The sequence below is a fragment of the Salvelinus namaycush genome, chromosome 8 (assembly GCF_016432855.1).
Source record: "Salvelinus namaycush isolate Seneca chromosome 8, SaNama_1.0, whole genome shotgun sequence".
Classification (NCBI taxonomy): Eukaryota; Metazoa; Chordata; class Actinopteri; order Salmoniformes; family Salmonidae; genus Salvelinus; species Salvelinus namaycush.
Window position 1 is genome coordinate 54185345 of NC_052314.1, and position 72089 is coordinate 54257433.

The 72089-nt window shown below is 44.3% G+C and overlaps 1 protein-coding gene across 1 annotated transcript; it reads right to left on the bottom strand.

Annotated features, from left to right (window-relative positions):
• Positions 1-2962: 2962 nt before the first annotated feature.
• Positions 2963-29242, bottom strand: LOC120052191 (histidine-rich glycoprotein-like). Its single transcript, XM_038999024.1, has 5 exons — positions 29238-29242; positions 5292-5474; positions 4740-4955; positions 3930-4235; positions 2963-3086 (listed from the first exon to the last, which is right to left on the bottom strand). Exons 1-5 carry the CDS (start codon positions 29240-29242, stop codon positions 2963-2965), a joined length of 834 nt encoding a protein of 277 aa, XP_038854952.1.
• Positions 29243-72089: the final 42847 nt, after the last annotated feature.

A 72089-nucleotide genomic window follows, 5' to 3' on the forward strand; every position in this document is an offset into this window, starting at 1 on the left:
TCCTCAACCCTGTGAGATTCGTTCGCTCGGCTCTCAGCTGGGCGACATATGTCATCGGTCATCGTTTTGCAGGCCAGGAGTGTCCGTATACCCTCTCCCCGCTAACCATTTTGTTTAATTTAAACAACATTGTTTCATACAATATAACAGTATTAGTTAACCTGTTCACTTTACAAGTGGTATGCAAACTTTTGTTGGCACAGAAAAAAATATACATTTTGTGAGTCGGGTCAAATAATCTGCGGTTATTGTGTAGGAATGTTTTGTTAGTTAGCAAGTGCATGACAAGGTGGCCCAAAGGAAGCCAGCTTTTCTCAACCTCTCCATTTGCCCCATTCTTCCAAGAGCTCACAGAGTTTGAATTAGGACCTCTAGTGAGGTAAGTACACACACATATACACACATACGACACCAGCTTGACATCTCCCTTGTCACCTGTCTTTTGACCCTCAGAGTAACAGCACTTGTACTCTCTGTATCTCATTCTATTCTTTTTTTTCTATGCTTGTCCTAATTAAAGGTGAGAAGAGCTAGCAAATCAGAACTGAGGAAGATTATTACAGAGCCCTATGAGAAACATCTGATGCTGCGCTGAATTTCCCACACCACCCACACAGAGGCACACAATATAGTTTTTAGATTAGATTAGTGTTGTAATGATGCTCTTATTTGGTTAATGTTGTTACCAATTTCAATAAATGGATTTTATGTACAAATCTATTGAGAAAAAATAAGAAACCTTCACACTGCTCCTGATAGTATCACTGCTCATTAATAAGCTTTACGTATCGGCCTCACAACCTTCGTCAAAGCTTTTTAAAGAGCAGTGATACTATCAAGAGCAGTGTGTGGGGTTTCTTCTTTTTTCTCATTTTATTCAACTGTTGCCATGCACCTGCAGAAAAGATAGCTCAGATGTGCGAGTGCCTTTTGAATTTTGATATACAAAGGTATTGTTTTTCTTTCATTAGATTTCAGTGTCAATTTACAGCTCATAAAAAGAGGATAGGCCTAAACTACATTTTTATCTATATTAACATATTCTTAATTGTGGTGGCTTAGTTGCTTAGTATCTTTTTCTAGCTCCTAAAGTTGCTTAGTAACTTTAGGCACAAATTTCAACTCTATCGGTCAGCATACATAAATATATTTCTTAACCCAATATACGCTGAGGATACAAAACATTAAGAACTCTCTTTCCATGACACAGACTGACCAGGTGAAAGCTATGATCCCTTATTGATGTTACTTGATAAATCCACTTCAATCAGTGTAGATGAAGGGGAGGAGACAAGTTAAATAAGGATTTTTAAGCCTTGAGACAATTGAGACATGGATTGTTTGTGTGCCATGGGCAAAACAACTCAATATTAGGAAGTTGTTCCTAATGTTTGGTATACTCAGTGTATATATATATATATATTCACACTCCATCTTTTTAAGGATATGCGAGACAATCTGTTGTCACCACAATGAGAAACTAGGAACCAGCAAGAAAACATTTGGATGTAAGATTCATTTTGTAATGTAGAAATAAATAAAACCATCTATTAAACATTGCCTTGTGCGCTGTAGTTCCCTCTTACTAATGAATGAAGAATATTTACCAAGTCCTGTATCAAATCAATCAAGTCTGCTAAATAATTATATTTAGGCATTGTATTTTTACTGGATGAGTTGAGGTTGAAAGTCCCTTCATTGTTATTTTTTCTGAGGTTGATACCTTCTACAAAGAGCCGGAATTTAAATTACATAATAATTAACAACATACTCTCAGAACACCCTTCAGTTAGCATAGCATGAACGTTTTGTGCTTAGGCCTTTATTTGCCACCAAAATATTATTGATTCACAAATGTTTATCTTTCTGCCTTGATGTGATACGTGACACAGTTTTGTGTACATGAGAGACAGACACTGGTTTTGTAATGTCTGTAAGGCCTCTCTCTAATACATCCACTCTAGCAGAGAAAAACATAGATACACAATTGGTGAAATCAGGGTGACAAAAAATCGATCGAGGTGTGTTCAAAGCCCTCCCTCAAGACTATAGGAGATGAACAATGAAATACGTAAGCAGAACAAAAAATGATATCTGAAAGGACTAATCTCGTGTATCCCATTTTTAAAGTGTGTTGACAACAGATTTCACATCAAACACCCATTAACATATTACAGCCAGTCTAATATTTTTATGAATTTAAACCTATGAAATATACCTTCAGATATTTATGAATTTAGAAAAACCTTTCTGCGATTACTGTCCAACTTTACCATATTCATTGTCTATGTTTTTGTTGCCGTTGTAAACAGATGTCCTGTTCGGCTTGAAATTGATCTTCTGATATTCATATCATCTCATTCCTATCATATAAATAAAGTGGTATTTTATGTTGTATGTGAACAAGGCATAACAGATGCAGTTGGCACACAATAATAATTATTGAAATGTAACTTAATGGAAGTGAATGTCTTTTCAGGTAATGGATTGCATTTCATTTAATTTCTTCATTAATCCGGTACAGAAAACGAAACCAACATTTTCTTCATTCAAAGTATGAGTAATAGTGAATTACAAAACAGTATAAATACACCATTCAGTTACAATAAATATTAGTGCAGTAAGTAGAAGGAATAACTATCAAGATTCTTAGAATCTTGTTGATAATTGGTAGAACAGTTGTCATTTTTTTTTTTTTTACATTATCCTCTTGCTGTTCAATATTCTCATGTTCTCCATAGCAATTCATCTTTACCCTGTACATTAATGGGTAATACATAATAATACATACTATACAGTTCAAATAATAAATATGATTAGATTGTCTGGTAAGTTTCCCTGGCACAGTGGTGATCAGTTATATCAGTATAAGTCAAGCAGTTGTGACAAAACAACAAGACAGATGAGTAGACTTGTCTTGTAGCTTATTCCACTGGAGGCGACAGCATTGTTTATTGTTGATTCAACAACAGATGTTGTTGAAGCAGCTGTGTTTGTTGTAGGACCAGCAGTTGTTGTTGTTGTGGCGGTGGCTGTGGTTGTTGTGGTAGTTGCGGCAACTGTGGTGGCTGCGGAAGTTGTAGTTCCTGTAACACCACAGAAGTTATCTCATTAAAATGTACCCAATATAGAGTGCCATGAGTCAATGTTGAGAGTGACGACAATGACAAGGTCAGCAGTGATGGCTTAACTTACTTGCAGTAATGGAGGTTGTATCAACGTTGAGGAAGGTGTTCCCGTGAGACAGAGAGTCAGTCAATCCCTGCTCCACACTCGTTACATTGGGAACCACTGTCTGGTTCTTGAAAATAAGGGTCATGTTGACAATAATTGACCCACTCCTGTAAACAATGAAATATATAAAGATTTAGTTTTCATTTCGAGGTCAGATCTTAAACCGTTGTTTCCAAGAAAACAAGACAATGTATAGTAATTATTTGTATTTGTTCTCTTAATATATTATTCAAACGTATATCACTATCACTGTTATTTTGAGATAATTATATTTGAATGGAGACATTCATAGACTTACAGAAAACAATTATTGTTACTTACGTGAACTGAATAATCCTACACCTTACGTATGTTAAAGGGTAAATTATTTTGTAACCATGATTCACCTGTAAAAAAATACACAAATTAGTATCAACAGTTTCAACAGTGAAGTCAGTGACACAATGTTAGTGGCACAATGTTGTTAAAAGATGAGCTGAATACCTCTCTGGTAACATTTTCTGCCAGTTCCTGATATGCTGTTGTGGAAGAATCAGTATAGTCACTTTGGAAATTACGGAACATTCTGAATCCTAATCCCATTGACGCCTCATTCGCTGTCGGTGCCGCTGTTGACTTAGTTGTGGTAGCGGTGGCTGTGGTGGTTGTGGGAACAATTTTGGTTGTCGTTGGTACAGTGGTGTTTGTGGCAGCACCTGTGGTTGTCGTCACAGAAGCTGTGGTTGTAGTCGAAGCAGTTGTGGTTTTCGTGCCAGCAACAGTGGTGGTGGTGGCAGCTGTTGCTGTAGTAGCTCTGGCTGTTGTAGAAGCAGCTGTGTCTGTTGTGGGAGCAACTGGGGTAGTCGTGTTGCCAGCTGTGGATGTGGTGGGGGCATTTGTGTTTGTTGTGGCAGCAGCTGTGGTTCTTGTGGGAGAAACTGTGGATGTTGTGACTCCATTTGTGGTTGTTGTTGGAGCAGCTGTGGTTGTAGTTTGAGCAGCTGTCGTTGTTGTGGCAGCAGCTGTGGTTGTGTTTGCATCTGTTGTGGTTGTAGTTGGAGCAACTGGGGTTGTTGTGGGGGCATTTTCGGTTGTAGATGGAGCAGCTGTGGTTGTGGTGGCAGCTGCTGTGGTTGTCGTGGGAGCAGGTATAGTTATTGTGGCAGCAACTGTGTTTGTAGATGAAGAAACTCTGGTTGTAGAGGAAGCAGCTGTGGTTGTTGTGACAAAAGCTGTGGATGTTATAGGAGCAGCTGTGATTGTTGCAATCAAAACTGTGGTTGTAGTTGGAGCATCTGTAGTTTTTGTGGCAGAAGCTGTGGTTGTTGTTTTGTCAGCTGTGATTGTAGTTGGAGATGCTGTGGTTGTCGTGGCAGCAACTATGGTTGTTGTGGCAGCTGCTGTGGTTGTGTTGGCTGCTGCGTTAGTTGCAGTTGGAACAGCTGTGGTTGTAGTTTGGGAAGCTGTCGTTGTCGTAGCAGCGGCTGTGGATGTCGTAGGAGCAGCTGTGGTTTTTATAACTTCACCTGTGGTTGTAGTTGGAGCACCTGTGGTTGTTGTTGCAGCAACTGTGGTTGTGGTGGCAGTTGCAGGTGTCGTTGTCATGGCAGGAGCTGTGGTGGTCATCATGGACGTAGTTGAGGTTGTAGTTGGAGCAGCTGTGGTTGTTGAATGTGCAACTGTGGTAGTTGTGATGCCAGCTGTAGTGGTCGTGGGGGCAGCAGTGGTTGTGATGGCAGCACCTGTGGTTGTTGTGGGAGAAACTGTGGTTGTAGTTGGAGCAGCTGTGGTTGTAGTTGGAGCAGTAGTGGTTGTTATGGCAGCAGCTGTGGTTCTTGTGGGAGAAACTGTGGATGTTGTGACTCCATTTGTGGTTGTAGTTGGAGCATCTGTTGTTGTCATGGCAGCAGCTGTGGTTGTACTATGAGCAGTAGTGGTTGTGGGGGCAGCTCCTGTGATTGTGGTGGTTGCTGCTGTTGTTGTAGTCGAATCAGCTGTGGTTGTTGCGACCGGAATTGTGATAGTCGTCATGCCAGCTGTGGTGGTCGTGGGTGCAGCTGTTGTTGTGGTTGCAGCACCTGTGGTTGTTGTTGCAGCATCTGTGGTTGTGGTGGCTGCTGCAGCAGTTGCAGGTGTCGTTGTCATGGCAGGAGCTGTGATGGTCATCATGGATGTCGTTGAGGTTGTAGTTGGAGTAGCTGTGGTTGTTGAATGAGCAACTGTGGTAGTTGTGAGATCTGCTGTGGTGACCGTGGCGGCACCTGTGGTTGTGAATGCAGCACCTGTGGTTGTTTTGGGAGAAACTATGGTTGTAGTTGGAGCAGTAGTGGTCGTGGTGGCAGCTCCTGTGATTGTGGTGGTTGCTGCTGTTGTTGTAGTCGAAGCAGCTGTGGTTGTTGTGACCGGAAATGCGGTAGTCGTCAAGCCAGCTGTGGTGGTCGTGGGGGCAGCTGTGGTTGTGGTTGCAGCAGCAGCTGTGGTTGTAGTTGGAGCAGTAGTGGTTGTGGTGGCAGCTCCGGTGATTGTGGTGGTTGCTGCTGTTGTTGTAGTCGAAGCAGCTGTGGTTGTTGCGACCGGAATTGTGGCAGTCGTCATGCCAGCTGTAGTGGTCGTGGGGGCAGCTGTGGTTGTGATGGCAGCACCTGTGGTTGTTGTGGGAGAAACTGTGGCTGTAGTTGGAGCAGCTGTGGTTGTAGTTGGAGCAGTAGTGGTTGTGGTGGCAGGTCCTGTGATTGTGGTGGTTGCTGCTGTTGTTGTAGTCGAAGCAGCTGTGGTTGTTGCGACCGGAATTGTGGTAGTCGTCATGCCAACTGTAGTGGTCGTGGGGGTGGCTGTGGTTGTGGTGGCAGCACCTGTGGTTGTTGTGGGAGAAACTGTGGTTGTTGTGACTCCATTAGTGGTTGTAGTTGGAGCATCTGTGGTTGTTGTGGGAGAAACTGTGGATGTTGTGACTCCATTTGTGGTTGGAGCATCTGTGGTTATCATGGCAGCAGCTGTGGTTGTAGTTGGAGCAGTAATGGTTGTGGTGGCAGCTCCTGTGATTGTGGTGGTTGCTGCTGATGTTGTAGTCGAAGCAGCTGTGGTTGTTGCGACCGGAGTTGTGGTAGTCGTCATGCCAGCTGTGGTGGTCGTGGGGGAAGCTGTGGTTGTGGTTGCAGCAGCAGCTGTGGTTGTAGTTGGAGCAGTAGTGGTTGTGGTGGCAGCTACTGTGATTGTGGTGGTTGCTGCTGTTGTTGTAGTCGAAGCAGCTGTGGTTGTTGCGACTGGAATTGAGGTAGCCGTCGTGCCAGCTGTGGTGGTCGTGGGGGCAGCTGTGGTTGTGGTTGCAGCAGCAGCTGTGGATGTTGTGGGAGAAACTGTGGTTGTAGTTGGAGCATCTGTGGTTGTCATGGCAGCAGCTGTGGTTGTAGTTGGAGCAGTAGTGGTTGTGGTGGCACCTCCTGTGATTGTGGTGGTGGCTGCTGATGTTGTAGTCGAAGCAGCTGTGGTTGTTGCGACCGGAATTGCGATAGTCGTCATGCCAGCTGTGGTGGTCGTGGGGGCAGCTGTGGTTGTGGTTGTAGCAGCAGCTGTGGTTGTAGTTGGAGCAGTAGTGGTTGTGGTGGCAGCTCCTGTGGTTGTTGTGGGAGAAACTGTGGTTGTAGTTGGAGCAGCTGTGGTTGTAGTTGGAGCAGTAGTGGTTGTGGTGGCAGCTCCTGTGATTGTGGTGGTTGCTGCTGTTGTTGTAGTCGAAGCAGCTGTGGTTGTTGCGACCGGAATTGTGGTAGTCGTCAAGCCAACTGTAGTGGTCGTGGAGGCAGCTGTAGTTGTGATGGCAGCACCTGTGGTTGTGGTGGTTGCTGCTGATGTTGTAGTCGAAGCAGCTGTGGTTGTTTTGACTCCATTAGTGGTTGTAGTTGGAGCATCTGTGGTTGTTGTTGGAGAAACTGTGGATGGTGTGACTCCATTTGCTGTTGGAGCATCGGTGGTTGTCATGGCAGCAGTTGTGGTTGTAGTTGGAGCAGTAGGGGTTGTGGTGGCAGCTCCTGTGATTGTGGTGGTTGCTGCTGTTGTTGTAGTCGAAGCAGCTGTGGTTGTTGCGACCGGAATTGTGGTAGTCGTCATGCCAGCTGTGGTGGTCGTGGGGGCAGCTGTGGTTGTGATGGCAGCACCTGTGGTTGTTGTGGGCAAAACTGTGGTTGTAGTTGGAGCAGCTGTGGTTGTAGTTGGAGCAGTAGTGGTTGTGGTGGCAGCTCCTGTGATTGTGGTGGTTGCTGCTGTTGTTGTAGTCGAAGCAGCTGTGGTTGTTGCGACCGGAATTGTGGTAGTCGTCTTGCCAACTGTAGTGGTCGTGGGGGCAGCTGTGGTTGTGATGGCAGCACCTGTGGTTGTTGTGGGAGAAACTGTGGTTGTTGTGACTCCATTAGTGGTTGTAGTTGGAGCATCTGTGGTTGTTGTGGGAGAAACTGTGGATGTTGTGACTCCATTTGTGGTTGGAGCATCTGTGGTTGTCATGGCAGCAGCTGTGGTTGTAGTTGGAGCAGTAGTGGTTGTGGTGGCAGCTCCTGTGATTGTGGTGGTTGCTGCTGATGTTGTAGTCGAAGCAGCTGTGGTTGTTGCGACCGGAATTGCGGTAGTCGTCATGCCAGCTGTGGTGGTCGTGGGGGCAGCTGTGGTTGTGGTTGCAGCAGCAGCTGTGGTTGTAGTTGGAACAGTAGTGGTTGTGGTGGCAGCTACTGTGATTGTGGTGGTTGCTGCTGTTGTTGTAGTCGAAGCAGCTGTGGTTGTTGCGACTGGAATTGCGGTAGTCGTCATGCCAGCTGTGGTGGTCGTGGGGGCAGCTGTGGTTGTGGTTGAAGCAGCAGCTGTGGATGTTGTGGGAGAAACTGTGGTTGTAGGTGGAGCATCTGTGGTTGTCATGGCAGCAGCTGTGGTTGTAGTTGGAGCAGTAGTGGTTGTGGTGGCAGCTCCTGTGATTGTGGTGGTGGCTGCTGATGTTGTAGTCGAAGCAGCTGTGGTTGTTGCGACCGGAATTGCGGTAGTCGTCATGCCAGCTGTGGTGGTCGTGGGGGCAGCTGTGGTTGTGGTTGTAGCAGCAGCTGTGGTTGTAGTTGGAGCAGTAGTGGTTGTGGTGGCAGCTCCTGTGGTTGTTGTGGGAGAAACTGTGGTTGTAGTTGGAGCAGCTGTTGTTGTAGTTGGAGCAGTAGTGGTTGTGGTGGCAGCTCCTGTGATTGTGGTGGTTGCTGCTGTTGTTGTAGTCGAAGCAGCTGTGGTTGTTGCGACCGGAATTGCGGTAGTCGTCATGCCAACTGTAGTGGTCGTGGGGGCAGCTGTGGTTGTGATGGCAGCACCTGTGGTTGTTGTGGGAGAAACTGTGGTTGTTGTGACTCCATTAGTGGTTGTAGTTGGAGCATCTGTGGTTGTTGTAGGAGAAACTGTGGATGTTGTGACTCCATGTGTGGTTGTAGTTGGAGCATCTGTGGTTGTTGTGGGAGAAACTGTGGTTGTAGTTGGAGCAGCTGTGGTTGTAGTTGGAGCAGTAGTGGTTGTGGTGGCAGCTCCTGTGATTGTGGTGGTGGCTGCTGATGTTGTAGTCGAAGCAGCTGTGGTTGTTGCGACCGGAATTGCGGTAGTCGTCATGCCAGCTGTGGTGGTCGTGGGGGCAGCTGTGGTTGTGGTTGTAGCAGCAGCTGTGGTTGTAGTTGGAGCAGTAGTGGTTGTGGTGGCAGCTACTGTGGTTGTTGTGGGAGAAACTGTGGTTGTAGTTGGAGCAGCTGTGGTTGTAGTTGGAGCAGTAGTGGTTGTGGTGGCAGGTCCTGTGATTGCGGTGGTTGCTGCTGTTGTTGTAGTCGAAGCAGCTGTGGTTGTTGCGACCGGAATTGTGGTAGTCGTCATGCCAACTGTAGTGGTCGTGGGGGCAGCTGTGGTTGTGATGGCAGCACCTGTGGTTGTTGTGGGAGAAACTGTGGTTGTTGTGACTCCATTAGTGGTTGTAGTTGGAGAATCTGTGGTTGTTGTGGGAGAAACTGTGGATGTTGTGACTCCATTTGTGGTTGGAGCATCTGTGGTTGTCATGGCAGCAGCTGTGGTTGTAGTTGGAGCAGTAGTGGTTGTGGTGGCAGCTCCTGTGATTGTGGTGGTTGCTGCTGATGTTGTAGTCGAAGCAGCTGTGGTTGTTGCGACCGGAATTGCGGTAGTCGTCATGCCAGCTGTGGTGGTCGTGGGGGCAGCTGTGGTTGTGGTTGCAGCAGCAGCTGTGGTTGTAGTTGGAGCAGTAGTGGTTGTGGTGGAAGCTACTGTGATTGTGGTGGTTGCTGCTGTTGTTGTAGTCGAAGCAGCTGTGGTTGTTGCGACTGGAATTGCGGTAGTCGTCATGCCAGCTGTGGTGGTCGTGGGGGCAGCTGTGGTTGTGGTTGCAGCAGCAGCTGTGGATGTTGTGGGAGAAACTGTGGTTGTAGTTGGAGCATCTGTGGTTGTCATGGCAGCAGCTGTGGTTGTAGTTGGAGCAGTAGTGGTTGTGGTGGCAGCTCCTGTGATTGTGGTGGTGGCTGCTGATGTTGTAGTCGAAGCAGCTGTGGTTGTTGCGACCGGAATTGCGGTAGTCGTCATGCCAGCTGTGGTGGTCGTGGGGGCAGCTGTGGTTGTGGTTGTAGCAGCAGCTGTGGTTGTAGTTGGAGCAGTAGTGGTTGTGGTGGCAGCTCCTGTGGTTGTTGTGGGAGAAACTGTGGTTGTAGTTGGAGCAGCTGTGGTTGTAGTTGGAGCAGTAGTGGTTGTGGTGGCAGCTCCTGTGATTGTGGTGGTTGCTGCTGTTGTTGTAGTCGAAGCAGCTGTGGTTGTTGCGACCGGAATTGTGGTAGTCGTCATGCCAACTGTAGTGGTCGTGGGGGCAGCTGTGGTTGTGATTGCAGCACCTGTGGTTGTTGTGGGAGAAACTGTGGTTGTTGTGACTCCATTAGTGGTTGTAGTTGGAGCATCTGTGGTTGTTGTAGGAGAAACTGTGGATGGTGTGACTCCATTTGCTGTTGGAGCATCGGTGGTTGTCATGGCAGCAGCTGTGGTTGTAGTTGGAGCAGTAGTGGTTGTGGTGGCAGCTCCTGTGATTGTGGTGGTTGCTGCTGATGTTGTAGTCGAAGCAGCTGTGGTTGTTGCGACCGGAATTGCGGTAGTCGTCATGCCAGCTGTGGTGGTCGTGGGGGCAGCTGTGGTTGTGGTTGCAGCAGCAGTTGTGGTTGTAGTTGGAGCAGTAGTGGTTGTGGTGGCAGCTCCTGTGATTGTGGTGGTTGCTGCTGTTGTTGTAGTCGAAGCAGCTGTGGTTGTTGCGACCGGAATTGTGGTAGTCGTCATGCCAGCTGTGGTGGTCGTGGGGGCAGCTGTGGTTGTGATGGCAGCACCTGTGGTTGTTGTGGGCGAAACTGTGGTTGTAGTTGGAGCAGCTGTGGTTGTAGTTGGAGCAGTAGTGGTTGTGGTGGCAGCTCCTGTGATTGTGGTGGTTGCTGCTGTTGTTGTAGTCGAAGCAGCTGTGGTTGTTGCGACCGGAATTGTGGTAGTCGTCATGCCAACTGTAGTGGTCGTGGGGGCAGCTGTGGTTGTGATGGCAGCACCTGTGGTTGTTGTGGGAGAAACTGTGGTTGTTGTGACTCCATTAGTGGTTGTAGTTGGAGCATCTGTGGTTGTTGTAGGAGAAACTGTGGATGTTGTGACTCCATGTGTGGTTGTAGTTGGAGCATCTGTGGTTGTTGTGGGAGAAACTGTGGTTGTAGTTGGAGCAGCTGTGGTTGTAGTTGGAGCAGTAGTGGTTGTGGTGGCAGCTCCTGTGATTGTGGTGGTGGCTGCTGATGTTGTAGTCGAAGCAGCTGTGGTTGTTGCGACCGGAATTGCGGTAGTCGTCATGTCAGCTGTGGTGGTCGTGGGGGCAGCTGTGGTTGTGGTTGTAGCAGCAGCTGTGGTTGTAGTTGGAGCAGTAGTGGTTGTGGTGGCAGCTCCTGTGGTTGTTGTGGGAGAAACTGTGGTTGTAGTTGGAGCAGCTGTGGTTGTAGTTGGAGCAGTAGTGTTTGTGGTGGCAGCTCCTGTGATTGTGGTGGTTGCTGCTGTTGTTGTAGTCGAAGCAGCTGTGGTTGTTGCGACCGGAATTGCGGTAGTCGTCATGCCAGCTGTGGTGGTCGTGAGGCCAGCTGTGGTTATGGTTGCAGCAGCAGCTGTGGTTGTACTTGGAGCAGTAGTGGTTGTGGTGGCAGCTCCTGTGATTGTGGTGGTTGCTGCTGTTGTTGTAGTCGAAGCAGCTGTGGTTGTTGCGACCGGAATTGTGGTAGTCGTCATGCCAGCTGTGGTGGTCGAGGGGGCAGCTGTGGTTGTGATTGCAGCACCTGTGGTTGTTGTGGGAGAAACTGTGGTTGTAGTAGGAGCAGCTGTGGTTGTAGTTGGAGCAGTAGTGGTTGTGGTGGCAGGTCCTGTGATTGCGGTGGTTGCTGCTGTTGTTGTAGTCGAAGCAGCTGTGGTTGTTGCGACCGGAATTGTGGTAGTCGTCATGCCAACTGTAGTGGTCGTGGGGGCAGCTGTGGTTGTGATGGCAGCACCTGTGGTTGTTGTGGGAGCATCTGTGGTTGTTGTGACTCCATTAGTGGTTGTAGTTGGAGAATCTGTGGTTGTTGTGGGAGAAACTGTGGATGTTGTGACTCCATTTGTGGTTGGAGCATCTGTGGTTGTCATGGCAGCAGCTGTGGTTGTAGTTGGAGCAGTAGTGGTTGTGGTGGCAGCTCCTGTGATTGTGGTGGTTGCTGCTGATGTTGTAGTCGAAGCAGCTGTGGTTGTTGCGACCGGAATTGTGGTAGTCGTCATGCCAGCTGTGGTGGTCGTGGGGGCAGCTGTGGTTGTGGTTGCAGCAGCAGCTGTGGTTGTAGTTGGAGCAGTAGTGGTTGTGGTGGCAGCTACTGTGATTGTGGTGGTTGCGGCTGTTGTTGTAGTCGAAGCAGCTGTGGTTGTTGCGACTGGAATTGCGGTAGTCGTCATGCCAGCTGTGGTGGTCGTGGGGGCAGCTGTGATTGTGGTTGCAGCAGCAGCTGTGAATGTTGTTGGAGAAACTGTGGTTGTAGTTGGAGCATCTGTGGTTGTCATGGCAGCAGCTGTGGTTGTAGTTGGAGCAGTAGTGGTTGTGGTGGCAGCTCCTGTGATTGTGGTGGTGGCTGCTGATGTTGTAGTCGAAGCAGCTGTGGTTGTTGCGACCGGAATTGCGGTAGTCGTCATGCCAGCTGTGGTGGTCGTGGGGGCAGCTGTCGTTGTGGTTGTAGCAGCAGCTGTGGTTGTAGTTGGAGCAGTAGTGGTTGTGGTGGCAGCTCCTGTGGTTGTTGTGGGAGAAACTGTGGTTGTAGTTGGAGCAGCTGTGGTTGTAGTTGGAGCAGTAGTGGTTGTGGTGGCAGCTCCTGTGATTGTGGTGGTTGCTGCTGTTGTTGTAGTCGAAGCAGCTGTGGTTGTTGCGACCGGAATTGTGGTAGTCGTCATGCCAACTGTAGTGGTCGTGGAGGCAGCTGTAGTTGTGATGGCAGCACCTGTGGTTGTTGTGGGAGAAACTGTGGTGGTTGTAACTCCATTAGTGGTTGTAGTTGGAGCATCTGTGGTTGTTGTGGGAGAAACTGTGGATGTTGTGACTCCATTTGTGGTTGTAGTTGGAGCATCTGTGGTTGTTGTAGGAGAAACTGTGGATGTTGTGACTCCATGTGTGGTTGTAGTTGGAGCATCTGTGGTTGTTGTGGGAGAAACTGTGGTTGTAGTTGGAGCAGTAGTGGTTGTGGTGGCAGCTCCTGTGATTGTGGTGGTGGCTGCTGATGTTGTAGTCGAAGCAGCTGTGGTTGTTGCGACCGGAATTGCGGTAGTCGTCATGCCAGCTGTGGTGGTCGTGGGGGCAGCTGTGGTTGTGGTTGTAGCAGCAGCTGTGGTTGTAGTTGGAGCAGTAGTGGTTGTGGTGGCAGCTCCTGTGGTTGTTGTGGGAGAAACTGTGGTTGTAGTTGGAGCAGCTGTGGTTGTAGTTGGAGCAGTAGTGGTTGTGGTGGCAGCTCCTGTGATTGTGGTGGTTGCTGCTGTTGTTGTAGTCGAAGCAGCTGTGGTTGTTGCGACCGGAATTGTGGTAGTCGTCATGCCAGCTGTGGTGGTCGAGGGGGCAGCTGTGGTTGTGATTGCAGCACCTGTGGTTGTTGTGGGAGAAACTGTGGTTGTAGTTGGAGCAGCTGTGGTTGTAGTTGGAGCAGTAGTGGTTGTGGTGGCAGGTCCTGTGATTGCGGTGGTTGCTGCTGTTGTTGTAGTCGAAGCAGCTGTGGTTGTTGCGACCGGAATTGTGGTAGTCGTCATGCCAACTGTAGTGGTCGTGGGGGCAGCTGTGGTTGTGATGGCAGCACCTGTGGTTGTTGTGGGAGAAACTGTGGTTGTTGTGACTCCATTAGTGGTTGTAGTTGGAGAATCTGTGGTTGTTGTGGGAGAAACTGTGGATGTTGTGACTCCATTTGTGGTTGGAGCATCTGTGGTTGTCATGGCAGCAGCTGTGGTTGTAGTTGGAGCAGTAGTGGTTGTGGTGGCAGCTCCTGTGATTGTGGTGGTTGCTGCTGATGTTGTAGTCGAAGCAGCTGTGGTTGTTGCGACCGGAATTGTGGTAGTCGTCATGCCAGCTGTGGTGGTCGTGGGGGCAGCTGTGGTTGTGGTTGCAGCAGCAGCTGTGGTTGTAGTTGGAGCAGTAGTGGTTGTGGTGGCAGCTACTGTGATTGTGGTGGTTGCGGCTGTTGTTGTAGTCGAAGCAGCTGTGGTTGTTGCGACTGGAATTGCGGTAGTCGTCATGCCAGCTGTGGTGGTCGTGGGGGCAGCTGTGATTGTGGTTGCAGCAGCAGCTGTGAATGTTGTTGGAGAAACTGTGGTTGTAGTTGGAGCATCTGTGGTTGTCATGGCAGCAGCTGTGGTTGTAGTTGGAGCAGTAGTGGTTGTGGTGGCAGCTCCTGTGATTGTGGTGGTGGCTGCTGATGTTGTAGTCGAAGCAGCTGTGGTTGTTGCGACCGGAATTGCGGTAGTCGTCATGCCAGCTGTGGTGGTCGTGGGGGCAGCTGTCGTTGTGGTTGTAGCAGCAGCTGTGGTTGTAGTTGGAGCAGTAGTGGTTGTGGTGGCAGCTCCTGTGGTTGTTGTGGGAGAAACTGTGGTTGTAGTTGGAGCAGCTGTGGTTGTAGTTGGAGCAGTAGTGGTTGTGGTGGCAGCTCCTGTGATTGTGGTGGTTGCTGCTGTTGTTGTAGTCGAAGCAGCTGTGGTTGTTGCGACCGGAATTGTGGTAGTCGTCATGCCAACTGTAGTGGTCGTGGAGGCAGCTGTAGTTGTGATGGCAGCACCTGTGGTTGTTGTGGGAGAAACTGTGGTGGTTGTAACTCCATTAGTGGTTGTAGTTGGAGCATCTGTGGTTGTTGTGGGAGAAACTGTGGATGTTGTGACTCCATTTGTGGTTGTAGTTGGAGCATCTGTGGTTGTTGTAGGAGAAACTGTGGATGTTGTGACTCCATGTGTGGTTGTAGTTGGAGCATCTGTGGTTGTTGTGGGAGAAACTGTGGTTGTAGTTGGAGCAGTAGTGGTTGTGGTGGCAGCTCCTGTGATTGTGGTGGTTGCGGCTGTTGTTGTAGTCGAAGCAGCTGTGGTTGTTGCGACTGGAATTGCGGTAGTCGTCATGCCAGCTGTGGTGGTCGTGGGGGCAGCTGTGATTGTGGTTGCAGCAGCAGCTGTGAATGTTGTTGGAGAAACTGTGGTTGTAGTTGGAGCATCTGTGGTTGTCATGGCAGCAGCTGTGGTTGTAGTTGGAGCAGTAGTGGTTGTGGTGGCAGCTCCTGTGATTGTGGTGGTGGCTGCTGATGTTGTAGTCGAAGCAGCTGTGGTTGTTGCGACCGGAATTGCGGTAGTCGTCATGCCAGCTGTGGTGGTCGTGGGGGCAGCTGTCGTTGTGGTTGTAGCAGCAGCTGTGGTTGTAGTTGGAGCAGTAGTGGTTGTGGTGGCAGCTCCTGTGGTTGTTGTGGGAGAAACTGTGGTTTTAGTTGGAGCAGCTGTGGTTGTAGTTGGAGCAGTAGTGGTTGTGGTGGCAGCTCCTGTGATTGTGGTGGTTGCTGCTGTTGTTGTAGTCGAAGCAGCTGTGGTTGTTGCGACCGGAATTGTGGTAGTCGTCATGCCAACTGTAGTGGTCGTGGAGGCAGCTGTAGTTGTGATGGCAGCACCTGTGGTTGTTGTGGGAGAAACTGTGGTGGTTGTAACTCCATTAGTGGTTGTAGTTGGAGCATCTGTGGTTGTTGTGGGAGAAACTGTGGATGTTGTGACTCCATTTGTGGTTGTAGTTGGAGCATCTGTGGTTGTTGTAGGAGAAACTGTGGATGTTGTGACTCCATGTGTGGTTGTAGTTGGAGCATCTGTGGTTGTTGTGGGAGAAACTGTGGTTGTAGTTGGAGCAGTAGTGGTTGTGGTGGCAGCTCCTGTGATTGTGGTGGTGGCTGCTGATGTTGTAGTCGAAGCAGCTGTGGTTGTTGCGACCGGAATTGCGGTAGTCGTCATGCCAGCTGTGGTGGTCGTGGGGGCAGCTGTGGTTGTGGTTGTAGCAGCAGCTGTGGTTGTAGTTGGAGCAGTAGTGGTTGTGGTGGCAGCTCCTGTGGTTGTTGTGGGAGAAACTGTGGTTGTAGTTGGAGCAGCTGTGGTTGTAGTTGGAGCAGTAGTGGTTGTGGTGGCAGCTCCTGTGATTGTGGTGGTTGCTGCTGTTGTTGTAGTCGAAGCAGCTGTGGTTGTTGCGACCGGAATTGTGGTAGTCGTCATGCCAGCTGTGGTGGTCGAGGGGGCAGCTGTGGTTGTGATTGCAGCACCTGTGGTTGTTGTGGGAGAAACTGTGGTTGTAGTTGGAGCAGCTGTGGTTGTAGTTGGAGCAGTAGTGGTTGTGGTGGCAGGTCCTGTGATTGCGGTGGTTGCTGCTGTTGTTGTAGTCGAAGCAGCTGTGGTTGTTGCGACCGGAATTGTGGTAGTCGTCATGCCAACTGTAGTGGTCGTGGGGGCAGCTGTGGTTGTGATGGCAGCACCTGTGGTTGTTGTGGGAGAAACTGTGGTTGTTGTGACTCCATTAGTGGTTGTAGTTGGAGAATCTGTGGTTGTTGTGGGAGAAACTGTGGATGTTGTGACTCCATTTGTGGTTGGAGCATCTGTGGTTGTCATGGCAGCAGCTGTGGTTGTAGTTGGAGCAGTAGTGGTTGTGGTGGCAGCTCCTGTGATTGTGGTGGTTGCTGCTGATGTTGTAGTCGAAGCAGCTGTGGTTGTTGCGACCGGAATTGTGGTAGTCGTCATGCCAGCTGTGGTGGTCGTGGGGGCAGCTGTGGTTGTGGTTGCAGCAGCAGCTGTGGTTGTAGTTGGAGCAGTAGTGGTTGTGGTGGCAGCTACTGTGATTGTGGTGGTTGCGGCTGTTGTTGTAGTCGAAGCAGCTGTGGTTGTTGCGACTGGAATTGCGGTAGTCGTCATGCCAGCTGTGGTGGTCGTGGGGGCAGCTGTGATTGTGGTTGCAGCAGCAGCTGTGAATGTTGTTGGAGAAACTGTGGTTGTAGTTGGAGCATCTGTGGTTGTCATGGCAGCAGCTGTGGTTGTAGTTGGAGCAGTAGTGGTTGTGGTGGCAGCTCCTGTGATTGTGGTGGTGGCTGCTGATGTTGTAGTCGAAGCAGCTGTGGTTGTTGCGACCGGAATTGCGGTAGTCGTCATGCCAGCTGTGGTGGTCGTGGGGGCAGCTGTCGTTGTGGTTGTAGCAGCAGCTGTGGTTGTAGTTGGAGCAGTAGTGGTTGTGGTGGCAGCTCCTGTGGTTGTTGTGGGAGAAACTGTGGTTGTAGTTGGAGCAGCTGTGGTTGTAGTTGGAGCAGTAGTGGTTGTGGTGGCAGCTCCTGTGATTGTGGTGGTTGCTGCTGTTGTTGTAGTCGAAGCAGCTGTGGTTGTTGCGACCGGAATTGTGGTAGTCGTCATGCCAACTGTAGTGGTCGTGGAGGCAGCTGTAGTTGTGATGGCAGCACCTGTGGTTGTTGTGGGAGAAACTGTGGTGGTTGTAACTCCATTAGTGGTTGTAGTTGGAGCATCTGTGGTTGTTGTGGGAGAAACTGTGGATGTTGTGACTCCATTTGTGGTTGTAGTTGGAGCATCTGTGGTTGTTGTAGGAGAAACTGTGGATGTTGTGACTCCATGTGTGGTTGTAGTTGGAGCATCTGTGGTTGTTGTGGGAGAAACTGTGGTTGTAGTTGGAGCAGCTGTGGTTGTAGTTGGAGCAGTAGTGGTTGTGGTGGCAGCTCCTGTGATTGTGGTGGTGGCTGCTGATGTTGTAGTCGAAGCAGCTGTGGTTGTTGCGACCGGAATTGCGGTAGTCGTCATGTCAGCTGTGGTGGTCGTGGGGGCAGCTGTGGTTGTGGTTGTAGCAGCAGCTGTGGTTGTAGTTGGAGCAGTAGTGGTTGTGGTGGCAGCTCCTGTGGTTGTTGTGGGAGAAACTGTGGTTGTAGTTGGAGCAGCTGTGGTTGTAGTTGGAGCAGTAGTGGTTGTGGTGGCAGCTCCTGTGATTGTGGTGGTTGCTGCTGTTGTTGTAGTCGAAGCAGCTGTGGTTGTTGCGACCGGAATTGCGGTAGTCGTCATGCCAGCTGTGGTGGTCGTGAGGCCAGCTGTGGTTATGGTTGCAGCAGCAGCTGTGGTTGTACTTGGAGCAGTAGTGGTTGTGGTGGCAGCTCCTGTGATTGTGGTGGTTGCTGCTGTTGTTGTAGTCGAAGCAGCTGTGGTTGTTGCGACCGGAATTGTGGTAGTCGTCATGCCAGCTGTGGTGGTCGAGGGGGCAGCTGTGGTTGTGATTGCAGAACCTGTGGTTGTTGTGGGAGAAACTGTGGTTGTAGTTGGAGCAGCTGTGGTTGTAGTTGGAGCAGTAGTGGTTGTGGTGGCAGGTCCTGTGATTGCGGTGGTTGCTGCTGTTGTTGTAGTCGAAGCAGCTGTGGTTGTTGCGACCGGAATTGTGGTAGTCGTCATGCCAACTGTAGTGGTCGTGGGGGCAGCTGTGGTTGTGATGGCAGCACCTGTGGTTGTTGTGGGAGAAACTGTGGTTGTTGTGACTCCATTAGTGGTTGTAGTTGGAGAATCTGTGGTTGTTGTGGGAGAAACTGTGGATGTTGTGACTCCATTTGTGGTTGGAGCATCTGTGGTTGTCATGGCAGCAGCTGTGGTTGTAGTTGGAGCAGTAGTGGTTGTGGTGGCAGCTCCTGTGATTGTGGTGGTGGCTGCTGATGTTGTAGTCGAAGCAGCTGTGGTTGTTGCGACCGGAATTGCGGTAGTCGTCATGCCAGCTGTGGTGGTCGTGGGGGCAGCTGTGATTGTGGTTGCAGCAGCAGCTGTGAATGTTGTTGGAGAAACTGTGGTTGTAGTTGGAGCATCTGTGGTTGTCATGGCAGCAGCTGTGGTTGTAGTTGGAGCAGTAGTGGTTGTGGTGGCAGCTCCTGTGATTGTGGTGGTGGCTGCTGATGTTGTAGTCGAAGCAGCTGTGGTTGTTGCGACCGGAATTGCGGTAGTCGTCATGCCAGCTGTGGTGGTCGTGGGGGCAGCTGTGGCTGTGGTTGTAGCAGCAGCTGTGGTTGTAGTTGGAGCAGTAGTGGTTGTGGTGGCAGCTCCTGTGGTTGTTGTGGGAGAAACTGTGGTTGTAGTTGGAGCAGCTGTGGTTGTAGTTGGAGCAGTAGTGGTTGTGGTGGCAGCTCCTGTGATTGTGGTGGTTGCTGCTGTTGTTGTAGTCGAAGCAGCTGTGGTTGTTGCGACCGGAATTGTGGTAGTCGTCATGCCAACTGTAGTGGTCGTGGAGGCAGCTGTAGTTGTGATGGCAGCACCTGTGGTTGTTGTGGGAGAAACTGTGGTGGTTGTAACTCCATTAGTGGTTGTAGTTGGAGCATCTGTGGTTGTTGTGGGAGAAACTGTGGATGTTGTGACTCCATTTGTGGTTGTAGTTGGAGCATCTGTGGTTGTTGTAGGAGAAACTGTGGATGTTGTGACTCCATGTGTGGTTGTAGTTGGAGCATCTGTGGTTGTTGTGGGAGAAACTGTGGTTGTAGTTGGAGCAGCTGTGGTTGTAGTTGGAGCAGTAGTGGTTGTGGTGGCAGCTCCTGTGATTGTGGTGGTGGCTGCTGATGTTGTAGTCGAAGCAGCTGTGGTTGTTGCGACCGGAATTGCGGTAGTCGTCATGTCAGCTGTGGTGGTCGTGGGGGCAGCTGTGGTTGTGGTTGTAGCAGCAGCTGTGGTTGTAGTTGGAGCAGTAGTGGTTGTGGTGGCAGCTCCTGTGGTTGTTGTGGGAGAAACTGTGGTTGTAGTTGGAGCAGCTGTGGTTGTAGTTGGAGCAGTAGTGGTTGTGGTGGCAGCTCCTGTGATTGTGGTGGTTGCTGCTGTTGTTGTAGTCGAAGCAGCTGTGGTTGTTGCGACCGGAATTGCGGTAGTCGTCATGCCAGCTGTGGTGGTCGTGAGGCCAGCTGTGGTTATGGTTGCAGCAGCAGCTGTGGTTGTACTTGGAGCAGTAGTGGTTGTGGTGGCAGCTCCTGTGATTGTGGTGGTTGCTGCTGTTGTTGTAGTCGAAGCAGCTGTGGTTGTTGCGACCGGAATTGTGGTAGTCGTCATGCCAGCTGTGGTGGTCGAGGGGGCAGCTGTGGTTGTGATTGCAGCACCTGTGGTTGTTGTGGGAGAAACTGTGGTTGTAGTTGGAGCAGCTGTGGTTGTAGTTGGAGCAGTAGTGGTTGTGGTGGCAGGTCCTGTGATTGCGGTGGTTGCTGCTGTTGTTGTAGTCGAAGCAGCTGTGGTTGTTGCGACCGGAATTGTGGTAGTCGTCATGCCAACTGTAGTGGTCGTGGGGGCAGCTGTGGTTGTGATGGCAGCACCTGTGGTTGTTGTGGGAGAAACTGTGGTTGTTGTGACTCCATTAGTGGTTGTAGTTGGAGAATCTGTGGTTGTTGTGGGAGAAACTGTGGATGTTGTGACTCCATTTGTGGTTGGAGCATCTGTGGTTGTCATGGCAGCAGCTGTGGTTGTAGTTGGAGCAGTAGTGGTTGTGGTGGCAGCTCCTGTGATTGTGGTGGTTGCTGCTGATGTTGTAGTCGAAGCAGCTGTTGTTGTTGCGACCGGAATTGTGGTAGTCGTCATGCCAGCTGTGGTGGTCGTGGGGGCAGCTGTGGTTGTGGTTGCAGCAGCAGCTGTGGTTGTAGTTGGAGCAGTAGTGGTTGTGGTGGCAGCTACTGTGATTGTGGTGGTTGCGGCTGTTGTTGTAGTCGAAGCAGCTGTGGTTGTTGCGACTGGAATTGCGGTAGTCGTCATGCCAGCTGTGGTGGTCGTGGGGGCAGCTGTGATTGTGGTTGCAGCAGCAGCTGTGAATGTTGTTGGAGAAACTGTGGTTGTAGTTGGAGCATCTGTGGTTGTGGTGGCAGCTCCTGTGATTGTGGTGGTGGCTGCTGATGTTGTAGTCGAAGCAGCTGTGGTTGTTGCGACCGGAATTGCGGTAGTCGTCATGCCAGCTGTGGTGGTCGTGGGGGCAGCTGTGGTTGTGGTTGTAGCAGCAGCTGTGGTTGTAGTTGGAGCAGTAGTGGTTGTGGTGGCAGCTCCTGTGGTTGTTGTGGGAGAAACTGTGGTTGTAGTTGGAGCAGCTGTGGTTGTAGTTGGAGCAGTAGTGGTTGTGGTGGCAGCTCCTGTGATTGTGGTGGTTGCTGCTGTTGTTGTAGTCGAAGCAGCTGTGGTTGTTGCGACCGGAATTGTGGTAGTCGTCATGCCAACTTTAGTGGTCGTGGAGGCAGCTGTAGTTGTGATGGCAGCACCTGTGGTTGTTGTGGGAGAAACTGTGGTGGTTGTAACTCCATTAGTGGTTGTAGTTGGAGCATCTGTGGTTGTTGTGGGAGAAACTGTGGATGTTGTGACTCCATTTGTGGTTGGAGCATCTGTGGTTGTCATGGCAGCAGCTGTGGTTGTACTTGGAGCAGTAGTGGTTGTGGTGGCAGCTCCTGTGATTGTGGTGGTTGCTGCTGATGTTGTAGTCGAAGCAGCTGTGGTTGTTGCGACCGGAATTGTGGTAGTCGCAATGCCAGCTGTGGTGGTCGTGGGGGCAGCTGTGGTTGTGGTTGCAGCAGCAGCTGTGGTTGTAGTTGGAGCAGTAGTGGTTGTGGTGGCAGCTCCTGTGATTGTGGTGGTTGCTGCTGTTTTTGTAGTCGAAGCAGCTGTGGTTGTTGCGACTGGAATTGCGGTAGTCGTCATGCCAGCTGTGGTGGTCGTGGGGGCAGCTGTGGTTGTGGTTGAAGCAGCAGCTGTGGATGTTGTGGGAGAAACTGTGGTTGTAGTTGGAGCATCTGTGGTTGTCATGGCAGCAGCTGTGGTTGTAGTTGGAGTGGTTGTGGTGGCAGCTCCTGTGATTGTGGTGGTGGCTGCTGATGTTGTAGTCGAAGCAGCTGTGGTTGTTGCGACCGGAATTGCGGTAGTCGTCATGCCAGCTGTGGTGGTCGTGGGGGCAGCTGTGGTTGTGGTTGTAGCAGCAGCTGTGGTTGTAGTTGGAGCAGTAGTGGTTGTGGTGGCAGCTCCAGTGATTGTGGTGGTTGCTGCTGTTGTTGTAGTCGAAGCAGCTGTGGTTATTGCGACCGGAATTGCGGTAGTCGTCATGCCAGCTGTGGTGGTCGTGGGGGCAGCTGTGGTTGTGGTTGCAGCAGCAGCTGTGGTTGTAGTTGGAGCAGTAGTGGTTGTGGTGGCAGCTACTGTGATTGTAGTGGTTGCTGCTGTTGTTGTAGTCGAAGCAGCTGTGGTTGTTGCGACCGGAATTGTGGTAGTCGTCATGCCAGCTGTGGTGGTCGTGGGGGCAGCTGTGGTTGTGATGGCAGCACCTGTGGTTGTTGTGGGAGAAACTGTGGTTGTAGTTGGAGCAGTAGTGGTTGTGGTGGCAGCTCCTGTGATCGTGGTGGTTGCTGCTGTTGTTGTACTCGAAGCAGCTGTGGTTGTTGCGACCGGTATTGTGGTAGTCGTCATGCCAACTGTAGTGGTCGTGGAGCCAGCTGTGGTTGTGATGGCAGCACCTGTGGTTGTTGTGGGAGAAACTGTGGTTGTTGTAACTCCATTAGTGGTTGTAGTTGGAGCATCTGTGGTTGTTGTTGGAGAAACTGTGGATGTTGTGACTCTATTTGTGGTTGGAGCATCTGTGGTTGTCATGGCAGCAGCTGTGGTTGTAGTTGGAGCAGTAGTGGTTGTGGTGGCAGCTCCTGTTATTGTGGTGGTTGCTGCTGATGTTGTAGTCGAAGCAGCTGTGGTTGTTGCGACCGGAATTGCGGTAGTCGTCATGCCAGCTGTGTTGGTCGTGGGGGCAGCTGTGGTTGTGGTTGCAGCAGCAGCTGTGGTTGTAGTTGGAGCAGTAGTGGTTGTGGTGGCAGCTCCTGTGATTGTGGTGGTTGCTGCTGTTGTTGTAGTCGAACCAGCTGTGGTTGTTGCGACCGGAATTGTGGTAGTCGTCATGCCAGCTGTAGTGGTCGTGGGGGCAGCTGTGGTTGTGATGGCAGCACCTGTGGTTGTTGTGGGAGAAACTGTGGTTGTAGTTGGAGCAGCTGTGGTTGTAGTTGGAACAGTAGTGGTTGTGGTGGCAGCTCCTGTGATTGTGGTGGTTGCTGCTGTTGTTGTAGTCGAAGCAGCTGTGGTTGTTGCGACCGGAATTGTGGTAGTCGTCATGCCAACTGTATTGGCCGTGGGGGCAGCTGTGGTTGTGATGGCAGCACCTGTGGTTGTTGTGGGAGAAACTGTGGTTGTAGTCGAAGCAGCTGTGGTTGTTGCGACCGGAATTGTGGTAGTCGTCATGCCAGCTGTAATGGTCGTGGGGGCAGCTGTGGTTATGGTTGCAGCAGTAGCTGTGGTTGTTGTAGGGGCATTAGTTGTTGGGCTTTGGGCATTCCCTGATGCTGTTGCAAATTAAAAAGCATAGATTTTAGAATACCTTTTAGAATTTGGAAATGATCTACAATTTTAAGACTAGAGAATGAACTTACCTATAATCAGAAGAAGGACTATGCGAATTTTTCTGTTCATCTTTGAAACTGTTTTCTTTTTAGTCTGTAGTCACAGAGAGATGGGCACACATGATTAATGTAAAGGTAAAAGACAAATAATTATCAACAGAATGACATTGACCAATGTAATATAAACTGGAATATTGTGGAAAGAGATCACTAATGGTAAATGCAGTATTTTTGTCTGTTTTTGTACACTAAGTCTTGTTTGTGATGGTTTAAGTCAAGTGATGCACAACTTCTTTGTCTTGATATTTAATATTTTATTAATTCACATTTGTATTTTTGACTTTTATTTATTATTTTAACCATGATTTATTTATCCAGGAAGTCCTGTTAAGGTCAGAAGGCATATTTTATGATTTAGACCTGTCTAAGAAGTCAGCTGAATAAAAACCCATAGATACAGTACAGTGCATATGTTAGTGTATAATCCGTAAATGTATAGATTTACCACTAAATCTGTAGATTTACAAATGAGAATGTATTCCTTAGATTTAGTGTTTTTCCACATTTACCATAACACATACACAGCAGAGCAAAAACATGAATATGAATGACTATAATTACCCACCATCAATCATAAAACACATGTAGTCTTTAAGAATTGAAACATTTGCACACCTCCTGCAGCAAGTCTGAAACTATAGCCTTGAATTCCTCTATCAGGACAAAGTACTCCAGGTTAAACAAGATGATTCCTGGACCAAGGGGACAGAAATTCTGACCTGACCCTTGGTAACTGGAATAAGAATTTCACTAGAGATTATTTGAGATGATAAAATCCATGGCTGAACGAGGTCAAGGACCAGCGGTATAGAGGAAGTTTACGAGTTATAGCCTTGTCAGTTAACATACACAAATGTTTCTTCCAAAAGTTCACTTTAAAAAAAACACAGGAGTCTGATCATAATAAAAATATGATATGTCACACAATATTTGAAAACCACACTTACCAAAATGTTTTAATTGTGATGTTGTAGCTGAAATCCTCAGTGTTCAGTAACAGTGCACCTCCAAACCATACTAAGCTCCTGCATTGCTACAGCCTTTATAGTTTAAAGCACAACCTTGATGACATCATTAAGATGAATGAGATGTAAAGGAGAATGTGTGCTTACGTCACCTTGTAGAAAAAGGTGTGCTGAGGTGAGTCGTATTCATCTTTTGAAGAAGAATGAAGAGGCCTCCCCCACGTTATGACTGAATTCCTAATCTAGCAGTACATGGAGACACACATACCAGGGGTGCAATCATTTGTACAAATAGTTGCAAAATGTTATCTTTTACATCTACACCTATTGTTTCTATTGGACAGATTCAGATAGGTCCCTCCCTGTTTGCTGAACTTGCTCAATATAAACGCTATTGTAATGATTACACCCCTGGACCCATTTAATGTATCAATTGTATTTGATTGCAATACATCATGTAAATGAATGTATTACATAATCATTGTGATATATTTATTTTGTTTTCATCAAGCTAATTTTCACAAGGAAATGCCAAAACCACTAACACACAAGGTTATTTTTCCAAGGACACACACCCATATGTTTCCGCATACGTATTTGATTTGATTTGATTTCACCTTTATTTAGGCAGGTAGGCTAGTTGAGAACAAGTTCTCATTTACAACTGCGACCTGGCCAAGATAAAGCATAGCAGTGTGAACAGACAACAACACAGAGTTACACATGGAGTAAACAATACACAAGTCAATAATACAGTAGGAAAAAAAAGAGTCTATATACATTGTGTGCAAAAGGCATGAGGAGGTAGACAATAAATAGGCCATAGGAGCGAATACTTACAATTTAGCAGATTAATACTGGAGTGATAAATCATCAGATGATCATGTGCAAGTAGAGATACTGGTGTGCAAAAGAGCAGAAAAGTAAATAAATAAAAACAGTATGGGGATGAGGTAGGTAAATTGAGTGGGCTATTTACAGATGGACTATGTACAGCTGCAGCGATCAGTTAGCTGCTCAGATAGCAGATGTTTAAAGTTGGTGAGGGAAATAAAAGTCTCCAACTTCAGCGATTTTTGCAATTCGTTCCAGTCACAGGCAGCAGAGAACTGGAAGGAAAGGCGGCCAAATGAGGTGTTGGCTTTGGGGATGATCAGTGAGATATACCTGCTGGAGCGCGTGCTACGGGTGGGTGTTATCGTGACCAGTAAACTGAGATAAGGCGGAGCTTTACCTAGCATGGACTTATAGATGACCTGGAGCCAGTGGGTCTGGCGACGAATATGTAGCAAGGGCCAGCTGACTAGAGCATACAGGTCGCAGTGGTGGGTGGTAAACGGTGTTTTAGTAACAAAACGGATGGCACTATGATAAACTGCATCTAGTTTGCTGAGTAGAGTATTGGAAGCTATTTTGTAGATGACATCGCCGAAGTCGAGGATCGGTAGGATAGTCAGTTTTACTAGGGTAAGTTTTGCGGCGTGAGTGAAGGAGGCTTTGTTGCGAAATAGAAAGCCGATTCTAGATTTGATTTTGGATTGGAGATGTTAATATGAGTCTGGAAGGAGAGTTTACAGTCTAGCCAGACACCTAGGTATTTATAGTTGTCCACATATTTTAGGTCGGAACCGTCCAGGGTGGTGATGCTAGTCGGGAGGGCGGGTGCAGGCAGCGAACGGTTGAAAAACATGCATTTGGTTTTACTAGCTTTTAAGAGCAGTTGGAGGCCACAGAAGGAGTGTTGTATGGCATTGAAGCTCGTTTGGAGGTTAGATAGCACAGTGTCCAAGGAAGGGCCAGAAGTATACAGAATGGTGTCGTCTGCGTAGAGGTGGATCAGGGAATCGCCCGCAGCAAGAGCAACATCATTGATATATACAGAGAAAAGAGTCGGCCCGAGAATTGAACCCTGTGGTACCCCCATAGAGACTGCCAGAGGACCAGACAACATGCCCTCCGATTTGACACACTGAACTCTGTCTGCAAAGTAGTTGTTGAACCAGGCAAGGCAGTCATCAGAAAAGCCGAGGCTACTGAGTCTGCCGATAAGAATATGGTGATTGACAGAGTCGAAAGCCTTGGCCAGGTCGATGAAGACGGCTGCACAGTACTGTCTTTTATCGATGGCGGTTATGATATCGTTTAGTACCTTGAGCGTGGCTGAGGTGCACCCGTGACCGGCTCGGAAACCGGATTGCACAGCGGAGAAGGTACGGTGGGATTCGAGATGGTCAGTGATCTGTTTATTAACTTGGCTTTCGAAGACCTTAGATAGGCAGGACAGGATGGATATAGGTCTGTAACAGTTTGGGTCCAGGGTGTCTCCCCCTTTGTAGAGGGGGATGACCGCGGCAGCTTTCCAATCCTTGGGGATCTCAGACGATATGAAAGAGAGGTTGAACAGGCTGGTAATAGGGGTTGCGACAATGGCGGCGGATAGTTTCAGAAATAGAGGGTCCAGATTGTCAAGCCCAGCTGATTTGTATGGGTCCAGGTTTTGTAGCTCTTTCAGAACATCTGCTATCTGGATTTGGGTAAAGGAGAAGCTGGGGACGCTTGGGCAAGTAGCTGCGGGGGGGGGGGGGGGGTGCGGAGCTGTTGGCCGAGGTTGGAGTAGCCAGGAGGAAGGCATGGCCAGCCGTTGAGAAATGCTTGTTGAAGTTTTCGATTATCATGGATTTATCGGTGGTGACCGTGTTACCTAGCCTCAGTGCAGTGGGCTGCTGGGAGGAGGTGCTCTTGTTCTCCATGGACTTTACAGTGTCCCAGAAGTTTTTGGAGTTAGAGCTACAGGATGCAAATTTCTGCTTGAAAAAGCTAGCCTTTGCTTTCCTGACTGACTGCGTGTATTGGTTCCTGACTTCCTTGAACAGTTGCATATCGCGGGGACTATTCGATGCTATTGCAGTCCGCCACAGGATGTTTTTGTGCTGGTCGAGAGCAGTCAGGTCTGGAGTGAACCAAGGGCTATATCTGTTCTTAATTCTGCATTTTTTGAACGGGGCATGCTTATCTAAGATGGTGAGGAAGTTACTTTTAAAGAATGACCAGGCATCCTCAACTGACGGGATGAGGTCAATATCCTTCCAGGATACCCGGGCCAGGTCAATTAGAAAGGCCTGCTCGCAGAAGTGTTTTAGGGAGCGTTTGACAGTGATGAGGGGTGGTCGTTTGACCGCGGACCCGTAGCGGATACAGGCAATGAGGCAGTGATCGCTGAGATCCTGATTGAAGACAGCAGAGGTGTATTTGGAGGGCAAGTTGGTCAGGATAATGTCTATGAGGGTGCCCATGTTTACGGATTTAGGGTTGTACCTGGTGGGTTCCTTGATGATTTGTGTGAGATTGAGGGCATCTAGCTTAGATTGTAGGACTGCCGGGGTGTTAAGCATATCCCAGTTTAGGTCACCTAACAGAACAAACTCTGAAGCTAGATGGGGGGCGATCAATTCACAAATGGTGTCCAGGGCACAGCTGGGAGCTGAGGGGGGTGGGTAGCAGGCGGCAACAGTGAGAGACTTATTTCTGGAGAGATTCATTTTTTAAATTAGAAGTTCGAACTGTTTGGGTATGGACCTGGAAAGTATGACATTACTTTGCAGGCAATCTCTGCAGTAGATTGCAACTCCTCCCCCTTTGGCAGTTCTATCTTGACGGAAAATGTTATAGTTGGGTATGGAAATCTCCGAATTTTTGGTGGCCTTCCTAAGCCAGGATTCAGACACGGCAAGGACATCAGGGTTGGCAGAGTGTGCTAAAGCAGTGAGTAAAACAAACTTAGGGAGGAGGCTTCTGATGTTGATATGCATGAAACCAGGGCTTTTTCGATCACAGAAGTCAACAAATGAGGGTGCCTGGGGACATGCAGGGCCTGAGTTTACCTCCACATCACCCGAGGAACAGAGGAGGAGTAGGATGAGGGTGCGGCTAAAGGCTATCAAAACTGGTCGCCTAGAGCGTTGGGGACAAAGAATAAAAGGAGCAGATTTCTGGGCGTGGTAGAATAGATTCAGGGCATAATGTGCAGACAGGGGTATGGTGGGGTGCGGGTACAGCGGAGGTAAGCCCAGGCACCGGGTGATGCTAAGAGAGATTGTATCTCTGGACATGCTGGTTATAATGGGTGAGGTCACCGCATGTGTGAGAGGTGGGACACAGGAGGTGTCAGAGGTATGAAGAGTGGAACTAGGGGCTCCATTGTAAACTAAAACAATGATAACTAACCTGAACAACAGTATACAAGGCATATTGACATTTGAGAGAGACATACAGCGAGGCATAAAGTAATCGCAGGTGTTGATTGGGAGAGCTAGCTAAGACAACAGGTGAGACAACAACAGCTGAATGACATGAAGACAACCATTGATGACACCCAGGATGTGCACGTCTACAAACCACGTCTTTGATAAAGTAAATAAAGGCTATTGTTCTGCCAATGATAATGATCTAAGAATAGCTGTATTACAGAATCTTGACTTTTTACACATCTTGTTGTGTTACAAACAGCATTTAAAATGTATTAAATTGAGACTTTGTGTCACTGGCCTACACACAAACCCCCATAATGTCAAAGTGGAATTATATTTTTAGAATGAAAACATAATAATAACAAAAAAGTTGAAATGTCTTGAGTCAGTAAGTATTCAACCCAGTTGATATGGCGAGACTAAATACATTCTGGAGTAAAAATGTACTCACATAATAAATTGCATGGACTCGCTCTGTGCGAGAAATTAATAATTACCAAATCTACCCGGTTCTGAAGAGACAGAAATAGCACGTTAGGCCGAACGCATCTATTTGTCAAATTTCTATAAGTAGCTGAATCGTGTCCTAGCACTAGAAATACCAACTCATAAGACACTCTGAAGTCATCAGATATGCGACACCGGGACAACTTCTATGGGCAACGCACACATCAAACGGCTCGATTCTTATCTCACGCAGTCTGTTTGTACAGTAATCTGTTTGCACAACTAATATACTTAATTAGTATTAGTCATTCTCATTAATGTATTATTATTACCTCATCTTGGATATTTGCACAAACCCTAGCCTAAATCATGAATCAGAGATATACAAATTGGCTTAATTATTTATTTGCTAACTAACTAAATAATCACACAGAATTACATAACAAGCAAACAGTAGATATTTGGGTTACTACATGATACAAAGAAAAAGTCCCTAGCCGACGTAGCCGATATGACGGCTTGGTAGACAAAGAAAAGGGATGGGGGCTGAGAAAGAGCGGGAAAGACTAAATGGATTCACTACACACAGTTGGTAATTATATTAATTTAAATGCTAATACTTTGCACATGAACGGCCTCTCATTCGAGAATAATTGCAATGTATACATTTACAACCGTATGTCATTGTCTTCTCTGTTGGAATCAAGTCCGTCTGCTGGAGAGTCAATCGGCAGAAAGTCTCTGGTTGTCTTACGAAATTTCCAGCTGCAGACTATTAATTATACGTCTAAGATTTGCTCTTATTCTGTAGCCATTCCAATGTGGGGACTCCACCCCGGCATTCTCTGACTTATACAGTATATTTATATATTTTTTTATATATTTTGTAGGAAGTGGGTTTTATACTCTGTGGAGAAAGGAGCAGTTCTATGACGCCTGATGTAATGTCTGGGCTCACGGGGGTGTGGCCACTGACTAGTTAACTTCTTGTCAATAGGGGGGCGCCATTTCGACTTTGTAAAAATTCGTTCCCAAATTAAACTACCTCGTACTCAATTCTTGCTCGTACAATATGCATATTATTATTACTATTGGATAGAAAACACTCTCTAGTTTCTAAAACTGTTTGAATTATTTCTCTGAGTGAAACAGAACTCATTCTGCAGCACACTTCCTGTCAAGGAGTGAGATTTCTGAAATCGAGGTCTCTGTTCTGGGGTCAGTTTATAAATTCCCATGTAAGCTATGGGGCTACATGCACTGCATACGCCTTCCTCTAGATGTCAGTAAGCGGTGAGAATTTGAATGGAGTGGATTGCACCATCTGGGGCACTATAAATGCCCGTGGAACGGAAGGTCCGACCTTTTCAACGGGGCGCCTGGCGCAGGAGGGACATCACAATGGCGTCCTGAAAAGCTTTCGTTTTAGCAGTTCTATATCTCCGGCTCTGATTTAATTTGATTTTTGTCTTAAAAACTTCATAAGGTAGTTAATTTAAACCGACTTATAGCAGTTTATATCAGTTTATTGCGATTTCCTGGGATTTCTTTGTGACGCGCTTTCACGAGTTGGACACCTCTCCTGCACATAGCTAGCGTTAGCTGCTAATTCTACAGGAGAAGGGGACATTTTTCAACCAAAAGACAATTGTTCTGGAGAAAGGACACCTTGCCCAAGATTCTGATGGAAGCTCGTCAAATAGTAAGAAGTCTTTATGCTGTTAATTCGTATTTATGTTGACAAATGTTAAATAATATTTCCGCCATGAATTTCTGTGCGGTCTCGCATTAGCGCACGCTGTATGCGCAGTAACGTTAATTTTAAAAATCTAACACAGCGGTTGCATTAAGAACTAATGTATCTTTCATTTGCTGTCCAACCTGTATTTTTTAGTCAAGTTTATGAATAGTTTTCGATTAGATTAGGTGCCTCTCCAAGATGGCGCCGGACAGATTGCTTGCAGTTTGGCCACTACTCACATTGTATAACCACGATTTGTGCCGCTACATATGCACATTTTCGAACAAACCCTATATGCATTGTGTAATATGATGTTACAGGACTGTCATCTGAAGAAGTTTATGAAGGTTAGTCAAATTATATATCTTTTGCTTGCTTGTTACGATCGCTAACCTTTGCTGCTGGTAAATGGTGTTGTGTTTCTGGCTATTGTGGTAAGCTAATATAATGCTATATTGTGTTTTCGCTGTAAAACACTTAAAAAATCTGAAATATTGGCTGGATTCACAAGATGTTTGTCTTTCATTTGCTGTACGCTGTGTATTTTTCAGAAATGTTTTATGATGAGTATTTAGGTAATTCACGTTGCTCTCTGTAGTTATTCTAGTCGCTTTGGTGAGAGTTCTGATGGTGGCTGCAATGGTAAACTATGATTTATACCTGAAATATGCACATTTTTCTAACAAAACATATGCTATACAATAAATATGTTATCAGACTGTCATCTGATGAAGTTGTTTCTTGGTTAGTGGCAATTTATATCTTTATTTGGTCGAATTTGTGATAGCTACTGATGCAGTAAAAAAATGGTGGAGTAAAAAAAGTGGTGTCTTTTGCTAACGTGGTTAGCTAATAGATTTACATATTGTGTCTTCCCTGTAAAACATTTAAAAAACAGAAATGATGGCTGGATTCACAAGATGTGTATCTTTCATCTGGTGTCTTGGACTTGTGATTTAATGATATTTAGATGCTAGTATTTACTTGTGACGCTATGCTAGGCTATGCTAGTCAGCTTTTTTACTGATGGGGGTGCTCCCGGATCCGGGTTTGGGAGGAATTAGAGGTTAAAACTCTATAACTAAACAAGTATCTCGTTTAGAAGGCCAACATGACATTACATCTTCTCACAAATAGTTTCATATTCAATCATATATTTTACACAACATTCAAGTAGAAAACTAATAACTGAGAAATGTACACTTCCAAAGCTACCGTTATTCTGTGCTCCCGTCCTTCCAGATGTCACAAAATTAAACAACTTCGACAGGATTGTTCTTTAAATACCCACGGACCATTCCCACATTCTCAAAAATTGAAATATTGTTTAATCCTCCAATTTTGTGGAAAAGGAGTTGAACAAAGAAAAGCTCTTTGTTCCATAGGTTTATCTCCCCTCTCTTTCTATATGACCGGGGGAGAGAGTCTTTGACACTTGGCTGTGTGCTTAGGGTTGTTGTCCTGTTGGAAAGTGAACCTTCACCACGGTCTGAGGTCCTAAGCGCTCACTATCAGGTTTTCATCAAGGATCTCTCTGTACTTTGCTCCTTTTCATCTTTCCCTCGATCCTGACTAGTCTCCCAGTCCCTGCCGCTGAAAAACATCAGCAAAGCATGATGCTGCCACCACCACGCTTCACCGAAGGGATGTTGCCAGGTTTCCTCCAGACGTGACGCTTGGCATTCAGGAGAAGGAGTTTAATCTTGTTTCATCAGACCAGAGAATCTTGTTTCTCATGGTCTGAGTCCTTTAGGTGCCTTTTGGCAAACTTCTTCCATATAAGAATTATGGAGGCCACTGTGTTCTTACGTACCTTCAATGCTGCAGAACATTTTTGGTACCCTTGCCCAGATCTGTGCCTCGACACAATCCTGTCTCTGAGCTCTACAGACAATTTCTTACACCTCATGGCTTGGTTTTTGCTCTGACAATCACTGTCAACTGTATGGCCTTATAAAGACAGGTGTGTGCCTTTCCAAATCATGTCCAATCAATTGAATTTACCAAAGGTGGACTCCAATCAAGTTGCAGAAACATTTCAAGAATGATCAATGGGAAACAGGATGCACCTGCGCTCAATTCCAGTCTCATAGCAAAGGGTCTGAATATTTATGTACAAAATGTGTTTCTGTTTTTATTTTTAATACATTTGCAAAAATGTCTAAACCTGTTTTTTTATTATAGGGTATTGTGTGTAGATTGATCAGAATTTCTTTAAAAATATATATATTTTAGAATAAGGCTGTAACATAACAAAATGTGGGAAAAATACTTTCGTAATGCACTGTTTATAAAAAATCTTCCACATTTCATGTCATACAGCTTATTCACGTGTTATAATAATGTCACTTCAAATGGCATACAGTACATTTTAATACATCAAATACATTAGAAATCCAATACAGAAAATAAATACATATTTAAATACATAAATACATACCTAATACATTCTTCTTCATTTATTCAAAGTATTCAAAGCATTTTTGTTTAATACTGAATTAAAGTGAGGTGCAAAATATCACAAAATAAAATATTGAGTTATAATAAATCCAAAATAAATAAGTTATTGCTGTGACTACAAGGATGATTACTTAAGGGTTAAGGGAACAGCATAGCAGCAGTTGTTTTACAAGATCATACAGCTATTTCATGTTCTCTATAGGAATCTTTACCGTCTTCAAAATAAATATTATTTTCATTATATATGTAAGCAATAAGGCCAAAGGAGGTGTGGTATATGGCCAATATACCACGGCTATGGGCTGTTTTTAGGCACGCGGAGTGGCCGTATACCAAAAACCCCCGAGGTGCCTTATTGCTTTTATAAACTGATTACAAGTGTAGGATTTGATATGTGTATGTTGAGGTATGCTATCAAGATGATGATTCGTCTACCGGTATGAGTGAAGCAGATATGACATCACAGCCAGGCAGATTGTGAGAAGACTTGTCTTGAAGCATATTCCACTGGAGGCAGCAGCTGTGGTTGTTGATGCAGCAAAAATGGATGTTGTGGTGGCAACCGTGTTTTTTTTAGGAGCAGCTGTAGTTGTAGTTGGAGCAGCTGTGATTGTCGTAGCAGCAGCTGTGGTTGTAATTGGAGCAGTTGTGGTTGGAAAGGGCAGCAGCTGTTGTTGTAGTCGGAGAAGCTGTGGTTCTTGTGGCAGCAGCTGTGGTTGACATGACAGCAGCTGTGGTTGACATGACAGCAGCTGTGGTTGACGTGACAGCTGCTGTAGTTGACGTGGCAGCAGCTGTGGTTGTTGTGGGAGCAACTGTGATAGTTACGGCAGCTGTAGTTGTGGTGGCGGCTACTGTGGCTGTAGTTACAGCAGCTGTGGTTGTTGTGGCAGCAGTTGTGGTGATCCCTGGTTTAGCTGTGGTTGTCGTGGCAACAGCTGTGGTTGTTGTGAGGGCATTAGTTATTGTGCTTTGTGAATTACCTGATGCTGTTGTAAATTAAAGAATAAATTTTAGAATATATTTTAGCAATTTCAAATTATTTACAATTTAAAGACTGGATCAACTTACCTATAATCAGAAGAAGAACTGTGATAATTGTCGCATTCATCTTCAAACGTTTTTCTTATTATTCTATAATCACAGAGTAAGGGTGAAGTCATTAGGACAATGTCATTCATAAGGTAAAAGACAAATAATGACAAACAGAATGACAATGACTAATTAAATATAGGAGATCACTATAGTAACTGCCCTTCACAATTTTTTTCTGTTATTGCACAACGTTTGGGATCTATGATTTTCACTTTTCAAACAAAGTCATCCATGAGTGCTTTGTCTTGGTATTAATCTCTGGTTAAACTATTGTTTCATAAAAAAAATCTTAAAAATATGATTTGTTACACAGTGAATTGGGGTGGCAGGTAGCCTGGTGGTTAGTGTTACGGCTTTCTTCCTGGGATGAAGGAGAGGACCAAAATGCAGCGCAGTTAGTGTTCAACATGTTTAATTAAACAATAAACGATGAACCTTAACAAACATTACAAAACAACAAACGTGAAAGCCGAGACAGTCCTATCTGGTGCAGAACATAAACACAGAGACAGGAAACAACCACCCACAATCCCCAACACAAAACAAGCCACCTATATATGATTCTCAATCAGGGACAACGATTGACAGCTGTCTCTGATTGAGAACCATATCAGGCTGAACATAGAAACAGACGAACTAGACACACAACATAGAATACCCACCCAACTCACGCCCTGACCAACTAAACACATACAAAACAACAGAAAACAGGTCAGGAACGTGACAGTTAGAGCGTTGGGCCAGTAACCGAAAGGTTGCTGGGTCGAATCCCTGAGCTAACAAGGTAAAAATCTGTCGTTCTACCCCAGAAGAAGGAAGTCAACCCACTGTTCCTAGGCTGACATTGTTAATAAGAATTTGTTCTTAGTTAACTTGCCTAGTTAAATAAAGGTTAATAAATAAAATATATGTATTGGGTAGCAATTTCATCCATTCATTGATCAATTTAGTTATTACACTTTTTTCAGTTGGCCTCCCCATTGTCAAGACAACAGAAACCCAGCACAAACCAGAATAGTCCCAGGTCTGGATAAAATAATATTTGTTTAGGCCAAGTACCTGACGTCAATATCCTCCAAAAAATGGTAAAGTAGAATGTGTTCTTAACTGTCCTGCCTGGTTAAATAAGAAATAAAATACATAACTAAATTAAAAACAGACTTACCCCCAAAATGTGGTTATGGATGTAGGTTTTTCAGTTTGCTCCAAAAAAGGTGCTGGGCAGTTCAACACTGCTCTTCAATTGTGATGATACACCTGAGTATAGTATATTCTTCCAAGGGTGTCCCTCCAATCTTCTCCAAAAATCCTGAATTGCTACAGCTTTTATAGTTTAAAGAACAGCCTTGATGACATCATTATGATGAAGGCTGATGTAATGGAAACTGGTTTTGAGTCACCTCAAAAAAGGTGTGCTCAGGTCTGTCCTATCCCCCCTTCTGCTGAAAATAGTGTAAACTCTCTCCAACTAATGAGTCCTCACTAAATCCTAATCCTAATCCAGCAGGACATGCACCTACACTACACATCCCCGGACACACTACGTATAAATTAAAATTGATTGTAATACATTATGTAATGTTTTATACATGACTTTGATCAGTAATTGTATGTTTGTTATTCAGATATCCCAAGGAAATTCTAAAACCAAAACAAATGTACATATGCATATATGAGAACACAGCCACCCAATGATGACACACAGGGTTTTTAAAATTTATGAACAGTATGAAATGATCACATCATTGGGAATTATTTATAAAAATCTACCCATCTTAAAAGGGTTGAGGTTTACTCCTCAATACTACCAAGGATGCTCTCCCATGGGAAGCTGTAGAGGTCTGTTTGCATCCGAATTCTCTCCCAGCAGTGTTTCCAGCATAAAGTAATTGCCCAGTGTTTCCAGATATCTATGAAATATGACCTAGAATTACTTGAGAGTGAAATAGTTTTCCTTCCCAAAAATGATAATTGAGTATATTAAAAAGCAGCTTTTATGTGTTGGAATGGTTTAGGTGTACCCCAACAACAGAATGGTGTGGGCGTATACCAGTAAATCAAAATATTAATGCAAGTAGAACATTTTTGGGGACGTATATTTGGTACAGCATACGGCATCGACAACAAAGATGACTGACAGGTTGAATGAGAACTTGGGGACTTCCAATCTATAGGTTCAGAATGCAACTCCATTCTATGATATGTGAAATTCTGAACATATTGTACTGTATACTCACACAATCTCCCCACAAAACATTTAGGTACAATCAAATCATTCTGCATTCCTCGCAACTAATCAAGAGCTGAAATGATGAACACAACTGGTCAGAAGTATTCATAACAATATGATTGCCACATAAATGGCCATTGTGTTGCCCCACAACATCTCTAAAAGTAAGAACATTGTATTTTGTACAAATCATTCCCTAAGTTCTAGACCTCAGCTGAATCTGGTAATGAATGGTGTGGCTGTTGAACAAGTTGAGGAGACTAAGTTACTTGGTGTTACCTTAGATTGTAAACTGTCATGGTCAACATATAGATTCATATAGATTCAATGGTTGTAAAGATGGGGAAAGGTCTGTCTATAATAAAGAGATGCTCTGCTTTTTTGACACCAGACTCAACAAAGCAAGTCCTGCAGGCTTTAGTTTTATCTTATCTTTATCATTGTTCAGTCGTATGGTCAAGTGCTGCTAAGAAATACTTAGTTCATTTAAGCTGCAGCTGGCCCAGAATAGTTTGGCACGTCGTTGTAATCAGAGGGCTAATATTAAAACGATGCATGCCAGTCTCTCTTGGCTAAGATTTGAGGAAAGACTTGTTTTTGTGTTGTAAATTCCAAATTGTTTGCAGAGTCAACTTACACACAGCACTGACACACACACTTACCCCACCAGACATGCCACCAGGGGTCTTTTCACAGTCCCCAGGTCCAGAACAAAATCAAGGAAACGTAGAGTATTATACAGAGACATGAGTGCATGGAACTCCCTTCCATCTTATTTAGCTCAAGTGAATAGCAAACATGGTTTCAAAAAACGAATATAGTAACACCTCACGGCACAATGTCTCTCCCCCATGTGACCTACTTGTTGTGTATATTATGTACTGACATGTATGTGTAACTGATAGATGCACACACACACACACACACACACACACACACACACACACACACACACACACACACACACACATTACATGTTCATATTTTTAAATGTATGTAAATTGTAGAGTATTTTGGCTGTAATGTATTTTTCGTTATATGTCGGAACCGAGTAAGACTAGCTGTCGCCATTAGCATCGGCTAATGGGGGATCCTAATAAAAAATACATAAATCAAATCATTTTGAGCTTCCTGTCACAATTGCATCACTCCGAACATACCTGAATAACTGAAACAACACATTCACTCCCATCAATAACAATGCCTTCACAAATTCTACTTGGACCAAATGCTGATTATCACATGGCTACTCCAAAAATGAATGTTGCATATTACAATTGATAATGGTTTAAACTTAATCTGTTTGCTTCTGTTTTGTAATTAACGACAAATGCCAGATTACTAAAAAATTATATACTCAAATATGCAGGCAACAGTAGAAGTCAGAAACATTATCAATTTCTTAAAAGGCTTAAAGCGAAATTTCCCCCTGGCTCTGCCACGACATATAGTCATTACTATATGAAACAACATTACGTTTCTTTCACAAACATCAAAATTATCCAAAACACTGTCTAGAATGAGCACATTTTCAATTCACTGGTAGAATCTGGAAGTTTCTTATTCATAAAGTTAAATATTCATAATGAATGCATTCATAACACACTTGGATAGTTGTTTACTTCGAACGACCAACACGCAGTAATCTCAGAACTTCTTTTTGAAAATGTTTGTTTTCACCAACTTTTGTCACCATGTCAGTGTGGGGTTCTGTGTATGACTGTGCTAATTACAAACAAGCGCAACAATGAGTTATTTTTTACCGTTCTACCTACTGGAGATTTACCCCAATGCTGCCAGTGGCTTGCTGCTATCAAGAATGATGTGCCTTGCGGTGACTAAAAATTATCAGAGGGATTTTCAGGATCAACGGATTGGGATTCTCGATTACAGGTAACGTAACATTAACTAGCATGCTAACCTTGCTGGACTAGTTAAGTTAGCTAGCTAAAATTACCATCCTGTATTGAACTGAAAACCATCAGCAATTTAAACAAATATTTAACCTTTATCTAACTAGGCAAGTCATTTAAGAACAAATTCTTATTTACAATGACGGCCTACCAAGGCCAAACCCTAACCCGGACAATGCTGGGCCAATTGTGCGCTGCCCCATGGGACTCATTCATGGCCGGTTGTGATACAGCCTGGAATCGAACCATGGTCTTTAATCATGGCCGAAAACTGACCGGGCACGTGCCCAGGGCTCTGACATCTAGGGGGGCCCTATTGACTTTGTCTCTCACTCTCACTCAGATATTATTAACATGGCATAAATCATGGCAAAATGTGTAGAATTGCAGGAAATGTGTTTAAAAACTGCAAAAATGTCTCTCTGCCCCATGGCAAAATGAGTAGCATTGCATGAAATATTTTATACAATTGCTAAAGGTTGTCTCCGCCCCATGGCAAAATGTGTAGAACTGCAGAAAACGTGTTTTCTATCTACAAAAATGTCTCTACAGAAAATTGATATAAAATTGCAAAATGTTCCCTCTGAACCATGTCAAGATGTGTAGAAATGCAGTAAATGTGCTTTAAAACAGCTAAAATCTCTCTCTGCCCCATGGCAAAATAAGTACATTTGCAAGAAATGTCTGATAAAATAGCAAAATGTTCTCTCAGCCCCATGGCAAAATGTGTAGAATTGCAGGAAATTAACTTTATAACTTACATTTCTCTCCGCCATCAAGAGAGAGGCCGAGGAGGAGAACGACTTCGACAGCCGTAACACATGGTAGGTTGTGTACAGCTACTGCCTTCCAATTTAGGAAATCCCTCTTCTCCCAACCACCTTTCAAATATTCAGAATCCATCCACATATTCCATTCTAAATGTAAGACATACCTCCATACTCTTAGAAAAAAAGGTTTCCAAAAGGGTTCTTCAACTGTCCCCAGAGGAGAACACTTTTTCGTTCCAGGTAGAATCAAATCAAATCAAATTCATTTATAACGCCCTTCTTACATCAGCTGATGTCACAAAGTGCTGCACACAAAACCCAGCCTAAAACCCCAAACAGCAAGCAATGCACGTAGAAGCATGGTGGCTAGGAAAAACTCCATAGAAAGGCCAGAACCTAGGAAGAAACCTAGAGAGGAACCAGGCTATGAGGGGTGGCCAGTCCTCTTCTGGCTGTGCCGAGTGGAGATTATAACAGAACGTGGCCAAGATGTTCAAATGTTCATAGATGACCAGCAGGGTCAAATAATACTAAACACAGTGGTTGTCGAGTGTGCAACAGGTCAGCACTTCAGGAGTAAAGGTCAGTTGGCTTTTCATAGCCGATCATTCAGAGTATCTCTACCGCTCCTGCTGTCTCTAAAGAGTTGAAAACAGCAGGTCTGGGACAGGTAGCACGTCCGGTGAACAGGTCAGGGTTCCATAGCCACAGGCAGAACAGTTGAAACTGGAGCAGCAGCATGACCAGGTGGACTGGGGACAGCAAGGAGTCATCAGGCCAGGTAGTCCTGAGGCATGGTCCTAGGGCCCAGGTCCTCCGAGAGAAAGAAAGAATGAGAGAAAGAGAAAATTAGAGAGAGCATACTTAAATTCACACAGGACACCGGATAAGCCAGGAGAAATACTCCAGATATAACAGACTGACCCTAGCCCACCGACAGATAAACTACTGCAGCATAAATACTGGAGGCTGAGACAGGAGGGGTCGGGAGACACTGTGGTCCCGTTCGACGATAACCCCGGACAGGGCCAAACAGGCAGGATATAACCCCACCCACTTTGCCAAAGCACAGCCCCCACACCACTAGAGGGATATCCTCAACCACCAACTTACCATCCTGAGACAAGGCTGAGTATAGCCCACAAAGATCTCCGCCACAGCACAACCCAAGGGGGGGATAGAATGAACTAGAATAATTATGGGATCCATGTATAACACTCTGTGGAAAGGGTTCTACATATAACTCAAAAGGGTTCTACCTGGAACCAAAAGGGTTCTACTTTGAACCAAAAATGTCACTTTTTTTTCTAAGTGAGCATAGAGTCACTGTTAGTGTTATGTCTTCTGCCTTACCCATCACTGTTGTCTTGTTGGATGGTTATGAACTGTTGTTTCCTCCCATCCTCCTTTCATGTTCTGTGTAATTTCCTACTAAATGTTTCCTTAGTTTGATTAAGTATGCGATTGGTACATTTCTTGACTTTTAAATTAACATAGCCATTCATTCTTGAATTTAACTTAAATGTCTCATGATACTTGTAAAAACAGACCTGGGTTCAAATACTATTTATTTTATTTCAATTAGGTTAAAATACATTTCAAAGTAAGTATTTGGATTTACATTTGGAAAGTACTGGCATGTACTGTAAATACAAATTCTCAAATACACTGCAGAAAAGTACAATGTTGAGGGCCTAGGGAGATGTCAGGGAAGTGCATGACAACAAAGTTTTTAGTTTCACACTTATTTTTAGCACCCTGTGATATCCCTTTCCCTAAGAAACTATACTGAACACAAATGTAAACGCAACACGCAATATTCTCTAAAATTTTGCTGAGTTACAGTTCAAATAAATAAATCAGTCAATTGAAATAAATTCATTAGGCACTATTCTATGGATTTCACATGACTGGGAATACAGATATGCATCTGTTGGTCACAGATACCTTTAAAACATTGGCCTCACAATGAGCCTCAGTATGTCGTCACAGTATCTATGAATTTTCAAATTGCCATCGATAAAATGGAATTGCTGTCAGAGTCGTGTGTATAGGTGGCAGGGAAGTCAGGCGCAGGAGAGTCAAACGGAGTGTAAAATGGAGTCTTTTAATGAAAGTCCAAATACATGCTCCATAACACTAATAAGAAACGAACAAACAAATATGGGTACGAAGACCCGTCGCGCACCTATACACATAAAAAACAATACTAACAAGAAACAATCTCTGACAAAGACATGAGGGGAAACAGAGGGTTAAATACACAAGAGGTAATGGATGGGATTGAAAACAGGTGTGCGGGAAGACAAGACAAAACCAATGGAAAATGAAAAATGGATCGATGATGGCTAGAAGACCGGTGACGTCGACCGCCGAACACCGCCCGAACAAGGAGAGGCAACGACTTCGGCAGAAGTCGTGACAATTGCGCTCATTGTCCTTAGCTTTTTCTGCCCATACCATAGCCCCACCATCACCATGGGGAACTCTGTTCACAATGTTGACATCAGCAAACCGCTCGCCCACATGACGCCATACACATGGTCTTTGGTTTTGAGGCCAATTGGACATACTGCCAAATTTTCTAAAACAATGTTGGAGGTGGCTTATGGCAGAGAAATGAACATTCAATTCTCTGGCAACAGTTCTGGTGGTCATTACTGCATACCAATTGCATACTCTCTAAAAAGTGGAGACATCTGTGTCACTTTGCTGTGTGACAAAACTGCACATTTTAGAGTGGCCTTTTATTGTCCCAAGCACAAGGTGCACATGTGTAATGATCATGCTGTTTAATCAGCTTCTTGATATGCCAAACCTGTCAAGTGGATGGATTATCTTGGCAAAGGAGAAATGCTCACTAAAAAGGGTGTCAACTTTTGAGATAAACAAGATTTTTGTGCCTCCAGAACATTTCTGCGATCTTTTATTTTAAATCAGGAAACATGGGACCAAATAAAATAAAATCTAATTGTATTTGTCACATGCTCCAAATACAGCAGGTGTAGACCTTACCGTGAAATGCTTACTTACAAACCCTCAACCAACAATGCAGTTCAAGAAAGAGAAGAAAATATTTACTAGATAAACTAAAGTCAAAATAGTAAAATAAAAAGTAACACAATAAAATAGCAATAACGAGGCTATATACAGGGGGTACCGGTGCCGAGTCAATGTGCGGGGGTACAGGTTAGTCAAGTTATTTTGTACATGTAGGTAGGGGTAAAGTGACTATGCATTGACAATAAACAGTGATTAGCAGTAGTGTAAAAACATGGGGGGGTGCTTGTCAATGTAAATAGTCCTGTTGAACAATGGATCAATTGTTCAGCAGTCTTGTGACTTGGGGGTAGAAGCTGTAAAGGAGCCTTTTGATCCTAGACTTTGGTGCTCCGGTACCGCTTGCCGTGCGACAGCAGAGAGAACAGTCTATGACTTGGGTGACTGGAGCGTTTGACAATTTTTGGGGCCTTCCTCTGACACCGCCTAGTGTATAGGTCCTGGATGGTAGGAAGCTTGGCCCAGAGATGTACAGGCCGTACGCACTATCCTCTGTAGCTCCTTACGATGCCGAGCAGTTGCCATACCAGGTGGTGATCAACCGGTCAGGATGTACTCGATGGTGCTGCTGTATAACTTTTTGAGGATCTGGGGACCCATGCAAAATCTTTTCAGTCTCCTAAGGTGGAAAATATGTTGTTGTGCGCTCTCCATGACTGTCTTGGTGTGTTTGGACCATGATAATTTGTTGGTGATGTGGACCACAAGGAACTTGAAACTCTCGACCCGCTCCACTGCAGCCCCGTTGATGTTAATAGGGGCCTGTTCGGTCAGTCTTTTCCTGTCCACGATCAGCTCCTTTGTCATGCTCACATTGAGGGAGAGGTTGTTGCCCTGGCATCACGCTGTCACGTCTCTGACCTCCTCCCTATAGGCTGTCTCATCGTTGTCAGTGATCAGGTCTACTGTTGTGTCATCAGAACTTGATGGTGTTGGAGTCGTGTTTGGCCACGCAGTCGTGGGTGAACAGGGAGTACAGGAGGGGACTAAGCACGCACCCTTGAGGAACCCCAGTATTGAGGATCAGCGTGGCAGATATGTTGTTGCCTACGCTTACAACCTGAGGACGGTCGTCAGGAAGTACAGGATCCAGTTGCAGAGGGAGGTGTTTAATCCCAGGGTTCTTAGTTTATTGTGAGCACTATGCTGTTGAACTCTGAGCTTTAGTCAATGATCATAGTATTCTCACATAGTTGTTCCTTTTGTCCAGATGGGAAAGGGCAGTGTGGGAGTGCGATTGAGATAGCGTCATCTGTGGATCTTTATATGTTATATTTTATTTTTGTTCAGTGTATTTAAATAAAAAACAAAGAGTCAGGCTGAAAACATTCAAGTTTACCCAGCGTATGAGAACCTATATCAAAACAGCTTTGAGTTGGGACTGAGCTTTAACAGTTTTGTGCACCTCCTTTGTTTTTGAAGGTCTGAAACAGACTACTTAAATAAGAGTGAAACCCCCTTGCCCCCTTAGGACTATACCAAGTCTCACACAAATGGGAGGACTAAACTTCACTTAGTAAGCAGGTAAGTTCAACACAATTGCACTGAAATAAAACAGCACATGAATAACCAATATTCAGGTAAGTATACCCAACACTTCTGGACTGTAATAATTATGAAAAACCCTTTTGTTGGCGTAATAAATTACTAAAATAGGTCAACTATTCCTGTGTTAAGGTGATCACGTCACCTTTCCTATAACCACTGCATTTGACCGGCGTCTTTCCACAATGGTGGAAAAAGTAGTAAATTGTCATACATGAGTAAAGACTAAAAGTATTTGGTTTTAAATATACTTATATTTAAAAAATATATATATGCCTATATTAAGGCAGTCCCTAGCTGCTGGGCTGCTCAGTCCGGTCCCTGGGGGTCTGCCGTACTGTTGGTTTTTACTCTGGCCTTGGCCTAACATACCTGAAACCAAAAATGAATGTTTCACTAACATCATAAAGCTGAGTGGGGTGTGTGTTGGGTTGGGGTGCTGTAGGGCCGTGGACCCCTACGGGCAGGTCTTCTTAAACTCTAAAATGTAATTGCAAAATGTACATTTCTGCCTAAATAAACTAAAGTAATTATGACATGCAAACACTTGGTATATTTGGAAAGACATCTGGGATATTATGAGGAATTTAACAGAAGATAGGAGTTGTAGTTCAGAATACACAAGCACAAACAAAAAAACGGTTTGTTTCTTTATTTTGAAAGTCATCTTTCATTGACAAGCTATAAGTGAATTGTTGATGACTAGAGCTGGAAACAAATCAGATAGCTTCCACAACATGTGAACAAAATCAGAAAAAATGGGATTGATAGACCTAACAAATATAAAATGGGCTGTTACGATCGTTATAAAGGACGGACCAAGGAGCAGCGTGAGTCAAGTTCCACATCTTTATTTAAAGTGAAACTTTAAAAAAACAATAGACAAACAACGAAACGTGAAAGCCGTGGTGAAACATACATACATACATAGATACATAGATACATAGATACATACATACATACATACATACAAAACAATATCCCACAAAGCAGGTGGGATCAATGAACCACTTAAGTATGATCCCCAATTAGAGACAACGATAAACAGCTGCCTCTAATTGGGAACCACACTAATACACCAACATAGAAAAACAAATACTAGAAAACCCCCCTAGTCACGCTCTGACCTAAAACACCATAGAGAACCCAGAGGGCTCTCTATGGTCAGGGCGTGACATGGGCAGATATTTTAGTAATTGGTGTCCAGAGGGGTCAAAGGACGTTTCCGTGCATCCCAAAATCTCTCCATATGTCTGTAAATTAGATCATTCCAGTGTATTACATATTAACATGCGTGACATTCGTATATTGTGTGTGGATTTCAGCATATAAGATTGAGATAAACACCTAGCTAGCTTTCTAACATTTGTTTGGTTTCATAAAATCCCTTAAGGGCTGTGATAGGAGAGAACTGAGGATGGATCAACAACATTGTAGTTACTCCATTATACTAACCTAAATGACAAAGTGCAAAGGAGGAGGCCTGTACAGAATAAAATCTATTCAAAAACATGCATCCTGTTTTCAATAAGGCATTAAAGTAAAGAAATTAACGTTATAACCTGTATACAAAGCATTATGTTTGGGCCAAATCTAACACAACACATCACTGACTACCACTCTTCATGTTTTCAGGCATGGTGGTGGCTGTATCATGTTATGGGTATGTTTGTCATCGGCAAGGACTAGGGGGTTCTTTTTACGATAAAATGAAAATGAATATAGAGGAAAACCTGGTTGTGTGCTTTCCAACAGACACTGGACGACAAATTCACCTCTCAGCAGGACAATAACCTAAACCAGAAGGCCAAATATACACTGGAGTTGCTTACCAAGACGACATTGAATATTCATGAGTGGCTTAGTTACAGTTTTGACTTAAATCGGCTTGAAAATCTATTGCAAGACTTGACAACAATTTGAGTTTAAAGAATTTAAAAAAGGATAATGAACCTATATTATACAATCCAGGTGTGCAAAGCTGTTAGAGACTTACTCAGAAAGACACACAGCTGTAATCGCTGCCAAACGTGATTCTAGCATGTATTGACTCAGGGTAGTTGAATACTTATAGTATGTAATCAAGATATATTAGTGTTTTATGTTCCATAATTTTTTTACAATGTTCTAATTTTTTCTTCCATTTTGTCATGCCCTGACCTTAGAGAGCCTTTCTATTTCTCTATTTGGTTAGGTCAGGGTGTGATTTGGGTGGGCAATCTAATTTTCCTATTTCTTTGTTTGGCCTGGTATGGTTCCCAATCAGAGGCAGCTGTCTATCGTTGTCTCTGATTGGGGATCATACTTATGAGCCTTTTTCCCCCTCACCTTAGGTTGTGGGATCTTGATTTTGTATAGGTGCTGTGTAGCCTGCAGAACTTTACGTTCGTTTTGTATTTTGTTGGTTTTTGGTGTTCATTTTAAAAGTAAAAAAAAAGTAAAAGTAAGATGTTCGCCTACCACGATGCACCTCGGTCTAATTCACCTTTCAACGGACGTGACATATTTTGACATTACCAAGTATTTTGTGTAGATCAATGGAAAAAGAGGACAATTAAATCAATTTTAATCCCTCCTAACACAACAACATTTGGGAAAATTCATGGGGTGTGAATACTTTCTGAAGGTACTGTTAGAAATTTGTTATTCTTCAATAACACAAACTCCAAAGCAAATCAGCGGGATAAAAAAATAGGTTTACTCAGACAGGACAAATCAGGATGTTATGCTGGGAGGTAGATGTTCAGATGTTCAGTCTCCCGTGTACTCAGCTTTTTCCCACCGAACTAAGGAACAGGATGCCATTTATAAGCCCCCACCCTAGCCTGGGGTTGACCAATCAGAAGTCTTTGCAGTACAACTTGGCCAATGGTCAAATAACAAGTATCCTGCCCCCGACTCAATTGACCATTAGTACTCTAGTTTTTAGTTGTCTCAAACTATCAAAAACTCTGTGTTGTGTATTTATACACATAATGTTTCTGCAACCGTATCTTACGGAAGAAAATAGCTTCTGGATATCAGGACAGCGATCACTCACCTCGGATTAGACAAAGATTTCTTCAACAACATCAACAAGCAGGACTCACAGGATATTCTCCAAACACCCCGCAGGGCAGACATCCCAATTATTCTCCAAACACCCCGCAGGGCAGACATCCCAATTATTCTCCAAACACCCCACAGGGCAGACATCCCAATTATTCGCAAAAGGAAGCGACGCAGAGGACGAAGAGCCGGTTGCCTCGTCCGGACCCGCAGAAGGCAACTAGGAAAGCTGCCGTTACCATCATTATTACTCGCCAACGTGCAATCATTGGACAATAAACTGGACGAGATCACGAATATCCTACCAACTGGACATCAAAAACTATAATATCCTATGCTTCACGGAATCGTGGCTGAATGTCGACATGGATATCAAGCTAGCGGGATACACGCTGCACCGGCAGGATAGAACAACACACTCCGGGAGCACGTGATGCCGCGGAGCTGAGCAGACGTTGACAAACCGAGCTCTTCAAAGTTATTCTATTATTATCTAAATAACAACGTTGAAACAATATTCTAACATCGGCTGATAAATTGTCAAGTACTTACCTTCCCAAAGAGCCATGGACCTCCGACCGAGAGGCAAGAAGGACGACCAAAACGTCATTGATTAGCATTAGCCCTCATAACTCAAACGACAGTTCCAGACTGTTGCTTTCGGCCTCTTGCGAGCCTGCCGACATGCTGGCTACTCTCCTCCGGGAAATTCAGGATGGTAACAAAGGTCTTTCTATGAAAATCGATAAGAAAACGGCTGAACTCCATTCTTCCATTGACGACCTGAAATCCTCCATGAATGATCTCCTTTTGAGAACGACTGAGGCAGAGTTGCGCATTAGCACAGTTGAAGACACCATCGCTCGACATGACCAGGTCTTGATACAACTGCAAAAGGACAATGCCTACCTCAAAAACAAGGTAGATCAGATGGAGAACCAGAGCAGACGTAGTAATATCCGTGTGGTGGGATTGAAAGAGGTCAGCGAGGGCCGTGACCCGGTCCGTTTCTTCACTCAATGGATCCCGGATGTCCTAGGCATAATCAACTTCACCAAGCCACTGGAAATCGAACGCGCCCACAGAACATCAGCGCCGAAACCCCGGCCAGATGAGCCCCCACGGGCCGTCCTGATCAGGTTCCTCCGTTTCCAAGACAGAGAGAAGGTACTGCAACTCGCAAGAGCCAAAGGGGACATCACCATTGATGGCAAGAGGGTCAGCCTTTTCCCGGATATGAGCGCGGATCTCGCAAGACGTCGCAAGCAGTTCAGACCTGCCGCCAAAGCACTGAAGGAGAAGAACATCACCGGCTACCTCATCCACCCTGCGCGGATGAAAGTTCAGTACAAAGGCCGAAGCCATCTCTTCAATACACCGGGAGAAGTGTACACTTTTCTCAAAGAACTGAGCAACGTCTGAGCCAGGACGGTCTCTTTGGGGGATAAGATGCAGTTTGTTTGTTTTCTCTTATCCGGACTGAACCGCTGATATCCTCCGGTCGCTATAATTGATTTGTACATTTTCAACTAACCGTATCTTTCCGGGGTGAGTTCTATTACATTACAGTAGAGTATATTTTGGTTTAGTCCATATCACTGGGCGAAGCAAATAAGTGGGTTTAGGCCCACTGCTTTCCCCCTCATTTATGTTAACCTTTTCTCAATAGGGGGTGCTGTTTTCACTTTGTAAAAATTCCGTTCCCAAATTAAACTGCCTCGTACTCAATTCTTGCTCGTACAATATGCATATTATTATTACTATTGGATAGAAAACACTCTAGTTTCTAAAACCGTTTGAATTATATCTGTGAGTAAAACAGAACTCAAGTTGGAGCAATTTTCCTGTGAGGAAGTGAGAAATCTGAAATCAGGCAGGCTGTTCTGGGGTCAGTTTATTAATTTGCATGTCTTCTATTGGTCGAGATGCACTGCATACGCCTTCCCCTAGATGTCAGCAAATAGTGAGAATTGGAATGGAGTTGCTAGGCAGATCTGAGGCCATATAAATGGGCTTGGAACGTGGGGTGCAAACTTTTCAACATTCGCCATGACGCAAGACAGACCTCAGGATTGCGTTCTGGAAAGCTCCCGTTATAGGCCTTAGATATATCCGGCTCTGAATTTATTCGATATAGGTGTTAAAGACATCATAATGTTGTTATTTTAAACCGAGTTATATCAGTTTATATCAGTATATTGCGATTTTCGGATATTTCTTAGTGCTGCGTTATAGTGAGTTGGACACGTCTTCGCCACATGGCTAATGTTTACTGCTAATTCCAAAGTTGAAGGCGACAATCTACAACCGAGCAACGATTATTTTGGACAAAGGACAACTTGCCCAAGATTCTGATGAAAGCTCATCAAAAAGTAAGAACTATTTATGATGTTAATTCGTTGTTCTGTTGAAAAATGTAAAACTCCTATTCCGCCATTAATTTCGGTGCGGTCTCGCTTTAACGCACGCTGTATGTCGTAGTAACGTTAATTTTAAAAATCTAACACAGCGGTTGCATTAAGAACTAATGTATCTTTCATTTGCTGTCCAACCTGTATTTTTTAGTCAAGTTTATGATTAGTTAATGATTAGATTAGGTGCCTCTCCCAAGATTTCTCCCGACATTTTGTTGGCAGCTTGGCTACTATTCTCATTGTATAACCACGATTTGTGCCGCTAAATATGCACATTTTCGAACAAACTCTATATGTATTGTGTAATATGATGTTATAGGACTGTCATCTGAAGAAGTTTGAGAAGGTTAGTGAAAAAATGTATATCTTTTGCTGGTTTATTCGTTATCGCTATTGTTGGCTTGAATCAATGCTGTTGTGTGGTTGGCTATTGTAGTAAGCTAATATAATGCTATATTGTGTTTTCGCTGTAAAACACTTAAAAAATCTGAAATATTGGCTGGATTCACAAGATCTTTGTCTTTCATTTGCTGTACGCTGTGTATTTTTCATAAATGTTTTATGATGAGTATTTAGGTAATTCACGTTGGTCTCTGTAGTTATTCTAGTTGCTTTGGTGAGAGTTGTGATGGTGGCTGCAATGTAAAACTATGATTTATACCTGAAATATGCACATTTTTCTAACAAAACATATGCTATACAATAAATATGTTATCAGACTGTCATCTGATGAAGTTGTTTCTTGGTTAGTGACTATTTATATCTTTATTTGGTCGAAATTGTGATAGCTACCTATGCAGGAAAAAAATGGTGGGAAAAAAAAGTTGTGTCTTTTGCTATCGTGGTTAGCTAATAGAAATACATATTGTGTCTTCCCTGTAAAACATTTTAAAAATCAGAAATGATGGCTAGATTCACAAGATGTGTATCTTTCATCTGGTGTCTTGGACTTGTGATTTAATGATATTTAGATGCTAGTATTTACTTGTGACGCTATGCTAGGCTATGCTAGTCAGCTTTTTTACTGATGGGGGTGCTCCCGGATCCGGGATTGTGATGAAGTAGAAGTTAATCTTTCGAAAAGAGACTCAAGCAGCCCTTACCGTGGGCAGTAAATATTCAGCCATAAATGTCTATTCACAACGTTTGTTTTCAATTTAGAGAGCACGCAGGTTTTAGTTTACGCCAAGGTTTAGCTAGTAAGAGCAAGATGGAAAGCGAGCAGCAACGTATCTCTACAAGTGTATTCATGTTTGATTGTTGGGATTGTGGTCTTAGTCTAACAATCGGGGTGGGTGGGATTCTTTATTTTTTTCCCCCTTTTTTCTATGTTTATTGTTTCCTTCCTAAAGAGACACATAGGTCACTTCTGTGTTCAAACCAAAGTTGAAACATTTCCTAACTATCTACATATGATAGATTTCCATTCAGTTACATATTTGAAACCCAACTATGCTTAATCCACTAAAATATGTCACATTCAACGTAAAAGGTCTTAACAGCCCGATTAAAAGGAAGAGAGTCTATACATACCTTAAGAAATTAAAGGCTGACATTGTGTTTTTACAAGAAACACATCTTACAGCCAGTGAACACAAGAAATTGAAGAGGGAATGGGTAGGACAAGTTTTTGCGTCCTCTTTTAACTCCAAAGCAAGAAGAACTGCAATTTTGATAAGTAGACACATCCCCTTCTGCGTCAACAACACCATCTCTGATCCCTCTGGCAGGTTTGTTTTGGTGCAGGGGCATATGTTTTCAGAGTCTTGGACCCTATTGAATATCTATGCACCTAACTTCGATGACCATATGTTTATTCAGAATGTCTTCCTTCAGGTTGCTCAAGCACCACCAGGATGGTTACTGGTTGGAGGAGATTTTAATTTTTGTTTAGATACAGTTCTTGATAGGTCCTCTGATAAACCCTCACTTCTTACCAAAGCCAGCAAGCTCACCATGTCATTCATGAAAGATCTCAATTTTCTAGACATCTGGAGACAGTTGCACCCACAGGATAGGGACTACTCTTTTTATTCACACCCACACAAGACACACACACGCATAGATAACTTTTTACTGTCGACACAACTGTTTCATAGAGTGTTAGATGTCGAGTATCTCCCCAGATTACTTAGTGACCATTCTCCCCTGGTATTATCAATCTCCATTCCTACCAAGGTAAATGGAGCATATAGATGGAGACTAAATTCTACACTCCTAAAGCAACCTGAATTTTGTGCATTCATCAAAGAGCAGATCAATATTTTCACTTTGACAAACAAACCCTCCGCTCCTGACAGTTTCATTCTTTGGGACACATTGAAGGCCTATCTGAGGGGACAGATCATTTCCTATACTAAAGGGCTGAAGAGAAAACACGGTGCGGAACTGAGTGCCCTTGAATCTGAAATCTCGGAGCTAGAGAAAACCTACCAAAGAGGCCCGACTAAAGATCTATACAGGCTTTTGGTAAATAAAAAACTGAAATATAATATTCTGAACACATATCAAGCTGAGAGGGCCATCACTAAATCAAAACAGCGTTATTACGAGCTTGGAGAGAAAGCTCACAAAGTATTGGCATGGCAACTGAAAGCAGGGGAAATTAAGAGGACAATTAATGCTATAGAAACTCTTACTAATGAGATATCTTTCGACCCTACTGAAATTAATAATACTTTTAAGAAATACTATGAAGACCTCTACACTTCCCAATCAAGCGATGATCTATCAGAGATCGACTCCTTTCTCTCCTCTCTCAACCTCCCATGCCTGTCAGGGGAAGACAGCGAGCGCCTGAGTGAACACTTCTCAGTTCCTGAATTGTTGGAGGCCATTAAATCCTTACCTTCTAATAAATCTCCTGGGGAGGATGGCTTCCCTCCAGAGTTCTATAAAGAATTTAGGGAGCTGTTGGTCCCCTTACTTAAAAAAGCCAGGGAAGACAACTGCTTTCCAGAGTCTTTCTCTCAAGCAGTGACTACTGTAATCCACAAGAAAGGGAAAAACCACTAAAGTGCGCCTCATATAGACTAATCTCTCTCCTTAACACAGATTGTAAACTGGTCACCAAGATGCTATCTAAGAGACTGGAGTCATGTCTTCCCCTGTTGGTCAACCCAGATCAGACTGGCTTCATAATTAATAGATTGTCCTCCAATAATCTCAGAAGGTTCTTTGATATAATTCACCTTGCTAACAAAAACAAAATACCTAGTGTCGCAGTCTCCCTCGACGCTGAAAAGGCCTTTGATAGGGTTGAATGGCCATACCTCTTTCGCGTCTTGGAAAAGTTTTGTTTAGGTACCGTGTTTGTAAATGTGATAAAATCACTCTACAAATCTCCTAAAGCTAGGATTTCTACCAACGGGATTACTTCCTCCTCTTTCCCTCTCTATAGGGGGAACAGACAAGGTTGCCCAATTAGCCCCCACCTCTTTGCCCTCGCCATCGAACCGTTGGCTGAGGCTATTAGAACGTGCCCTGACATACATGGCTTTGAGGTGGGCCCCCATACCCATAAATTATCACTCTTTGCGGACGACCTTATTTTATTTCTAACAAACCCAGAACACTCCCTCTCTCACTTGCAGATCCTACTACAGTGTTATAGTTCTTTCTCTGGATATAAGGTCAATTTAGATAAAAGCGAAATCTTACCGTTGTCTGTCTTTGACCATCATACCATCAAGCACAAGTTTCCTTTTAGATGGTCGCCTGTGGGCTTCACATATTTTGGCATAATGGTGGATGGTAACCTGAACAACATCTATAAACTCAATCTGGCCAGTTTGTTGCAAAAGGTGGAGGGTGACCTTTGTAAATGGATGGACTTACCTCTCACTCTACTGGGTAGAATCAATGTAGTTAAAATGAATGTCCTGCCCAGATTTCTATATCTGTTTCAATCTCTCCCTATCCCTGTTCCCGCAGCATTCTTTTCCTCTCTCGACAAGATGACCAGACGGTTTATCTGGCACGGCAAAACCCCTAGGGTTGGCCTGGATAAACTGACCCTGGATTACAGTCAAGGGGGCTTAAACCTCCCCAATTTTAGAATGTACTACTGGGCAGCACAGTCTAGGTTTCTGGCTCAGAGGTTTGACAAGGGTCCCTCTCCCTCATGGTTGAACATTGAAAAGCTTGAGGTAAATGATGACACTGGGGCAGAATTGTTTTACAAATGGGACAGAAAATCTATAAAAACCATCACAGACAACCCTTTAATCATACATTCTGTCCTGGCATGGTGCAAACTGCATGAGCTGTTCGGACGAGGGGGATTCCTTTCCCCTAAAACCCCTTTATGGAACAATAGATTGATTCCTATGTTTTTCCAGAATAGTAACTTTAGACCATGGTCTGATAAGGGGATCACTCTTCTGGATCACTCTTCATTGTTACGAGGAGGGAGTTCTTATGTCTTTTGATCAGCTGAAACAGAAATACCACTTGCCTAACAGGGACTTCTTTAGCTACCTACAACTACGAAACTTTATTAGGGTGTCTCTCAAGGGACAATGGAACCTACCTAAGATGTCACCTATTGAACAACTCTGCCACGCAGACCAACCACTGTTCAAGACCATTTCCCGTGTTTACGATGCTCTTATGTCAGGACTAACACTGCCTGGGCTAGATAAACCCCGACTTAGATGGGAAAAAGATCTGGGTATTGATCTTGATGAGGGTCTATGGAGTGACCTATGCAGGGATGGTGTTACATCCACATTGAACTACAGATACAGACTGATCCAGTTTAATTTCCTCCATCAGCTCTATATCACCCCATCTAGACTGCACAAGTTCAACCCTGATATCTCCTCCCTATGTTTTAGATGTGGCTCAGATGAAGGAACATTCCTCCATTCCACTTGGCAGTGTTCAAAACTACACGGTTTCTGGCAGGGGGTATGCGATACCATATCCTCAATTCATGGGGTTGCATTCCCTTTAGACCCGGAGGTCTGTCTACTGGGCAACTTTACTAACAATCTTAGGCAAAGCCATACTATAAAGCTAACAGAAATATTGCTAGCGATTGCCAAGAAATGTATCGCCTTGAAATGGAAATTGGATTCCCCAGTTGCAATGTGGCTATCAGAAGTTAATAGTTGTATCCCACTGGAGAAAATTACTTACCGCTTGAGGAATAAGTTAAATACATTTTACAGAATTTGGCAACCTTTTATTGACTATATGGAGAATCTCCCCCCACATCACATTGAATGAATCTCTATATTATCCTTATATAATGTTTCACACGTAATGTATAATATGTAGCCTACAGCAGGTGACCATATGATCCAATGTCTCATTATAATATTTTTTATTGTATGTTTGTATATATAATTATAATTTGTTTTATTTTTTCTTTCTTTGTAACGCTCATCTGTCACTGTCACTTTGTCCTATTGTTGTCTAATATCTTTTCACGTTTGTCTTGAATGTTGTTAATTGGAAAATGCAAAAAAAAAAAAAAAAAAAAAAAAAAAAGAACAACACACTCCGGTAAGACGATATTTGTAAACAACAGCTGGTGCACGAAATCTAAGGAAGTCTCTAGATTTTACTCGCCTGAAGTAGAGTATATTGTGATAAATTGCAGGCCACACTACTTGCCTAGAGAGTTCTCAGCTATACTTTTCGTGGCTGTTTATTTACCACCAAAGACAGATGCTGGCACTAAGACCGCACTCAGTCAGCTGTATAAGGAAATAAGCAAACAGGAAACCACTCACCAGAGGCGGCACTCCTAGTGGCCGGAGACTTTAATGCAGGGAAACTTAAATCAGCTCTACCAAATCTCTATCAACATGTTAAATGTGCAACCAAAGAAAAAACAAATTCTAGATCACCTGTACACACACAGAGACCCGTACAAAGCTCTCCCTCGCCCTCCATTTGGTAAATCCGACCACAACTCTATCCTCCTGATTCCTGCTTACAAGCAAAAATTAAAGCAGGAAGCACCAGTGACTCGGTCCATAAAAAATGGTCAGATAAAGCAGACGCTAAACTACAGGACTGCTTCGCTATCACAGACTGGAATATGTTCCGGGATTCTTCCGATGACATTGAGGCTTTATCAATAAGTGCATTGAGGACGTCGTCCCCACAGTGACTGTACGTACATACCCCAACCAGAAGCCATGGATTACAGGCAACATTCGCACTGAGCTAAAGGGTAGAGCTGCCGCTTTCAAGGTGCGGGAATCTAACCCGGAAGCTTACATGAAATCCCGCTATGCCCTGCGACGAACCATCAAACAGGCAAAGCGTCAATACAGGGCTAAGATTGAATCATACTACACCGGCTCCGACGCTCGTTGGATGTGGCAGGGCTTGCAAACTATTACAGACTACAAAGGGAAGCACAGCCGCGAGCTGCCCAGTGACACGAGCCTACCAGACAAGCTAAATCACTTCTATGCTCGCTTCGAGTCAAGCAACACTGAGGCATGCATGAGAGCATCAGCTGTTCCAGACGACTGTGTGATCACGCTCTCCGTAGCCGACGTGAGTAAGACCTTTAAACAGGTCAACATACACATGGCTGCGGGGCCAGACGGATTACCAGGACGTGTGCTCCGGGCTTGTGCTGACCAACTGGCAGGTGTCTTCACTGACATTTTCAACATGTCCCTGATTGAGTCTGTAATACCAACATGCTTCAAACAGACCACCATAGTGCCTGTGCCCAAGAACGCTAAGGCAACCTGCCTAAATGACTACAGACCCGTAGCACTCACGTCCGTAGCCATGAAGTATTTTGAAAGGCTGGGAATGGCTCACATCAACACCATTATCCCAGAAACCCTAGACCCAGTCCAATTTGCATACCGCCCAAACAGATCCACAGATGATGCAATCTCTATTGCACTCCACACTGCCCTTTCCCACCTGGACAAAAGGAACACCTATGTGAGAATGCTGTTCATTGACTACAGCTCAGCGTTCAACACCATGGTACGCTCAAAGCTCATCACCAAGCTAAGGAACCTGGGACTAAACACCTCCCTCTGCAACTGGATCCTGGACTTCCTGACAGGCCGCCCCCAGGTGGTGAGGGTAGGTAGCAACACATCTGCCACGCTGATCCTCAATACTGGAGCTCCCCAGGGGTGCGTGCTCAGTCCCCTCCTGTACTCCCTGATCACCCACGACTGCATGGCCAGGCACCACTCCAACACCATCATTAAGTTTGCTGATGACACAACAGTGGTAGGCCTGATCACCGACAACGACGAGACAGCCTATAGGGAGGAGGTCAGAGACCTGGCCGGGTGGTGCCAGAATAACAACCTATCCCTCAACGTAACCAAGACTAAGGAGATGATTGTGGACTACAGGAAAAGGAGCACCGAGCACGTCCCCGTTCTCATCACGGGGCTGAAGTGGAGCAGGTTGAGAGCTTCAAATTCCTTGGTGTCCACATCAACAACAAACTAGATTGGTCCAAACACACCAAGACAGTCGTGAAGAGGGCACGACAAAGCCTATTCCCCCTCAGAAAACTAAAAAGATTTGGCATGGGTCCTGAGATCCTCAAAAGGTTCTACAGCTGCAACATCGAGAGCATCCTGACCGGTTGCATCACTGCCTGGTACGGCAATTGCTCGGCCTCCGACCGCAAGGCACTTCAGAGGGTAGTGCGTACGGCCCAGTACATCACTGGGCGGTGTCAGATCAAGTTCCTAAAAATTGTCAAAGACCCCAGCCACCCCAGTCATAGACTGTTCTCTCTACTACCGCATGGCAAGCGGTACCGGAGTGCCAAGTCTAGGACAAAAAGGCTTCTCAACAGTTTTTATCCCCAAGCCATAAGACTCCTGAACAGGTAACCAAATGGATACCCGAACTATTTGCATTGTGTGCCCCCCCAACCCCTCTTTTACGCTGCTGCTACTCTCTGTTTATCTTATATGCATAGTCACTTTAACCATACATTCATGTACATACTACCTAAATTGGCCCGACCAACCAGTGCTCCAGCACATTGGCTAACCGGGCTATCTGCATTGTGTCCCACCACCCGCCAACCCCTCTTTTTATGCTTCTGCTACTCTCTGTTCATCATATATGCATAGTCACTTTAACGATACCTACATGTACATACTACCTCAATAAGCCAGACTAACAGGTTTCGGTATATAGCCTTGCTACTCTTTTTTCAAATGTCTTTTTACTGTTGTTTTATTTCTTTACTTACCTACACACACACACACACACACACATACCTTTTTTTTCTCGCACCATCGGTTAGAGCTTGTAAGTATGCATTTCACTGTAAGGTCTACACCGGTTGTATTCGGCGCACGTGACAAATCAACTTTGATTTGGTATGATGATGAAGAACCATATAATCCCCACCACAGAACCATATAATCCCCACCACAGAACCATATAATCCCCACCACAGAACCATATGATCCCCACCACTGACAGCCATCTCCAAAAGGACACGGTTGATTAATCTTATATACATTTCACTCTGGTTAAAATGAATAACCCTTAATAATGGAATACCTGCCCTTGATGTGAATGGAGCATACGTACAAACCCAACAACTACTTTGAAGGACAACTGTGGCATAATGTAGAGAGAGAGATAGAAACGTATTGACGCCCGAGTGTCCCTCATCCTGCTGATGCATCTCTGTGTTAGAAATGGAAACACCACCCACATCCTGTGTTAGGAGGAAACTCACAAGGGAAATAATTTCAAACATCTTTCACTTGTCTGCAAGACAACAATATTCAATCGTCCTATTGACAAGGTAATAATTCGCAAAGTTCTTTGAAAATGACCAGCTCTTTCACACTGGTATCCCACATAGATATCAGTCCCTAGGAGGGGTGCGTCACTTGAGTGGGTTGACGTAATCTTCCTGCCTGGGTTGGCACCCCCCCTTGGGTTGTGCCGTGGCGGAGATCTTTGTGGGCTATACTCGGCCTTGTCTCAGGATGGTAAATTGGTGGTTGAAGATATCCCTCTAGTGGTGTGGGGGCTGTGCTTTGGCAAAGTGGGTGGGGTTATATCCTGCCTGTTTGGCCCTGTCCGGGGGTATCATCGGATGGGGCCACAGTGTCTCCTGACCCCTCCTGTCTCAGCCTCCAGTATTTATGCGTCGGGGGGCTAGGGTCAGTCTGTTATAGCTGGAGTATTTCGCCTGTCTTATCCGGTGTGAATTTAAGCGCTCTCTCTCTCTCTCTCTCTCTCTCTCTCTCTCTCTCTCTCTCTCTCTCTCTCTCTCTCTCTCTCTCTCTTCTCTCTCTCTCTCTCTCTCTCTCTCTCTCTCTCTCTCTCTCTCTCTCTCTCTCTCTCTCTCTCTCTCTCTCTCTCTCTCTCTCTCTCTCTCTCTCTCTCTCTCTCTCTCTCTCTCTCTCTCTCTCTCTCTCTCTCTCTCTCTCTCTCTCTCTCTCTCTCTCTCTCTCTCTCTCTCTCTCTCTCTCTCTCTCTCTCTCTCTCTCTCTCTCTCTCTCTCTCTCTCTCTCTCTCTCTGGACCTGAGCCCTAGGACCATGCCTCAGGACTACCTGGCATGATGACTCCTTGCTGTCCCCAGTCCACCTGGCCGTGCTGCTGCTCCAGTTTCAACTGTTATGCCTGCGGCTATGGAACCCTGACCTGTTCACAGGACATGCTACCTGTCCCAGACCTGCTGTTTTCAACTCTCTAGAGATACTCTTAATGATCGGCTATGAAAAGCCAACTGACATTTACTCATGAGGTGCTGACTTGTTGCACCCTCGACAACTACTGTGATTATTATTATTTGACCATGCTGAACATTTGAACATCTTGGCCATGTTCTGTTATAATCTCCACCCGGCAAAGCCAGAAGAGGACTGGCCACCTCTCATAGCTTGGTTCTTCTCTAGGTTTCTTCCTAGGTTTTGGCCTTTCAAGGGAGTTTTTCCTAGCCACCATGCTTCTACACCTACATTGCTTGCTGTTTGGGGTTTTAGGCTGGGTTTCTGTACAGCCCTTTGAGATATCAGCTGATGTAAGAAGGGCTATATAAATACATTTGATTTGATTTGATAACTGTTCGAAATTATGTTCTGACCGTCTGCCGGTAGTGAGGAATTCTTCTTCCGTTCCACTGGTTGCACTTCACCGGTGATCTTGTATTGTTTCAGGTACAGTCCTTGAATCAAATGATATTCCTTCAGACTGTAGATTCTCATAACCTGTAATGAAGGAAACAAAAAAGTGAAAGTAACATGTCCTGATTTCAAATGAAATTGGTATTTCACAGATTTCCCTGAGTAAGCATGTCCAGATTTTCAGGAAAACGTTGGAAATTTCACCTAGATATCCCTAACATGATGACTGTGGTATACAACATAGAAGATTATCAGGTTCTGTTCATCTTACTATGCTTCTTCACCCGAGATTGGCCCCTAATTTCTAAACAATCAGTTCTTTATTCTCCAGGCTCCGCTTTGTCATCAAAATGGACAACCTTGTTGACATGTACCCATCGTGATTTTCCCTGAACATTTACTGCTTACCTCATTAGGTGCAAAACTTGACATTAGGACCTTCCAATTTTGGCCCTAATGTGTCTATCACATATTTTTTACCATCACCCACTGTCCTGATACTACGTCATGTCCCCCCTCGGGAGTTATTTCCCATTAGAGAGTTGTATGCAATAGTTAAGCATTGTGTCACTCATAAAGTGAACGTCTGCTTTTCTCAAATCTAACGTGCCTGTATTATCACATTGTCCATTGTAGTAACTACCCAGTAACTACCCATGCCCAGCCTGCCTCACACCCCCCCTCCACAGTGCTTGAACCATCTGTGTATAAGATGAACTCAAGGTTTTCCAACAGATGACTCTGTAAACCCATCAGAGAGCTGATCCAAAACAACTCACAACAGTCGTGTTCAAGTAATGTGGTATCTGTAGGATACATCAGAGTAGTTGGATTGCATGACAAGTAATTTTTCCAACAATTGTTTACAGACAGATTATTTCACTCTATCACAACTCCAGGTAGGAAAATTTAAAATAAATTATGTCATGGCTGTAGAAGCTTATGATAGGCTAATTGACATCATTTGAGTCAATTGGAGGTGTACCTGTGGATGTATTTCAAGGCCTACCTTCAAACTCAGTGCCTCTTTGCTTGACATCATGGGAAAAAATAAATCAGCCAAGACCTCAGAAAAAAATGGTGGACCTCCACAAGTCTGGTTCATACTTTGGAGCAATTTCCAAATGCCTGAAGGTATCACGTTCATCTGTAAAACATTGCTACATAAGTTAAATACCATGGGACCACACAGCCGTCATACCGCTCAGGAAGGAGACGCGTTCTGTCTCCTGGAGATGAACGTACTTTGGTGCGAAAAGTGCAAATCAATCCCAGAACAACAGCAAAGGACCTTGTGAAGATGCTGGGGGAAACAGGTACAAAAGTATCTATATCCACAGTAAAATGAGTCCTATAGACTTCAACTGTACATGGACATACATATACAGAATTCCCTGAAAGTTTATACTGTGTATTGTAAATACTGTATTCTCGAGATAGATCATGCTGATATTTATACTACTACATTGCATTTTAGTTACACTGTTTATACACATCACATATTTATTCATATAGTGGACTCTTGACAAAACTCACTCTAATATATCTACTGCTGCATATCATCATACTATATCTAGTGTATATTCATCCAGTGTACACGCGTATAGATTGCATTTGGATTACTGCTACAGTGCTATTCGGATTGTTAGTTGGATTCGTGACGACATTTATTTATTTAGATAATTTGTGTACTGCATTGTTAGAAGCTAATAAAATAAGCATTTCGCTGCACCCACTATAACATCTAAAAACTGTGCACGCAACCAACAAGCTTTGATTTGATTTTAATATTGTTAGATGACACACAGCAAGTTTGTTCTCAAAGCAAATTCTGAACATCCAGTTCTACACTCTGTACTTGCACAATATCCCACAAATAGTTTTGGTACAATCAAATTTAAAAAAAGACAAACAGAAAAGACAAACAAAACTGGTTAGAAGTATTCATAAAATAATATTGCCACATAAATGGGCTTGGTGTTGCCCCACCTGGTGAGTTCCCTGTCACAATTCTCACTATTGTATCTCTCCAAACACACCTGACACACGCGAATAACTCCTAATAATAACATATTCACGTTCATTGCTGATTCCACAGGGTTTAGACATTGAGTGGCTGCTGCCAACATACTGACTCAACTCCAGCTCACTTTAATAATGGAAATTGATGGAAATTGATCAAAAATGTATCACTAGCCACTTTAAACAATGCCACTTAATATAATGTTTACATACCCTACATTACTCATCTCATATGTATATACTGTACTCTATATCATCTACTGCATCTTGCCATCTTTATGTAATACATGTATCACTAGCCACTTTAAACTATGCCACTTTTATGTTTACATACCCTACATTACTCATCTCATATGTATATACTGTACTCGATACCATCTACTGCATCTTGCCTATGCCGTTCTGTACCATCACTCATTCATATATCTTTATGTACATATTCTTTATCCCTTTACACTTGTGTGTATAAGGTAGTAGTTGTGGAATTGTTAGGTTAGATTACTTGTTGGTTATTACTGCATTGTCGGAATTAGAAGCACAAGCATTTCGCTACACTCGCATTAACATCTGCTAACCATGTGCATGTGACAAATAAAATGTGATGGGATTTTATTTTATTTTATTTGTTAATGTTGGGAGTGAATGTGTTGTTTCAGTTATGTGGGTGTGTAAGGTGTGTTCGCAGAGATACAATTGTGACAGGGAGCTCACAAGGTGGGGCAGCAAAATGCCCATTTATGTTGCAATCATATGTTTACAAATACTTCTGACCAGTTTTGTTTGTAATTTCAGCTCTTGATAAGTTGCGAAGGACTGCAAAATGATTTGATTGTACCATAACTGTTTGTGGGGAGATTGTGTGAGCATACAGTCCTGTCAGAACATAAAATTATAACTCTTACACAAATCATAGAATGGAGTTGCATTCCAAACCTATGGAGTGGAACACAACTCCCCAAGTTCTCATTAAACCTATCAGTCATCTTTGTCGTTAAAGTTGTATGCTGCACCAATTATATGTCCCAAATAGTCTTAATAGGGTGTTGGGCCAACACGAGCGAGAACAGCTTCAATGTATCTTGGCATAGATTCTACACGTTTCTGGAATTCTATTGGAGTGATACGACACCCTTTTCCCACACAAAATTCCATAATTTGGTGTTTTGTTGATGGTGGTGGAAAATGTTGTTTTAGGCACTGCTCCAAAGTCTCCAATAAGTGTTCAATTGAGTTGACATCTGGTGACTGAGACGGCCATGGCATACATCGTTTTCATGCTCATCAAACCATTCAATGACCACTCGTGCCCTGTGGATGGAGGCATTGTCATCCTATGGGGGGATAGCCATGGTAGACAAAGGCATGCCCAGCATTTTTATACATGACCCTAAGCATGATGGGATATGAATAACTTAATTAACTCAGTAACCGCATCCGTGTGGAAGCACCTGCTTCCAATATACTCTGTATCCCTTATTTACTCAATGTTTCCATTATTTTGGCAGTTAGCTGCACATGACTAACAGTATGATGTCCACACCTAATCATTTTCATCCAGATGGACCAGATCTATTTTTCCTTTACATCTCATCCTTCTTCATACTTATGCCACTGTCACTGTTTACTGTTACTGCTTATAATAGCGATTCAGAAGTTTTAAGATGCACTGCTGGGAGAGAATTCGCATGTAGACTTACCTCTATAGCATCCCATGGGAGAGCATACTTGGCACTCTTGAGGAATAAACTCTTAAAATGACATCCATAAACCTTAAACCGGTTCAATTTCCTTGGGATATCTGACAAAAGTACAATTATTAATCACAGTCATGTTATAACATTACATTATGTATTACGATCAAATGTAATTGATACATAATGTGCATCAAGGAACGAACGTGTGGTGTATGTTCATGTACTGCTGGATTAGGATTAGGACGTCAGCCTTAATTGGAGAGAGTCGGTATTCTATTTTAGGCAAATGGGCATTACAGGACACACCTGAGCACGCCCTCTACTCAAAACCAACGTTTCCTTTACATCTCAGCCTTTGTCATTAATGATGTCATCAAGGGTTTTCGTTGAACTATAAAAGCTGTAGCATTCCAGGATTTTAGGAGAAGTGTGGATGTACACCGTTGGGAGAATGTGCTCAGCAGCTAAAATGGTTTCTTCTACAGCATCACAGTTGAAGAGCATTGTTGAACTGTCAGCACTTTTAAGGAGTAAACTGAAAATCATACAACCGTAACCCATTTTTTGGGGGGGTAAGTGTGTTTTTCATTTATTGTGTAACAAATCATATTTTGAAGATTTCTTTTATTAAACAATAGATTAAAACCAGGACAAAGCAGTTGTGGATGACTTTGTTTGAAAAGTGAAAATCGTAGATCCCAAACCTAAATGCAATACTAGAAAAAACCGAGTGATGGGCAGTTACTTTAGTGATCTCCTATATTTAATTTGTCATGGTCATTCTGATTGTCATTATTTGTCTTTTAACTTATGAATCATGTTGTCCTATATACAGTGTAAGTCAGACGTTTACATACAATTTAGCCAAATACATTTAAACTCAGTTTTTCACAATTCCTGACAGTTAATCCCAGTAAGAATTCCCTGTCTTAGGTCAGTTAGGATCACCACTTTATTTTAAGAATGTGAAATGTCAGAATAATAGTGGAGAGAGTGATTTATTTCAGGTTTTATTTCTTTCATCACATTCCCAGTGGTTCAGAAGTTTACATACACACAATTAGTATTTGGTAGCACTGCCTTTAAATTGCTTAACTTGAGTCAAATGTTTCGGGGAGCTTTCCACAAGCTTCCCACAATAAGTTGGGTGAATTTTGGCCCATTCCTCCTGACAGAGATGGTGTAACTGAGTCAGGTTTGTAGGCTTCCTTGCTCGCGCGCTTTTTCAGTTTGTATGTCTTCCATTTCCTAATAATTGCTCCCACATTTGATTTCTTCATACCAAGCTGCTTACCTATTGCAGATTCAGTCTTCCCAGCCTGGTGCAGGTCTACAATTTTGTTTCTGGTGTCCTTTGACAGCTCTTTGGTCTTGGCCATAGTGGAGTTTGGAGTGTGACTGTTTGAGGTTGTGGACAGGTGTCTTTTATACTGATAACAAGTTCAAACAGGTGCCATTAATACAGGTAACGAGTGGAGGACAGAGGAGCCTCTTAAAGAAGAAGTTACAGGTCTGTGAGAGCCAGAAATCTTGCTTGTTTGTAGGTGACCAAATACTTATTTTCCACCATAATTTGCAAATAAATTCATTAAAATGTGATTTTCTGGATTTTTTTTTCTCATTTTGTCTGTCATAGTTGAAGTGTACCTATGATGAAAATTACAGGCCTCTCTCATCTTTTTAAGTGGGAGAACTTGCACAATTGGTGGCTGACTAAATACTTTTTTGCCCCACTGTATATTTCTTAACCGACTTGCGAAAACTATAGTTTGTTAACAAGAACTTTGTGGAGTGGTTGAAAAACGACTCCAACTTAAGTGTATGTTAACTTTCGACTTCAACTGTAATGACTTCACCCTTACTCTGTGATATTAGAATAATACGAACATGGTTTGAAGGTGAATGCAACAATTATCACAGTCCTTTTTCTGATTATTGTAGACTGATCCACTACTCTTTAAATTGCAAGTCATTTGAAATTGCAAAAAATATACTCTAAAATCAATGCTTTAATTTACAACAGCACCAGGGAATTCCCAAAGCACAACAACCAATGCCTCCACAGCTGCTGCCACCACAAATACAGTCCCTGCTACAACAACTACAGCTGAACCAAATACAACTACAGCTGCTGCCACCACAACTACAGCTGCCATAGCTGCCACCGCAACTACAGCTACAACCACAGCTGCCACTACAAACCCAACAGCTGCTGCTACGACAACAGCTGCTCCAACTACAACCACAGCAGGAGCCACCACCACAACTACAGCAGCTGCCCCCAAAACTACAGCTACTCCAACTACAACCACAGCTGCTGCTACAACAACCATAGCTGCTCCTAAAAAAACAGATGCCACCACAACATCCATTGTTATTGCAACAAGAACCACAGCTGCTGCCTCCAGTGGCAGCCTCTAGTGGAAGACAAGTCTTCTCACAATCTCCCTGGCTGTGATGTCATATCTGCTTCACTCATACTGGTAGATGAATCATCATCTTGACAGCATACCTCAACATACACAAACCAAATCCTATTCAGATTTTTTTATAAACCGTGTGATTCGAAACCTGAGTGCTGATTGGCTGAAAGCTGTATTATATCAGACCGTATACCATGTTTCTGACAAACAAAATACATTTTACTGGTCTAATTACGTTGGTAACCAGTTTATAATAGCAATAAGGCACCTCTGTGGTTTGTGGTAAAGGGCCAATATACCATGGCTAAGGGCTGTATCCAGGGACTCCGCATGCCTAAGAACAGCCCTTAGCCATGGTATACTTTGGTCGTATACCACACCTCCTCAGGCCTTATTGCTTAAATATATCATAAAATAATATGTAGTTTGAAGAGAGTAAAGATTCCTATAGAGAACATGAAATAGCTGTAGGATCTTCTAAAATCACTGCTGCTCCTCCGTCCCTTTAACCCATAAGTGATTATCCTTATAGTCACAGCAATAACTTATTTATTTATTTTATATGTATGATAACTCAACATTGTATTTTGTGGAATCATGCACTTTAGTTCAGTATTACACAACAATGCTTTGAGTACTTCAAGTAATTTAAGAAAAATGTGTTAAGTAGTATCTATTTCTTTTCAGTATTGATTTATAATGTATACTGAACCAAAATATAAACGCAACATGCAACAATTTCAAAGACTTTTTCTGAGTTACAGTTCATATAAGGAAATCAATCCATTGAAATGAATTGAAATGAGGCCCTAATCAATAGATATCACATGACTGGGAATACAGATATGCATCTGTTGGTCACAGATACCTTTAAAAAAAATGTAGGGGCGTGGATCAGAAAACCAGCCAGCATCGAATGTGACCACCATTTGCCTCATGCAGTGCAACACATCTCCTTCACATAGAGTTGATCAGGCTGTTGATTGTGGCCTGTGGAATGTTGTCCCACTCCTTTTCAAATACTGTGCGAAGTTGCTGGATATTGGCGGAAACTGGAACATGCTGTTGTACACGTCAATCCAGAGCATCCCAAACATGCTCAATGGGTGACAAGTCTGGTGAGTATGCAGGCTACGGAAGAACTAAGACATTTCGAGCTTCAAGGAATTGTGTACAGATCCTTGGATCTTCTATTTCACCTCACAATTGACCAACACTTTGTTCCGTTCATATTTTTGTTCAGTATTGGTTTGAAATTCACTGCTCGACTGAGGGATCTTACAGATAATTGTATGTGTGGGGTACATAGATGAGGTAGTCTTTCATGTTGAACACTATTATTGCACACAGAGCGAGTCCATGCAATTTATTATGTGAGTACATTTTTACCCCAGAATGTATTTAGTCTCGCCATATCAACTGGGTTGAATACTTACTGACCCAAGACATTTCAGATTTTTTGTTATTATTATGTTTTCATTATAAAAAACATAATTCCACTTTGACATTATGGGGTATTGTGTGGAGGCCAGTGACACAAAGTCTCAATTTAATACATTTTAAAAGTTGTCTGTAACACAACAAAATGTGTACAAAGTCAAGATTCTGTAATACAGCTATTCTTAGATCATTATCATTGGCATAACAATAACCTTTATTTACTTTATCAAAGACGTGGTTTGTAGACGTGCACATCCTGGGTGTCATCAATGGTTGTCTTCATGCGTATGCGGAAACATATGGGTGTGTGTCCTTGGAAAAATAACCTTGTGTGTTAGTGGTTTTGGCATGTCCTTATGAAAATTAGCTTGATGAAAACAAAATAAATATATCACAATGATTATGTAATAGATTCATTTACATGATGTATTGCAATCAAATACAATTGATACATTAAATGGGTCCAGGGGTGTAATCATTACAATAGCGTTTATATTGAGCAAGTTCAGCAAACAGGGAGGGACCTATCTGAATCTGTCCAATAGAAACAATAGGTGTAGATGTAAAAGATAACATTTTGCAACTGTTTGTACAAATGATTGCACCCCTGGTATGTGTGTCTCCATGTACTGCTAGATTAGGAATTCAGTCATAACGTGGGGGAGGCCTCTTCATTCTTCTTCAAAAGATGAATACGACTCACCTCAGCACACCTTTTTCTACAAGGTGACGTAAGCACACATTCTCCTTTACATCTCATTCATCTTAATGATGTCATCAAGGTTGTGCTTTAAACTATAAAGGCTGTAGCAATGCAGGAGCTTAGTATGGTTTGGAGGTGCACTGTTACTGAACACTGAGGATTTCAGCTACAACATCACAATTTAAAAAAGTTGGTAAGTGTGGTTTGCAATTATTGTGTTACATATCATATTGGTTATTATGATCAGACTTCTGTGTTTTTTTAAAAGTGAACTTTTGGAAGAAACATTTGTGTATGTTAACTGACAAGGCTATAACTCGTAAACTTCCTCTATACCGCTGTTCCTTGACCTCGTTCAGCCATGGATTTTATCATCTCAAATAATCTCTAGTGAAATTCTTATTCCAGTTACCAAGGGTCAGGTCAGAATTTCTGACCCCTTGGTCCAGGAATCATCTTGTTTAGCCGAGAGTAATTTGTCCTGATAGAAGAATTCAAGGCTATAGTTTTAGACTTGCTGCAGGAGGTGTGCAAATGTTTCAATTCTTAATGACTACATGTGTTTTATGATTGATGGTGGGTAATTATAGTCATTCATATTCATGTTTTTGCTCTGCTGTGTATGTGTTATGGTAAATGTGGAAAAACACTAAATATAAGGAATCCATTCTCATTTGCAAATCTACAGTTTTAGTGGTAAATCTATAAATTTACGGATTATACACTAACACATGCACTGTACTGTATCTATGGGTTTTTATTCAGCTGACTTCTTAGACAGGTCTAAATCATAAAATATGCCTTGTGACCTTAACAGGACTTCCTGGATAAATAAATCATGGTTAATATAATAAATAAAAGTCAAAAATACAAATGTGAATTAATAAAATATTAAATATCAAGACAAAGAAGTTGTGGATCACTTGATTAAAACCATCACAAACAAGACTTACTGTACAAAAACAGACAAAAATACTGCATTTGCCATTAGTGATCTCTTTCCACAATATTCCAGTTTATATTACATTGGTCAATGTCATTCTGTTGATAATTATTTGTCTTTTACCTTTACATTAATCATGTGTGCCCATCTCTCTGTGACTACAGACTAAAAGAAAACAGTTTCAAAGATGAAAAGAAAAATTCTCATAGTCCTTCTTCTGATTATAGGTAAGTTCATTCTCTAGTCTTAAAATTGTAGATCATTTCGAAATTCTAAAAGGTATTCTAAAATCTATGCTTTTTAATTTTCAACAGCATCAGCGAATGCCCAAAGCCCAACAACTAATGCCCCTACAACAACCACAGCTACTGCTGCAACCACAACCACAGCTGCCCCCACGACCACTACAGCTGGCATGACGACTACCGCAATTCCGGTCGCAACAACCACAGCTGCTTCGACTACAACAACAGCAGCAACAACCACAATCACAGAAGCTGCCACCACAACCACTACTGCTCCAACTACAACCACAGCTGCTCCAACTACAACCACAGTTTCTCCCACAACAACCACAGGTGCTGCCATCACAACTACAGTTTCTCACACAACAACCACAGATGCTCCAACTACAACCACAAATGGAGTCACAACAACCACAGTTTCTCCCACAACAACCACAGGTGCTGCCATCACAATCACAGCTGCCCCCACGACCACTACAGTTGGCATGACGACTACCACAATTCCGGTCGCAACAACCACAGCTGCTTCGACTACAACAACAGCAGCAACAACCACAATCACAGGAGCTGCCACCACAACCACTACTGCTCCAACTACAACCACAGCTGCTGCTGCAACCACAACAACCACAGGTGCTGCCATCACAACCACAGCTGCCCCCACAACCACAACTGCTGGCATGACGACTACCGCAATTCCGGTCGCAACAACCACAGCTGCTTCTACCACAACAACAGCAGCAACCACCACAATCACAGGAGCTGCCACCACAACCACTACTGCTCCAACTACAACCACAACCACAGCTGCTGCTGCCACCACAACCACTACTGCTCTAACTACAACCACAGCTGCTGCCATGACAACCACAGATTCTCCAACTACAAACACAGTTTCTCCCACAACCTTAGGTGCTGCCATCACAACCACAGCTGCCCCCACGACAACTACAGCTGGCATGACGACTACCACAAATCCGTTCGCAACAACCACAGCTGCTTCGACTACAACAACAGCAGCAACCACAATTACAGGAGCTGCCACCACAACCACTACTGCTCCAACTACAACCACAGCTGCTGCTGCAACCACAACCACAGCTGCCCCCACGACCACCACAGCTGGCATGACGACTACCGCAATTACGGTCGCAACAACCACAGCTGCTTCGACTACAACATCAGCAGCAACTACCACAATCACAGGCGCTGCCACCACAACCACTACTGCTCCAACTACAACCACAGCTGCTGACATGACAACCACAGATGCTCCAACCACAAATGGAGTCACAACATCCACAATTTCTCCCACAACAACCACAGATGCTCCAACTACAACCACTAATGGAGTCACAACAACCACAGTTTCTCCCACAACAACCACAGGTGCTGCCATCACAACCACAGCTGCCCCCACAACCACTACAGTTGGCATGACGACTACCACAATTCCGGTCGCAACAACCACAGCTGCTTCGACTACAACAACAGCAGCAACCACCACAATCACAGGAGCTGCCACCACAACCACTACTGCTCCAACAACAACCATAGCTGCTCCAACTACAACCATAGTTTCTGTCACAACAACCACAGGTGCTGCCATCACAACCACAGCTGCCCCCACGACCACCACAGCTGGCATGACGACTACCACAATTCCGGTCGCAACAACCACAGCTGCTTCGACTACAACAACAGCAGCAACTACCACAATCACAGGAGCTGCCACCACAACCACTACTGCTCCAACTACAACCACAACCACAGCTGCTGCTGCCACCACAACCACTACTGCTCTAACTACAACCACAGCTGCTGCCATGACAACCACAGATTCTCCAACTACAACCACAGTTTCTCCCACAACCTTAGGTGCTGCCATCACAACCACAGCTGCCCCCACGACAACTACAGCTGGCATGACGACTACCACAAATCCGTTCGCAACAACCACAGCTGCTTCGACTACAACAACAGCACCAACCACCACAATTACAGGAGCTGCCACCACAACCACTACTGCTCCAACTACAACCACAGCTGCTGCTGCAACCACAACCACAGCTGCCCCCACGACCACCACAGCTGGCATGACGACTACCGCAATTCCGGTCGCAACAACCACAGCTGCTTCGACTACAACATCAGCAGCAACTACCACAATCACAGGCGCTGCCACCACAACCACTACTGCTCCAACTACAACCACAGCTGCTGACATGACAACCACAGATGCTCCAACCACAAATGGAGTCACAACATCCACAATTTTTCCCACAACAACCACAGATGCTCCAACTACAACCACTAATGGAGTCACAACAACCACAGTTTCTCCCACAACAACCACAGGTGCTGCCATCACAACCACAGCTGCCCCCACAACCACTACAGTTGGCATGACGACTACCACAATTCCGGTCGCAACAACCACAGCTGCTTCGACTACAACAACAGCAGCAACCACCACAATCACAGGAGCTGCCACCACAACCACTACTGCTCCAACAACAACCATAGCTGCTCCAACTACAACCATAGTTTCTGTCACAACAACCACAGGTGCTGTCATCACAACCACAGCTGCCCCCACGACCACCACAGCTGGCATGACGACTACCACAATTCCGGTCGCAACAACCACAGCTGCTTCGACTACAACAACAGCAGCAACCACCACAATCACAGGAGCTGCCACCACAACCACAGCTGCTCCAACTACAACCCCAGCTGCTGCTGCAACCACAACCACAGCTGCCCCCACGACCACCACAGCTGGCATGACGACTACCACAATTCCGGGCGCAACAACCACAGCTGCTTCGACTACAACATCAGCAGCAACCACCACAATCACAGGACCTGCCACCACAACCACTACTGCTCCAACTGCAACCACAGCTGCTGCCATGACAACCACAGATGCTCCAACCACTAATGGAGTCACAACAACCACAGTTTCTCCCACAACAACCACAGGTGCTGCCATCACAACCACAGCTGCCCCCGCGACCACTACAGTTGGCATGACGACTACCACAATTCCGGTCACAACAACCACAGCTGCTTCGTCTACAACAATAGCAGCAACCACAACAATTACAGGAGCTGCCACAACAACCATTACTGCTCCAACTACAACCACAGCTGCGCCAACTACAACCACAGTTTCTCCCACAACAACCACAGGTGCTGCCATCACAACCACAGCTGCCCCCACGACCACCACAGCTGGCATGACGACTACCACAATTCCGGTCGCAACAACCACAGCTGCTTCGACTACAACAACAGCAGCAACCACCACAATCACAGGAGCTG

What these genes read in the sequence shown, in the direction of transcription:
- LOC120052191 (XM_038999024.1), bottom strand. An exon ending in TGCTGCAACAACAACCACAG is followed by an intron (nt 4,956 to 5,291) that starts GTGCTGCAACCA and finishes CAACAACCACAG; the next exon opens with GTGCTGCCATCACAACCACT. An exon ending in TTCTGTGACGACAACCACAG is followed by an intron (nt 3,087 to 3,929) that starts GTGCTGCCACAA and finishes GTGGTGTTACAG; the next exon opens with GAACTACAACTTCCGCAGCC.